Source organism: Vigna unguiculata, chromosome 3 (genome assembly GCF_004118075.2).
Source record: "Vigna unguiculata cultivar IT97K-499-35 chromosome 3, ASM411807v1, whole genome shotgun sequence".
Lineage (NCBI taxonomy): Eukaryota > Viridiplantae > Streptophyta > Magnoliopsida > Fabales > Fabaceae > Vigna > Vigna unguiculata.
In genome coordinates this window covers 13,427,307-13,499,395 of record NC_040281.1, presented here as the reverse complement: position 1 = coordinate 13,499,395, position 72,089 = coordinate 13,427,307, and the positions used below count along the sequence as shown (strand labels likewise).

The following is a 72,089-nucleotide window of genomic DNA, read 5'->3' as shown; positions in this document are numbered from 1 at the left end:
CGAGTCACAGGGAGGTACTTTAGCATACCAAACCTAGGATCAGAATATGGTTATCCTTAGTTGGGTACAAGTTGATACCTTAATCCATTGTTATGTCCGCAGGCATAGCATTTCTTCTAGAATGTCAAAGCAAATTTTCTGAGATATGACCAAAACCATCCTTGGATTGTGCAACTTCTATAGCAAGGAAATATCTCAGGTGTCCAGGATATTGTATTGAACTTTTGAGCAAGATAGTGTTTTAGTTGTATAATACCCTTATTATTACGACATGTGATGTTAGTATTGTCCACGTGTACAATGAAATAAATACATCCTTGGAGAGAATGAAGATAAAATAGAGAATGATTAGCACCACTTCATATCATTCCAAATTGTTGGATGACAGTTTGGAAACACCCAAACCATGCACATAGTGATTGCTTGAGATCATATAGGGACCTGCGTAAACACATAATATTAGATGACTTTTCCTAAGCAACAAATCCAAGAGCATGCTCCATGTAGACTTCATGAAGATCACCATGTTGTATTTTTTATGTCAAGTTGAAACAGAGTCCAAAGTGAATAGCTGCAATGGAAAAGAGAAGTCTAATAGAACCTCCTCTTCTTTGTCCATATTCTGGATCCTTGTTTGCATAATGTCATTTATGATCTGATGGCCTAGATCCCTGAAAAGCAGGTAGTTTGTCTTTGTCCACAAAAGGATCGATAGTATGCTAAATTTAATATTGACAAACCTGCATTATTTTGCATGCTTTTGATCAATAGGTATCCTTGCAATGTATCTTAACTCAATATTGAGAACTATGTGTAAGCTGTATTGGCACTTGAAGATGTTGAAGCTTCATCACTCTTCACGGAACTGAAACTTTACCAACATTTGTGGGCAAGGATCTCTGATCAATGAAATAATTTACCTTCATGTCCAGGCTTCATATATCTTATAATTGGGTCATCTAGTCATACAATGTTATTACTGAAAACACATTTGTATGTAGATTTCAAGCCCAAAACATGTGCATCTGTCATGGCTTTATTTATGATGTGTACCAATCATCGATGATATGGTGATCATTTTATACACCTTTTTTGGAATAATGTTCTTAAAGAAAATAAATTTTGAGCATAATAGATATTCTTGTATTTGGTTCATACCTACCAATTTCACAGTATTCTAACTACTGAATTGGTAGTCTAAGCATTACTTACAAGATTGCTGTTTGTATTGCAATCTGTATTATTAATATACTTAAAGTGTGATTGGGTTGAATTTAAAGGTTGAAACTTTCATATGCAGATGAAACAAAAACGCTCTGGTGCCAATAAATCATCCACCAATAAGCAGAGTACTGCAGGAAGTAATGATGACAGTATCCGAGCTGCAATTTTAGACGAGGCCACTATTGTATGTATACCCACACTTTATGTTGAATGCACAAGCAAAAGCAATCTGATTTTCATAGTATTTTCTGTGTGCTTTGCAGGTGTTCTCAACTCTCAGCTTTAGTGGTTCCCATGTTTTCAGTAAACTAAATCGTGGATTTGATGTTGTGATTATAGATGAAGCAGCACAGGCTGTAAGTGTCAAATCTTCTTAGTTGTTGAGTCACTTTTAATATTGCTTATAATATAAACTAACTTTACAAAGTTTGATCTTAAGAAGTTGCCGAGGTGCCTCAAAATATTCCAGCAACTAATTTTTATTTATTTTTTAATTGCAGTAGCAGATGGAATAAATTTCATGACCAATAATCCCTGAAACTTAAGCTATCATGTGAAGACATAAAAATTATTTTATATTTTAAATCTTTGTATCTCTTACTTGCCCACACTGGACTCCTTTGGGCTTGAACTGTGAATAATGCACAGACCCAGCTGTATTGTGCTAGAATATAACTTTTCATTAGAAAATAATAGGGAGGAAAGGATTGAAATCTAGACCATATGATCATAGAGATTGATAATATCCCATGAACCAACTATCAGGAAAGCTTAAGCTGAGGTAAAAGATAGAAACACTTTTAGATTATAATGAGTTTTCAAATATTTTGGGGCTGGAATACAATTTTTAGCCTCTTGGAGTAAATAAGCAACTGAGGACTAAGTCTAAAGTCTGAAGTATATCTGAAATCCCTAAAAGTTGTGGTCACTTGAGAGGGCCTCTTTTTCTTTAGTGAAGTTTTTTAATGGGACAGTGTTCCGAAGAATTTTCCTTGTTCTGGGGATTCCACTTGTATCATTACTCAGATCCTCCGGCAAGCTAAAACATGCTTGTTTTCTGCATTGGAATATGGAAAGTGTTTAACATCAAATTCATTAAATTTGAAGTAGAAAGTGAAATTGAATCAGTTCTTCATCTACAGTTTAGTATCATAACAATCTTCCTGGTTGTTTGGAACTTGTGGGTTTTGGTATCATTTAACAGTCAATCACTCATTTTGGTGTAACGCTTAGCTTTTCTATTTTTATAAAAGAGTAAAATTAAAATTTATTTGAAGTATAAGGGATCCACCTTATCACGAAAGGAAATTGCAAAAAAAAAATGGTATCTGATGAAGTTATCTAATAATTATAAATGGGGTGGAGATTAAAGGTAGAATTAATACAATTACAAACCACAGTAGGTAAGCCAGTGGAAGATTAAGATGGGACTAGAATAGTTGAAGACACTAGAGCAGGGGATTAATCACTATATAACATGAGAAAATTCTGGAGGCATCTGATAAGGACACTGATAAGAAATGAGTGGCAAAGGACGGCTGCTGTGGTTGGAAATAGGTTGTTGATTTTTGAGAATTCAAAAGTTGCGGATGAAAGATAGGATTGCTTAGATATGGCAGTGGTAACATTTTGAATTTGGTTTCTGTTGGGTAGTGAAGAAAGACATTTCCTTGAAAAATGCGACATTAAAGGAACGAAAGAATCAATTTGTAGTAGAGCAATGGGAACTTGGGTGTTATGGGCGCCTAAATCCCACATCAGGCTGCAATATGGGATGCATGGTGAAGTATTCAAGTGTTTGCTTTTGCCCCTTTGATGTCTGACTTTTGAGAATGAGTTCCTCAAGTTCTTAGGTCCTTGTCAATTGGCATCAGATCAGACCTAGTTGTTGGTGTCTCAAAAAGGGTTACCTACACAAAATTCTGACGATTAGAGGTCCTGACCAATATAGGAGTTTAGTGAAGTGTCATACAGAAAGTCACCAAGATGTCAACTCTGAGGAATGGCGCTTTGTGGGAACTTGGTAGTATATGGCGCCTAAGTCTCACATTGAGCAGTACAACTTGGTGGAGTATTTAACTGTTTGGTTCTTTTGAAAGTAGGTTTCCCAACTACTTGGATACTTGTCATGGAGTAACTGTGGTCTACCAAGTCAAGAACACCCAAGAAGAGAATTCGATGGGCAAGATAAATTTATCTTTACTTGATAAGTATCATACACGAAATATGTAGAACCAAATACACAAGGAGGAACTTCGTAACAAGATTCTTTAGGAACAGTATTTATTTACTAAACTAGACTAATAACTGTAATCTTATTTCCTAAATTGCAATGAAAATGGGCAATCTTTGAAAGTTGAAAAGGTTTATTATTATGTAGTTTCCTGCTCTATAACTTATTTTTGTAATGAGCAGATTAAAGATTGTCAATAACATCTAACGGAAGAACGATGTTACTTATTTTATTTCAACTCTTTATGACAGGTGGAGCCTGCAACTCTTGTTCCGTTAGCCAATCAATGCAAAAAAGTTTTTCTGGTACTTTACATCGCTTATCCTTGCATTACAGGATTCTACATTATTTTACTTTTTACTTATCATAATATATATGTGAACAATATTCTATATCATGTATAAAATACAAATTTTGAGGAAAAAATGCATTTTGACAGCTTGTGCAAAGAAAGAAAATCCATTATTCATATTAGCTCTTAATCAAAACAATGTGAAATGGTATACAGCAGCAATGTGATGGATAATTCATGTCTATTAATTACTAATGGTTAGACAAAGGCTTGGTCAGTGGAAATATATTTGTACAATTGTTGAACCCTTTTAAAAGCTTGTTGGGTTACAGACTTTTTAAATAATTTTGACGATGTTGTCCTTATTGAGGCTACATTTTGTTGCAACATTTTTGAAGGTTGGTGATCCAGCTCAACTTCCAGCAACTGTAATTTCGGACATTGCTAAGAATCACGGGTAAACAATTAGTTTTGTGGTGGTTATGATTTTAATACATTAAACCATTCTTTTTTCTAACACATGAGTTTTTGGCTTTATTGTTTCATGAATTTAAGATATGGAACAAGCTTATTTGAAAGATTGATGGAGGCTGGTTATCCAGTTAAAATGTTGAAGACCCAATATCGGATGCATCCTGAGGTTGGTGCATTCTGTTAACTTGTTCTATATTAACTAGGAATTTGGCTAAATATTGCTCGGAAGGTGTGGGCAATCTTTCCCCCTTGAATTAGGTTTTGGAGTTGACTTAGGCCATAATTTATTTCTAATACATATGTTAAGCAGAATCTTGCAGAATTAATTTCTCTGACATGTCGTCTTCGTGTGGCCAAATAAGTATCAATTGGTTGAGACTTAAGAGTTGCCTTATTAGCTGCTGGGGAAATACCGGGGCCATGTTGTCACTGTTGCTTAAGTGGTATTATAGTGGTGGAGTTTTTAGCAAAATTTTAGTGCATTAGAATTATGCTTTTGAAGGAATGACTTTTAATGATGCCTAATCAAGAAACTGAGCTAGGCAATATTTTAAATTGAAGAATATAAAGCAGAAACCGTACAGAAAATGTTTTAAATTGAAGAATTACAAATGGAATATCTAGAGAATATTCCAGGCTACACTTCTACACTTCCTAAACTATTTTTCGTAGCATTTGATCTTGATGTGATATTCCATGTTTACTAATAGGCCCACAACGATGGTATATATGGAAAAAGAGGGGGGTCAAGGGAATAGAAGAAGGGACAAATGTGCCTCGTAAATTAGACCTGCTTGTGTACTAGTGTAAAAGGAATCAAGTGGCACCAGCTGAAAGAGAAAAGTAGGGCAGCTGGCAGAAAGAGAGTGGAGATGCAGCAATTGTGCTGGAGGGAGAAGGGAATCTGAGAGAAGTTCTTCCCCAGGATAGGGAGGGAGGGGGTTTGGGTTTGTTTTCCTAAATTACCATTCTGCAAGGGAATTCTGATCCATTCATAGTTTTATTTCTCTTAAAAGTCCACATTTTAACAGACAATTCTCCTCTATTTTTTGCTATATTTCAATATAAATACTACTCTGGTCCGATTCAAATTCTGTTGTGTAACACACTTCTAAAATCCTGAAGTTTTTTCCCTAGGATTTGATTGCATCACATAACAGAGAATATAACCTGTCTTAATCAGTTTTATCGTGTTTCATCAAGGTAAAATATAAGGATTATGTTAATCTCATTAGTATTTGGTCCTTGAGTACCTCCAATGCTTTTCTTTTTTATTACTTTTCTCTGGAGAAAATTCAGCATTATATTCTTTTTTATTACTTTGATCTTTTTGAAATTTCCTATGAATTTTTCTGAATGGGTTTTATCATGTTATGACCGAACAGATAAGAAGCTTCCCCTCCAGGGAGTTTTATGGAGACTCATTGCAAGATGGGGATGAGGTGAAATCACGGACAATACGGGCATGGCATGATTACCGCTGCTTTGGCCCCTTCTGTTTCTTTGATATACACGAGGGAAAAGAGGCTCGGCCATCTGGAAGTGGTTCATGGATAAACATTGAGGAAGTTGACTTTGTTCTATTCTTGTATCAAAAACTGATTTCACTTTACCCGGCACTCAAATCTGGTAACCAAGTTGCAATTATATCACCCTATAGTCAACAAGTCAAACTCTTCCAAAAACGTTTTGAGGAGATCTTTGGAACGTCAGCTGAGCAAGTAGTGGATATATGTACTGTTGATGGTTGCCAGGTAAACTAGCTTAGTGTTTATCATATGATATCCTTCATGTTCATTTTTGCTTTCATTGTTGATTATTTAACAGTAAATTATGCAAATACTTGAATAAGGTTTTAATTGTTTACCATTTGAAATACAATAAACCTGTCATTTACAAGACTAAGATTACGAGTGCATAGACAGGTGGTTATGAACTGTTGCACTGCACCATAGACGAGCCTTCATTGTGTAATTTCGCTTGATTAAATTATAAATTTAAAGTTTTAAAAAACTTCAGAAATCGGAGAAATAAATCATAATTTACTATCTCTTTCAGGGACGGGAAAAGGACATTGCAATATTTTCATGTGTGAGGGCAAGCAAAGATAAAGGCATAGGTTTTGTGGAAGACATCCGACGAATGAATGTTGGGATCACTAGAGCAAAGTCAGCAGTATTGGTACTATGTTCTTTTTGGTTATTGTGATGAGTTCATGGATTTCATTTGGTCCATACACCTGAATATCCATCCATTTTTATGTTGTTGATATAGGTGGTTGGATCTGCCTCAACATTAAGGAGGAGTGAACAATGGAACAAGCTAGTGGAAAGTGCAGAGAAAAGGGACTGTTTATTCAAAGTATAAACACTGATGAGTCATTTATACGTATCAATACATTGAATTTGATCCATTGAATAAGAATTTTTATTGAGCCTAATTGATCAGAGTTTGCACGCTCCATTAGTACATGTTCCTTTTCTCTATGATGTCTACATAAACATTCGTTTGTTGGTCCACCTGAATCTATACTAATAAATTCCTGATTAGATTATGGAACCAAGAAATTTTTTACTAAACAATTTTCATCTGCAGGTTTCTCAACCGTATTCATCATTCTTCAGTGATGACAGTCTGGCCTCCATGCAAACAAAGTTGGCCGAACCATCTCAGGTGAGTGGACCCACTGATACAGTGGATAATGATGTGCAGCCTAACAATGCTGGAACATTTGATGATCAAGCACAAGCTGAGGACAATGACGATGGCGACGTGGACATGAATGATGCGGGTTTTGATGAGGATTAGGGTTAGTTGAGTTGTAGAGCGTATAGGTGTAATTTATGTCGTTTTCCTGTCATGAGGATAAGGAAAATGATAGTATTCATTTAATGCAGAAAAGGACACTGCATAGTCACCGATTTTCTACCAAGTATATTAACTGCAAGTAAAAATGTACAGTTTTTTAACATATTAGGTTAGTTTTTCGACCTTAGTCGCTTTTTTACCATTGAATGAAATTCTGTATGCTTTATTGCCACATGACAAGTTTGAGGATGAAAGCAATTTGAAAGTTACTTTATTAAGTTGTACTTTTTAAAGAAGCACTGCTACTTAAGGCTTGTTAAAATATTAAAAGTGAGATTGAAGGTAAGAAGCATTCTCAATATATTTTCACAACCTTTAATTTTTGACGTGCCTAATAATAATTTAATAATTAAATTTAAATAACTTTATCTTTTTCTAAAGTTGAGAGGACCGAGTGTCTCGATGGAAGTCAAACATTGGGTTGATGTTCTTACAAGGTAAATGTGAACACATGGTATAACCTGTGAGGTCAGGTTTTATTTGCAATAAAATAATTGTTTTATCTTAAAGATATGGCAAACAAATTATGATGCTATATTTTCACTCTACTATTCTCTCCCTTGTTGTTTGCTGCTTATTTAAAAGCTTTATTAAATGAATAAGAGTATTCATATATTCTTTATGTACTTTTTATGTTCCTAATTTGTGTACCTAGGACATTTATTACAAAAATCTTTGCAAATATAGTCACAATCGATTCTTAATAAAAGGTTTATGTAAGTTTTAGGTCATTTTAAATTTAGATATTTTCAATTGAGTCTTTGTTAAAGTTTTTTTATCTATTTAACACTTAAAATTTATATATTTTAGGTAATGCTTATTTCCTGGGTTAAGAAATATAAGGTTTTTGTAATTAGTATAAAATAATATTATAATTTGTCTAAAATAAAGAATGACTTTTATGACTTTCATGGAAAATATGTTAGATAATAGGAATAGTTTCATTAATTGTCGTAATAAAGACAATATTTTGATCGTTGTAAATGGTGATATAGAAGTTATTAGAACACATGACAAATAGACTCGTCAACAACAGTAACTAAGACAATTTTTTGCATATTATAGGTAATAATGTGGATGTTATCGGGAATAATTTTTTTCCTGTCGAAAAACATGATGAAGAATCCAATCAACGGTGGTGACGAACATGATCCTTTGTTCATTTTAGATGATGATGTGAAAATTATTCAATAATACGTTGATATCGTTATCTAACATATTTTCAATGAAAAAAATAAAATATACTTATCTTTTTATACTAATACAATATTATTTTATATTAATAAGATAAGTTCATATTTCTTAACATGAAAACAAATAAATTAAATGACGGGACAAAATAACAGTCATGTCACTCAATTTGTGAAAAAAAAAATTGAATTATCGAAACTCAATTAAAAAATACAAAAAAACTTTAAATTTTCAATACACAACAAAATTTAATAGAGACTTAATTATAAATACGAGGGACTTGAGAAATACAAATCTTTAATACTAAAACATAAGTAATATTCAGCAGATAATATTATATGTGATTCATGGGAAGAATATTATTGTACATAATAAGTAGGTAGTTGCATAGGCAATTAGAGTTGAAAAATAAATGAATGTTTATAGTAATAGCACATGTTTTTAGTTTCATAATGTTGCACAAGGCAAGGCCAAAAGCAAAGAATGGTGTGCAGAGGGAAAAAGTAAGCAACATGACAAGGAACTTTCATGCATAGGAGTTTACAAAAGAAGCAAAGTCCTTAATGCACATAAAGTCTTTTCATTCTTTTGAACAAACAACTATTTATTACGTATTTATTTTACTATCTTTTTTAATGCTGTAACACTTAGTTTTGGTACACTTCGTCACCAAGAATGACGCAGGGAAGAAGTGATAGAAGAAAGATTGAAAAATAAATTTAATGGATAGAAGGAAGACTTAATTATTTTTTTTCAAATATAATCTCACTAGTAATTCAATTTTATAAATACCTTTAAAATTGGTATCTTAATAAAAAAAATGTCGCGATTTTGATACTGAGTAATTGAATTTAGTCACAACAATTTGTATATGGTTAAAGTAAGTACATTTTTTTATCAAATCAGTAACAACATAATATGTCTTATTTGTTTTTGTGACAGTATGTGATGCGAATGTATTGGTGAGAAAAAGATATTTTAAATAAGTTAAAAATTGGTTTTCACATTATAATTGGAAAACCAATTTAGATTCAGGGATATAAAAAGTATTACTTCCCATGTCGATATATATATTCAGACAACGACTATAACAATAAATTATTTCAAAAATTAACTTTTTTTTAATCAGTTATAAGTTATAATTGATCAAACAGACTAATTTTCTATAGCATATTTGTTCTGGTATACAAGACACTTTTTTAAACAGTCTACTCATTTGTTGTATTTAAAGCATAAAAATGTAATGTATAAAATTAATTAAGAATATGTGGAACTCAAAACTTAGATAAATAACAAATTTATGTACCACATACAACTTATAACAACTTCATTACCATCTTTCATGAATCAATGGTCCCTATAGTAATAATGGTGAGTGTATCTCTTCTCACATAATACCCATACTTGTAACTTTAAATTCTAAAATAGAAAACATATTATATATATATATATATATATATATATATATATATATGTGTGTGTGTGTGTGAGTGTATAATTACTTTCTTATATCAAATAATAACTATATAGCTTAACTAAATTACCTACTAAAACAGTCTCATTATCTTAATTCAGAATACCTCTTATTATCATGATTATATTGATTAATATTTTTTATTTTACTATAAAAATAATTATAATTAAAAATAATTTTTTTTTACAAATGTTATAAATTTAAAAAAATTTAAATAGTAAAATATGATTTTAGTTATAAACTATGATGCAAGACTAAATTTTGTTCGTGATACAGTTTGATTTTTAATTTTAAAAATGAATATATGTGATTCTCATTACCAAACAAAGTTAAAAATTTGTTAATGTGACAAATAACGATGTCATGTGTTGACATACATGTCTCCACGTCAGCATGTGGACACATATATAGTAATGTGAGATTTATCACAATTGTAAATCTTTAATGTTGTTTGTTCACAATCCATTTATTAATAAAGTTTGAAAATAAAAATATTCAATGTTTAAGAAAAGAAATTTAATTTCTCACGAAGAATAAAGGATTAAAAAAATATTTAACATTTAAAAAAACATAATATTTTACTTTTTAATATATATATATATATATATATATATATATATAATAACATGCCTTTTTTTCAACATAATCATCAAAATTTACTCTAATGAAATTAACTTAGTTTAAATATCTCGAATAATAGTTAAAATTCAAATAAAAAGTATAAGAATATACATATTAATACAAAATAATAAAAAATACTGCAAAATATAAATTTTAATTCAATAAAATGAATAAAATAATTTAAATATATGTAAAATTTGTTCTTTCCTGAATCTGACTTTATTTGCAAAACATGTGGCAAGATCGAAAAGATCTTTGTAAGTCTTGATAACTTTTGATAGGAGAAGATTAACCTAAAAAAGACTCTTTGATCCTCAAGTCAACTAAGAGAGAGATTAAGATATGTGAAAGTTATAAGAGAGTATGAGTGAGTTTGTATTTCATGGAGAACATTATTTTATAGGGGTTTCTGAGTCCATAATGTTTGTTGCAAAGTACCTTATGAAATAATGACCAATAAACTTACCATAAATAATAATCACAATGACTATATAATGATAATAATGGAAAGGAGAATAAGGGCACTGATTAAGAAATAATTAATATGCATTGGTTTCATTATTTTTACATTAAAAGTATAAATAATTAAATATATTAATTAAAATAATATAAATGGATATAATAGATTTTATAAAGACTAAAATATCCTTTTAAATTTTTAGACAATAACTTTCTAATATAAAACAAGGACTTTGAAATTTTGAAGATCTTCGTGAAAAAGCTTAGTTGTTTTTTTTTTATAAATTTTGTAGATGTTGAACACTTTTTTTGTTGATTATTTTGGTTAATTTAAACTTTTTTATATTTAATTATATTTAACTTTTAACAACATTAAGATATAATTATTTTATTATTTAATTGTTTTTTAATTTTTATTAGTGAATATTAAATAAAATATTAAATATATGGACATTTTTATTTTTTAAATAAAATGAAACTACATTAATAATTAATAGATAAGATTTTATTTAATATCACAGTTAACCATACACTTTTATAAAATTAGATATATATTAATTATTATTAATTAGTATCCTTAGAATACTAGTTAACAAATCTAATGAAGAAACATCATTATAAATCAAACTGTGAACATTAATGAAGTAATTAAATCCCATTATACCGGATATGTACAAACTAATATTTGTAAAAACTAAAACCTTATTTTTAATATTTTGAAGTATCCATTCATTTATCTTCTATTACATTCATAGTGATATCATTTCTATTTTAAATATGACAATAATTTTTTTATGTTTTTATTTATAAGATAAGACTTATCTTTCTTACTTCTTTTAAAAGTGACTTAAGTAAAAAGTTATTAAATTTTAAATCAAATTTTTAAACATAAAAATCTATAAATTTTTCTTTAATTTTAGTTTTTAAAAATTTGATATTTAATTATGATCATTTTTTTCTTATTTATGTTAAGTTAAAATATTACTTTTAGATAAAAAAAAATCAGAATTGTAAAATCCTTAATATTAAAAGGTGTGTAACATATGACTAGAAAATCCAGAATCATTCTTTCGGTAATCTTAAACTAATGAAATATAAAGAAAAAATAATAATGTACGGATATGTGAAAAAAAAAAGTATATTGGTAAAGTAACATTTATTCAGGAATTTTATTACACAGAAAAAGTCACTGATAAAAAAAATTTATTAACAAATAAAATTTTAATTATTGATAGAAAATATTTGTCAGTAATAAATTCATTGATTATTCAAAATTATTGTTATTACTTTTGTCAATAACTTTTTCCAATAACATTTGTAGTGCAAATTTTTAAAATTTATCAACAAATCATCAACAATTGATTTTTTTTAATATACGTTGATAAATTCATCACACATTTATTCACTTATTTCAATACAAAATACTTTACTCAAGAGAAAAACAAACTTCATAACTAAAAACGTAAAATATATATCTAATTTGTAAAACTCTTCATCATAGAGTTTCAAACCTTGAAACTAATACAAAAGATTACAATAGAGATAATCAATAAGATAATAAATTGAATTACAATTAAACAAATAACGGGAAACTATTTAAAAAAAATCTGATATATATATATATATATATATATATATATATATATATATATATATATATATATATAAATGTTGCAGAAAAAACAAAAGCACCCCGCTGAAAAAAGTCAGATATATATATATATGGAGACTTACACATATTTACAGTAGAAGTGTATTAAATGTGAACATAGCAAACTTTCATAATTATTTAATGTCTTATTGTGATGCAACCAAGCCATCATCAGTGGTAGCTAGGGATGGCAACGGGGCGGGGCGGGTACGGGTATCATGATCCCATCCCCATCCCCATAATAAAAATTCATCCTCATCCCCAAACCCAACGGGTATACAACTTTTGACCCATCCCCATCCCCACCAGATAACGGGTATTTTCTTATACCCATACCCATACCCATTTTTTTATTGTTCCATATATCAATTAAATATTTTTTATAAAAAAAAATTTAAAAATCACACCAACGGAATCATGATACTATCAAAATATTCAATATTAAAATAACATACTCTTTTTGATTTTCATGATGTCAAATATTAAGAAAAATATTATAATAGTATAAATCTCAAATTAAAGTATCAAATAACAACTAAATAAAATTCAAATAATTATATAAAAGCTAAAAAATTACACATTACTAAAATTTTATAATAACCAAAATATTTATTAATTTTACAAATGATCAGTGGTTTCATTTGCATTCGATCCACCTACACATAGAAAAAAAATGAAAAATTAGATATGATATAATAATTGAAATTGAAAATTTTAATTACTAGAATATAATGTACCTTCTTCATCAGATTCATTATCATAAAGGAGTAAAGATAATTAAATGTGTGACCCAAATTTGAGAATATCCATTTGAACATAACATAACGGAAAAAAAATGTATAATTAAGATTATGATAAAAGGAAAAGTACCTTGAAGATCTGCTTAAACCTTAAAGAACAAGCCAAACAATTAAAAGAGAGTAAAAAAGTGTATAACCAAAGTAACAAAAAGAAGAGCTACAAAATAAGAGTCAAACATTTTCATGAAAATAAATAAATAAATAAAGATAATCAAATGTGTAACCTAAAAATTATTTCATAGAATGAAATTGAGGAACACCTATTTGAACATAACCATATACAGAGAGTAAAAATTATGTAATAAGAAGAAGAAAAATTACCTTCAAAATTAAATCTTGAAAAACAAACCAGACAATTGAGAGAGTAAACAAAGTGTATAATAAAAAACAAAGAGAATGAGAAATATGTTATATATATATATATATATATATATATATATATATATATTATATTATATTATATTATATTATATATTATATTACTATGTATATATATATATTATATGTGTGGATATCTTATGTTTATATATATATATATAATTATTTATATATATTATATTATATTATATATTATATTATTATTACTATGTATATATATTATATGTGTGGATATCTTATGTTTATATATATATATATATATATATATATTTATAGATATATATTTATTTTAAGTATATATTATATTATATTATATTATATAATAATATAAATATAATAATATATATTATATTATTATGTATATATATTATATGTATATGCGTAGATATTTTATGCTTATATATATATATATATATATATATATATATATATATATATATATTTCTTTTAAATTTTTATAAATTTGTAATGTTATAAATTTGTTTATAAAAGATCTCACTAGTTAAATGATTAATTTTTTTTATACGTATATATTATATATATTATATTATATTATTATGTATATATATTATATGTATATTATATTATATTATATTATATTATATTACATGTATATGTGTAAATATATATATATATATATATATATAAATATATTTTATTTATATGTATATATACTATATTATATTATATTATATTATATTATATTTTATGTGTAAATATATTATTTATTTATATATATTTTTTAGATTATTTAATAAATTATAAATAGTTTAGTAATTTAAGCGGGGACGAGTATTTGGGCGGGTATATATATATATCCCCATCCCCATCCCCATCCCCAGTTGAAAATTTCGGGTATTACCCATACCCAGTCAAAACGGGGATTCCCGTCAAAACGGGGACGGGTTCGGGTGATAGCCACGGACACGGGTTTATTTGCCATCTCTAGTGGTAGCTTTCAAAAGTTTATTTTTCCATATTGCAAATTTTTAATAATAACATGAAACTAGGAATTAGTTATATTTTCCTTAAAATTAGGGAAACTAAGATGCATAATCTTTATTGAAGTTATAGTCTTACTTTGTCTTTCTTTATTTTCACACAACTCTTGTTTTACCCATTATAATCTTTTAATTAAATTCCTTACGGCAAATTTCAAACGTAGTTGCAATAAAGTTAGTTTCTTTAACCATTGCTTTTTACAAAAATAAAATATCGTCCAAAAAATAAAATAAAAATGAGAATGTAAATACACTTGTGTTTGGAAATTTTAGGGTTAAGTATGTTTTTAGTCCCTGAACTTTTACCCAAAATTGAAATTCGTCCCTAGTCGAAACTTTGATAAATTTTGGTTCCTAAACTTTCAAAAATGAATAAATATAGTCCTTTTAACTCAATTTTGTTAACTTCTTTTTAGATTTTGAATGCATTTCTCAGTAAATATATAGTCGAGAATGTGTCAAACAACATAAACAACTTCAATATTAACATGAAACGCATTCAACATGTTGAAAAAAGTCAACGTAATTGAGTTAAAAAGACTATATTCATTCATTTTTAAAGTTTAAGGACCAAAATTTATCAAAGTTTCAACCAGGGATGAATTTCAATTTTTGACCAAAATTCAGGGACTAAAAACATACTTAACCCGAAATTTTAATAGGAATCCAGGGCTTCTTTTTAACCAAATCATTGATGGTCAGAAACAATATTTTCAAATAATTAGGGTGTTTAAAGTTGAAATGATAAAAGAATGAAGCTAATTCAAATAGTGAATAATGGAAAATTTTCATTTTGATTTTAATTGGTTTTAGATTTTTTGTTTTTAAATCAGAACAGTTTGGTTTTATTTATAATTGAATTTTCTAAAATCAATCCAAACATCATAAATATATCTTTAATATATTTGTAATAATAATAATAATAATAATAATAATAATAATAATAATAATAATAATAGTAACACTAACTTTTTTAATATTAGATTTTATTGTACTTGACAATAATTTTTTTATAGGTTAAGAAAACCTCTTAACAAATAAGTTTTTTTAATAAAAAAACGAAATAAATGTTCAATTAAAGTTTAAGTGATCATGTTTTGTTTTTACATGTTATAACAATGGATATGATAATTAATATTTTTGTTCCATTTTACTTGTTTGACAGTTTTATTTTTATGTTCTTTAAGTTGATATATAATTTTGTTACGTTTGCTGGTATTATATTATAATAATATATATAAATTTTTAATGATATTAAATATTTAATGTTATGATTTTATTAGTTTATAATTAAATATATTTACTAGATTTTTAGCAAATTTTTTATTAGTATATTTTAAGTTAAAAATAAGAAAAATCAATTGTTTAATTAAAAAATATTATAAAAGTCTAGCTAAATTTACAACATATGTCAGTTTCTAGTGGGATCTAGATACACAGGGAGAGAAAATGCATATATTATTTATTTATCTATTATTATTATTATTATTATTATTTTAATTATTTAGCGAAGCAAAATTGTGTTCCCTGTCATTTTCGCAAAAGAAAGTGTTTGAAGCTTTTGCAGTTCCATTTCACTGTTACTTGGTATTTGATAAAGAGATATTAGCATGAAGAAAGCACATAAATGAATAAGGAGAATGTAAAAAACTTAGATGAGAGAAGAAGAGGAAGTAGAAAAAGGAGATGAGTTAATCACGAAAGACATGTGAGTGGGGGAAGAGAAATAAGAATGAGATTCATTAATGGCATGTAAAGTGAAAGGTTGATGAATAGAAAAATAAGAAAAGAAAAGGAAGAAGTAGTGTGTGTTCTTTGGTGACAGTTGAAGCGGAGGAAAGAGAAAGAAGAAGAGAAAAAAAGACGGCTTGAAAAGCGGCATGGCGTCGTCGAAGGTTGTCTCGACGAATCCGGATCTGCCACGCGACTCTTCTATATCTCCCCTTTCCTCTATTCTCCTCTCCGATCTGCACCACTCAACCTCCATGGACGACCTTCTCAAGTCCATCACCCCTTCCGCCGCCAAGACCGTCGATGATGTCTGGAAGGAGATCGTCGCCGGCGCTCACCCCCACCACCCCGCCGCCGCCGTCTCCGGAGACGGAAATGCCGCCACCGTCAACGCCACCGCCCCAGAGGGCTACGAGGCTATTACCCTGGAGGATTTCCTCACCAAGGCCGGCGCCGTCAGAGAGGAAGACGTGAGAGGGGTTCTGCCCCCTTCTTCTTCCTCTCTCCCCTTTCCTCTCCCTCTTCCCGCCCCCGAAGGCTCCTCCTCCTCCGTTGAGCCCTTTGGAAACGGCGTTGCGCCCGCCAATTCGGTTCCCAAAGGGAAGAGAAGGGTCGTGGAGGAACCTGTGGACAAGGCCACGCTTCAGAAACAGAGGAGGATGATCAAGAATCGAGAGTCCGCTGCCAGGTCTCGGGAACGCAAACAGGTACCTACCCTTTTAACGTTGTTTTCTAACGTTGTTTGATGTTCGAGAAAGGGCTAATCTTTGGCAGAGTAGGTTGGGATGGAATCCTTGTTGGGAAATGTGTTCACTTTTATTGAACAGGGATAGTTGTGGGAAGCCCAAAATCATTTTGTTTAATGTGGTTTCTGGTTTCGAGGTTGGATTTAGCTGATTGGGAACCAAGTGGATTAAATTTAGGATTTTTGTTTTGGGTTTTGTTGTGGAGCTTATTCTTGGGGTGTTCCTTTGCTTGCAGGCTTATACATCGGAGCTTGAGTATCTGGTTCACCAGCTGGAACAAGAGAATGCCCGGTTAGTTAACGAAGAGGTGAGGGTTTGATGATCTTGCTTATTCTTATTTTTTCAGTATTTGTTAATCATGTCTTGTTTAGTTGTTGTATGGTACATCCTTAGGAAAAGGCGATGTAAGGTTAGTCCTATTTCCTGTTCAAAAAATTAAAGTTTGTGGAAACACTTTAGGGTCTTACTGGGGAGCCAATGCTTCTAAACTTCTAATTGCAGTTATCAGAAAAAAGGATGGGAATCAATGGTTGGCGGAGTTGGAATTTTTTTTTTCTTTTGGTATGGGGGACTCTTGTGTTGAATGATTATTTTTGGTTAAAAGCATAGAATTGGTTTGGTTTAAGCAGTGACTGATTGAGAAGATTCTATTAGATAAATAGTCTTTTGAGTGCAGTTGTGGATTGCATGATTTGACTGATGAAAGTTTGAAACTTCCCTTAGGTTAATAAACCCTATTTGTGAATTTGAGTCCTGTCTGTTGTAAACCTTTGTTTTGTGGTTGAAGATTTTTTACATTTTTGTGTCTTCAATCTCAATTGTTCTATTGGATTTTGAAATATTGGGTCTTGAATGCAGGCTGAAATGAGAAGGCAGAGGAAAAAGCAGGTATGCTCTTTAGTGTTTTATCTGATATACTTGAAACTGTATTGAATAGAACTTATATTTATATTTTCTTTTTCCTCTTAGAAACGTGGATTCAACCTTAGGCAACCTTAGGCAGAAGTTTAGTTTGAGATAAGAATTATACTAAACCGTGTTTTAATTGCAATCTATACTCTCTTTTGGGATTAGTTTTGTCTGTAGTCATTCTTTTCTGCTGCTTGAACTTATTTACTTGCCCTTATCAACTAAACTCTACGATACTAGTGTCCATGAATTCTATTGTACAGAGCATAAAATAAAATGTGATGTCATCTACATTGTCCCTACTATGATACCTATTGAATGAATCTACCTTACTTGCACTACACTTTCATATATTCTTAACTTACACTTTATACATACCAATGTATTGAATCTGCTGTTTATGATATCTACGGGAATCTTTGTATAACTTCTAGTGAAGTGTTGTTTTTTCATGAACTCGGTGCCTAGATTTTATAATCTTCACTAGCAGAATTTCTATATAACATCTTTTGTGATGAAATAGTCTCTTATCTTCATGTTTTGCTAGCCTAATAGTTTCTTATTTCTTTTTTGAAGAAACAGATCTATATAATTTATATACCAAGAATGGCCTCAAGAAGTAGTAATAGCAGAAAAATGATATAACCAAGTTTGAAACCTTATGTGTACTGATATAACAAGTGTTATCTTTTTTTTATATGATGATTATCAATCTGATCTCTATGTTCTTTAATTTCATTTCATGTAGCTCATGGAGTACATCATTCCAGTTGAAGTGATGCCTAAACCCAGAAAAAAACTTCGGAGAGTAAATTCAGCTCAATCATTGTGATGTCTTTTTCATCACTCGTCTCATCAACAAACTAGACTGCTTTGTGACTTGGTGTAGATATAAGGGGGAAGATTTAAGAGATTCAATGTCATTGCAGTTGCAGGTTCTTGGAGTTACATTGTATAGAAAAGAAAGAATAGCTGGAGCCAATTAATCCAAGTAATTTGATTCAACCTGAAAGTAATTTTCCACTGATCCACTGTTTGTGGAAGTTCCATGGCTCTGGGTGGGTTTTGTGAGGATTAGGCCTTGTAGGAAGAGATGAAATAAAAATTTGTGGTGTGATAATTTGTGCAATTTGGATGTGATGATTAGTGGATGAGTACATTGTGAGAGGATTGGATGAATAGTGTTCAGCAGATTTCATGTACACTGCAATAGATTGAAAGATCACCTGAATGTCACATGATTATGACAAGTTACTTTTTCAAAAGTATCTTATCACTTTACCTCTCCTTTAATAATTAAGATAAGTGCTGATTTAAATATTTCTTTAAAAAAAATAATAAGATGTCATTCATCACAGACTGGAAAATAGAGGAATAGGGAATAAAAGTAAATGACTTATTAATATAGGATTTGTTAAATATTATATAATAATTATATTTTTTTTATAACTAAATTAGTTACATAAAATATTAAAATACAATCCAGCATTTTCTTTTGAATCTAAAACTTAATAGAACATTAGGTTTTACTAGGGGTGGCAATGCGGGCCGGCCCGCCCCGTTTAGGCCCGTCCCGCATAAGGCCCGCACACCGTGGGCCGGCCCGTCCCGTCCCGCACATTTTATGCGGGCCGCATACTCTGACCCGCCCCGCATAAAGGTTGGCCCGCGGGCCCGCGGGCCCATCCGCTTTTTTTTTTTTTTTTATTTATTTATTTATTTATTTTATGATAAAACTTTCAATGTTTAAAAATTGGGAAACTTTAAGAAGTTCACAAAATTAAGTAAAGACTTTGGGGAATTAGATGATAAATTAATAATTCAACATTTTCATCATATTCATACTATGACATACACAATGTATTCTTTAAATTTTAGCACATTAAGAATTACATAATACTTATCTTTTCCAGTTATACAAGAATTTAAAATATTAATGCAAGAGTCCATAAAACAAGTAATTAATATACACAAGTGCAAGTTTTTTTTCTTTTTTTTAATTTTATGCGGGCTTGCGGGCCGGCCCGCGCGGGCCGCGGGCCTATGCGGGCCGAGCCCGCACGGGCCTGCGGGCTCACTATCCTGGCCCGCCCCGCGTTTTTTATGCGGGCCTGCAGGCCGAGCCCGCGGGCCAGGCCCTAATTGCCATCCCTAGGTTTTACTTTTTGGTGTTGGGAGAGTGGGGATTGGTAGTTGGTGTTTAATCTATTTTTAATGCTCATGTTAGTGTAGTTTCAACTACTAAACGTGAACATGGGGAATGGAACCTAGAAATTGTGATGGTAGGATATTTGATTTTTATTTGATGGAGTTGCATAAGCCAAAACAAAAGAACTTACAAAATGTAACGCGTGGAAGTTGGAAGCTAAACATCGAACTTGAGAAAACAAACCACAAACAAGCATGGTGCATAATCGCACAAGTTATTTAACACACAAATGTTGGCTTTTCCTGACCTTTTCTTAGGATATATAATTTATAATCTTTAAGAAATTTAAATATATTAAAGTTGATTTGTTTCTTTTTTAAACGGTTTAATTTTTCAAATATTTAGTTTGAATAAAATGATTTAAATTTATTAAATTTTAATTTTTTATTTGCATATAATACTTTAAATATTATTATAAAAAAAATTAGGTTTAATTATTCTTTTGGTCTCAGTTTTTGTCCAAAAATGTTAAATTAGTCCTCCAGATTTTTTAAGTTTCAATTTGATGTCAATTTTTAAAAAATTGATGCAATTTGGTCATTTTCGTTAAATTTTTTAAAGTGAATCAATGATTTTTTCTTATCAAAATTGACATTCTGATCATGTTAATTACATCAATAAAGCAAATCATTTTTATTAACAACTTCATTTTTTATGAAAAATCTTTGATCCGTTCAAGAAATTTAATGAAAAAGATCAAATTGCATTAATTTTTTTAAAAATCGATCAAATTGAAACTTAAAACAACTGAAAGACCAATTTGACATTTTTGAAAAAAAAGGGATCAAAAGAGTAATTAAATCTAAAAATTATTATATTAACTTTTGAGACATATGAATAAGAGTTTATAAGAAACAAGTTAACTTTGTCTCCCAACTCATGAGATCTATCATTTCTGATTTTTCTTTATGAGAATAAACTTTGGAATTAGTGTTGTTTGATGCAATTATTTTATATTATTTATTCACCGGTGTAGTTAGAGAAATTCATCCACACTACTACTTTGTTATTGATAGAAAATGGACTCTAACAACTTTGGATTGAGTTTAGACATTAAAATTATACTTAATTTTAGTGTGTTATTTTTTATCTAAAATTATTGGTCAAGATTTGCATACAAAAACAATCGGTTAAGTATGTTTTTAGTCCCTAAACTTTGACCCAAAATTAGAATTCGTCCTTGGTAAAAACTTTGATAAATTTTGGTCCCTAAACTTTAAAAATGAATCAATATAGTCATTTTAACCCAATTTTGTTAACTTTTTTTTTTTTAAGTTTCGAATAGATTTCTCAGTAAATATTGAACCGAGAATGTGTCAAACGGCGTAAACAACTCAAATATTTACTGAGAAATGCGTTCGAAACATAAAAAAAAAAGTTAACAAAATTGGGTTAAAAGAATTATATTTATTTATTTTTAAAGTTTAGGGACCGAAATTTATCAAAATTTCGACTAGGGACGAATTCCAATTTTGGATCAAAATTTAAGGGCTAAAAACATACTTAATCCCAAAAACAATAGTCGATAATATTTATTTAATATATAGTTTAAAACTGAAATGAGAAGAAAAGCTCAAAAGATGGATTATCTCTCAAGTGATATTGTGTTATGTATAGAAGAAAATTACATAAAAAATAGCTAGGTAATTAATGCTAACAACTCATAGGTACAAAGGTTAACCACCTACATTAAATATTTATTCTAGCAACTACCTATATTTAATATTATTTTAACACTCCCCCATTGTATGTGCTAAGCTTGGAATAAATAAATTCAATTTGAAGTCTCCTTAACAATTTTCGTTAACACATGTGTAAGTTAATCATTGGATCCGACAAGGTGAATTTAACTTTCCTCAAATAACAACTTTTACTGAACAAAGTGATAATCAATTTCTATGTGTTCAGTCTTTTCATGGAACACTAGATTGGAAGCAATGTGAATAGCAATTTGGTTACCACAATACATCTTCATTGGTTAAATTTCACAAAAAAAAATGTTTGTTGGAGGAATTGTTTTACCTATATAATTTCCAAAGTGAGAGGTATAATTGCCTTATACTCAACTTTAGTAGTTGATCAAGCAACAACATTATGTTTCTTGATCTTTCAAGAGATAATATTTCCTCGAAAGAAAACACAATATAATGTAGTAGTGCGTTTTTTCGCAGGAGAACCAACCCACTCTAAGTTACATTGTCTAGAGACTTAGGTATTTCCTTTATCTTCATAAAGTAATCATTGTCCTAAAGCCTTTTTGAGAAATCTAAGAATATGGATGTCAGCATTTCAATGATCCATACAAGGATTCTACATGAACTGACTCAACTCCCACTGTAAAAGACAAATTTGGTTTAGTAATGGTATGATGAACAAGTTTTCCAACCAATCTTCTATATCTTTCATGGTCAAAGAAAGTTTTTCCTTGTTTTGCTTTTAATTTCTTATTTGGGTCAATAGGACAATCCAATGATTTATAATCAATCATATATGTCTCTTTTAGGATGTCAAGAACATATTTCCTTTGACAAAATACAACTCATTCCTTTGATTGATCTACTTTTATTCCCAAAAATATTTTAAACTTCCTTCTTATTTTGAAAATGATTACTCACGTGTTCCTTTAACTGAGGTAATCTAGCGACATCATTCACCATAATGACCATCGACAACATACATCATTAAGTACGAACACGGTACTTCACGGTTAGTGCCAACTATACACGTGTTCTGTATGAACACAATGTTAACTCTAACTTAACGGAGAAGACCAAATTAAACCCTTTTAAATAATTTGGGTACTAAATTGAACCAACAAAAAATATGGGGACCAAATTGAACTAAACCAAAAAATTAGGGTACCAAATCAGTAATTATACCTTGATAATATTATGTTTCCTCTCCGTAATTTTTTATTATTTTATAAAAGTTAATTAAAATTAATATTGAAGTAGTAAGAAAACGGGTACGAGTATGAATACGAGATTATACCCGTTATCTGATAGAGATGAAGATGAGACAAAAGTTTGATACCCGTTGAGTTTGGGTATGGAGATGATGAATTTTTTCTATAAAAACGGGTATGAGATAGCAAAATTCATTCCCGCACCACCCCATTATCATCCCTACTAAGAAGGTAGGATTTATCTCCTTCTATATACACATAGTCATAGCTTCACCATTGAATTTTCATACAAAAAAAAAAATGAGATTTTAGAAAAGCCCTCTGCAGAAAAATTAAAACTTTAGTACTTTAAGAAATTACTTTTTTTTATGAACGTTCTTATTAAATTTATTTAAAAAATGAGATTTTTTTCTTTTGAAATGATATGCAAAAACAATATAGTATATTACAAAATAGAAAGTATAAATGTCAAATTTTTTTTTACCATTCAAAGCTGAGTGTAACTGATAGAGTAACATACACAAAACATAATATCTCAATAAACAATGGATCAGAAGTTTCAAAATTGTATACTTTGGAAATTATTTCAATTTATCATCGATAATGTATAAATAAATTTGAAATTAAACGATTCATAAATATATTTTGGATTATATAATTTAAAAATATCATTTAAATTAAAAAAAAATCTATTGTAGATTATATAGTATAAAACATTTTTAAAATATTTTTTTAGATTATAAATTAAAAAATAAATTTTAAATTATATTATTCCTATATTTATTACAAAATACGTAATTTAAGATTCAGTTTATATTTCTAAATCATATAGTATGAGAAGAATAGAATCTACTAAGTAGAATGCAGAAAGAAACCATCTGTAAAAAAGAAAGAAATTTGTAGATTGGGCCGGCCCATTTAAAGGACAGCCTAATAGGTTGTTATTATTATAACCCGAAAAGAAACGCAAACGCAAAAGCAGAAGCTATCGTTTGCAGAGAAGAGAGTGAGAGGGAAAGTCCGTCGACGACGAACACAACCCAAAAGCAAGCATGTCCTCTCTCCGAAACGCCCTTCCCAGTCGTGCTCACAAAGAGCGTTCTCAACCGTGAGTCTCTTCTTTTTCCCAATCACTATTCATTCAATCACCGTTTAAATCACTTCTTTCTAACTTCATTTTGTTTATTAATTTATTTGTTCATTCATTAGGTCAGCGCGAAAAAAGTTTGGCTTGCTCGAAAAGCATAAGGACTATGTACAACGTGCTAAAGCATTCCACAAGAAAGAGGACACCTTACGGGTATTCACTCTCTTCACCAAATTCTCATTCCTTCCGCTTTAGCTATTTTTTTTTTTAATTTTTATTTGTTTTACAGAAACTTAGGGAAAAAGCGGCTAATAGAAATGAAGATGAGTTTTACTTCAAGATGGTTAGAACAAAAACAGTTGATGGAGTTCACAGACCAGAGTAATTGATGACTTGCTACATGGCCTTTTCAATTTTCTGGGATTTGTTGTTGTTGTTGTTGTCGTGGTGGTGGTGGTTGTTATATTTGCTTGTTGACTTATGTAGGAGTGAAGCAAATAAGTACACTCAGGAAGAGCTTATGCTTATGAAGACGCAGGATATGGGTTACATTCTTCAGAAGGTTCAGAGTGAGAGAAAGGTAGGGGCTTTGATTTGAATTGTTCTCTTGTTTTTAATGGGGTTTTTGTGCGAAATATTGTGACAATGGAGATTTAACTGGGAAAGTTTTGATCTTCCTTACAGAAAATTGAAAGGCTAACTGCCTCGCTTCACTCTATTGATAATCAACCTGCAAACAAACATGTTTTCTTTGCTGAGGACAGGTATGAGTTTCTGAGCTATCATTTTGTGACCAGCATGGATTAATTTTTTGAAATTTTAATGTTTCATTTTATTGGTGTACTTAGTTGTTGTGAAAGTTCTTATTTAGTTATGCATAGTTTATGGGGTGATGTTTTCATCTTGTATAAAGCCTCTGATTTGCAACTTCCTGCTTGTTTCTAAGATGATAAAGTATGTTCAACATGACATTATGGCTATGATAAAAAAAATTTGGTATGCAAAATTTAAAGGGTGGTGTTTTTATCCTGTATTAAGCCCCTGATCACAGCTTCCTACTTGTTTGTGAGATGGTAAAATATGTTCAATATGACATTATGTTATGATAAAAAAAATATGGCAAACAATTCCCATTTGTGAGCGTGCGTGTAAATGTTATTTGTTTATATGTGTGTGTGTGTGTGTTTTTCCTAACTGAGTTTCTGACACAGCACATTCAGTTGTAACTACATGATATATGTTACTTGTATACTAGCCATACTACACTCTTATACTTACAAAAGTATTTATTCAAAAAGATCTTATGATGTGGGAGCTATGTCATAAGTTCTTAATTCAGTAAGCCTATTTTGATAAGTTTCACTGTAAAGCTTATTCAGATAAAGCTAAATAGAGTTTATAAGATGATCCTAACCTCACGTTTTCATTTTTCAACTGTTTTTTATATGATTAATGATAAGACAAACCCAAACAAGCTTCATAGAAGTTTTTCCAAATGGCCCCATAGTCATGTTTTCAAGATATCTTCTTCCGGTAGTAAACTCGTTTACTTTTCTCCAGCTATGTGGTGCCATTCTTGATTTATTGATTGACATACTACTTTTCTGCCTCTACTCCCATTCCCTTTCTTGCTCTTTATATTGTTGTACTGTAGATGTCATCCTCATTCCACAAATTTATTCTGAATGGCTAACTTTTTTAATTTTTGTCTATGTATAGGGAAGAGGCTAAAGAGTTACAATCAAGATATTCAAAAAGTGAAATTCCTCTTACTATCGATATTAATATTCCTGCTCACATTAAGAGGTACATCGGTACTTGGCTTTAAAGAGTAAAATAAATTCCTTGTTCTTTTGACATCTTGTATGAGATTAAACATCTTTTGTTAAATGATTTGACTTGGCAATATTTGATCAATTCCTTTATTGTTTTGTTTGATGTCTTGTTACAAAAAGTTGATAAATGATTTGTCTCTACTGAATTTTTTTCAGGAATCTGTTGTGTGAAATTATTATTTGTTCTCTTCAATGTGCTTTAAGATTGTTAATTTTATTAAGTATCTTAATTTTATTATGTATTTTAATGCCAACAATATTAAGATGTTTTTGCAGTAATGTGGGTTCTGAGTCTTGGCAATCACACCCTAGTCATAAGTGACAAGTTTATTGTTGATATTTTTGCATGCCTTTTATTGTGCCATTGAGAATTTGTCTTTCGGTAGGAATGATTGACATAATTTAACCCAAAATAGAGAAATGAATAACAATTATGGTCAGATTGGTTGCTATTAGTTCTCTCTTATTTGGCTATATTAAATTGTTTGTGTTGGGTTAAATATGTTGTAAATCAGATCAGGCGTTGTTTTATAATGTATGAAAGATCTTTTATTGACTAGAGATGTGACCATATAATATATATATATATATATATATATATATGTGTGTGTGTGTGTGTGTGTGTGTGTGTGTGTGTGTGTGGGTGTGTGGGTGTAATTCCCATTTTATCAAACCAGTTTTGCGATGTTTGATTAATCTTAAATTCCAATTTCTTATGATAATGTATTGCTACTTCTTGTCTGTGTAGTACTACTGTTATTTCCCCTGTTCTCTTTGTTTGATTTGTAGTACTGTATCAGCTTGATAATAAGTTACTTTTGCTATATAGGAAAACAGATCAGTCTTATAAAGAGTTGGAAGCAAGAAAGGATAGACTCAGGCAACTAGAGAAAATCTACACGGATATGGCAATGAAGAAGGAGTTGCAGGTATTCATATTTTGCATAGCTTATTGTGTACCTTTTTAATTCTTACAAAGGTAGAATGCTGAGAAAGGATATTCCATCTATGAACAGAAAAATGGTAGGAAACGCAAACTAACTGAAGATGAGATTGTCTGTCCAACTAGTGAACCAGTATACAAGTGGCGTGCTGAAAGAAAGCGATGATTTTGGGTTGGGTCCGAGTAGTCCAATGAAGAAGGAGATTTTACATGTAGAGGAAGCATCAACGTTCCTAGCAGCAGAATAGAATGTGATAGATGAATAGATTAATTGGTATCACTACTGGTGCCAATAACTGTCGCTTTGTAGTTTACAATTCATTGATCATGTAACCATTTTCTTTACTCTTTTGAGTATCTTCTTTGATGTTGTGTCGACTAAATTTTGTAATTCTAGTAACATAATATATAAAGGAAATACTACTTTTTGGTTTACATTGTTTTTAAATAATGGTTTAATTATGTCTTTGGTCTCTATTTTGGAGACAAAATCTCAATTTAGTATTCTTATTTATAGAAGTCTCAATTTAGTTTCTTTTTTTATTAAAATGTCTCAAATGTGCCTTTTCTATTAAGTTGGATTAGATGTCGTTAACTGAACAGTGACGTGGCAATGTTGACTAGTGGTGAAACTATGACAAGGAACAGTGACGTGACATGGAAGGAGATTTTGTTTTTAAAAAATAATAGTGAAATTAAATTAGAATTAGGGTTTCCTTCGACCTCCATCACACATTTCTCTCTCTTCTACTCTTTGTGTACTAAATTGGGGAATTTGGGGAAAATAATTGTGGTATGCTATTGTGTTTAATTGTTTATGCATAATAATTTTATTTTGGGTTAAATATGTTTCTGATTCCTCAAGTTTCAGCAAAATTTGAAATTAGTCCCTCATCAAATTTTTTGATCAATTTAGTCCTTCATCTTTCAAAATGTGTGAATTTAGTCATTTTAACCAAATTTTGTTAAGTTTATTTGACGTTTCAAACACATTTCATGATAGTATTTAAATTATTTACACTGTTTGACACATTTTTTCTTCAATATTAACTTAAATACTATCATGAAATGTGTTTGAAACGTAAGATAAATTTAACAAAATTTGGTTAGAAGGACTAAATGTACGCATTTTGAAAGATGAAAGACTAAATTGGTATAAAGTTTTGATAAGGGACTAAATCCAAAATTCACTTAAACTTGAGGAACCAAAAACATATTTAACCCTTTTATTTTTCTGATATACTCCATTGTTAATCTTTCCCTACATAAACCCTCAAAACACTTCATCACCTTTCTTCAAATCTTCACTTTTTCTCCACTTTTCTCTCATTTTTAATCTGCACTTTCTCTCTTCTTCTCCTTCTTTATTTACTTCTTTTATTCTTCTCAGTTTCCATGTTTTTTCCACTCCTATTTTTCATCTTGACTTCATGTCAAATTCCTCTCAAATTCATTAATAGATTCTACATATGAACAACTTCACAAATATTAACATGAAGCCAAGGGCGAATTGAATTAACACAACGGGAACATATCAAAATTGTTTAATTTTCAAAATGAACTATTTGTACCCTGTGAAAGAAGAGTACTTTGAATTGCCACCACCATCCTCCTCATCGTCGCCAATGTTTCAAACAGGAGGTGATGGTTGCAGCGATTTGAGCCAACGTTTCAAACAAGAGGTGATAGTTAGTAGTGGTTTCTCTTCCGAGAGCCATGGTTGCAGCGATTTGAGCAAAGGTGTTGTTGGTCCATGGTTGATAGAGACTTGCACAATGGTTGCAAGGTGCTGCTGGTGTTGCAATGAATTTATATAGTGGTCCAACTTCATTCTCGCAACCAGATTCGTGGATGGAGAAGGTAGAGATTAGCAAATTTTTTCAATCCCAGGTTTCTCCTACCTTTTAAAACCCTAATTCTAATTTAATTTCACTATTATTATTTTTTTTTAAATTCCTCTTCCATGTCACTGATCCGTGTTGCAGTTCCACCATTGGTCAATCTTGTCATGTCACTTTTCAGTTCACGGCATCTTGTCCAACTTAATAGAAAGGACACATTTGAGACATTTTAACAAAAAAAGGGACCAAATTGAAACCAAGAACATAATTAAACCTTAAATAATTTACTTTTAATATCTTTGTAACAGCAGGAGTTTTCCGTGAGGAAATAGAATAGCCATGACGTCCTTTAATTTTGAATTTTTGTACTTACATTTTTTTAAATACTTGAACCTTAATTTCTTTTCATTTCATTCATGGTACCTTTCCCACTATCACTATTATTTTTCTATTCTCACTTGTTCTTGATATACCAATAATTTGTCTACGCAAGGTATATTTCTATCCACAAGTTTCTCACTTGAAGTTTTACTTTGATTATCCAAAATTCATTTTCTTTAGTAAAATCAAATTTACTTCTCCTTTGCATGAAATCCTACATGCTTATTTTTATTGTAGGTTGTGATTTTTCATTGTTTTTGTTCATCTATTACCCTTCCTGTTCTTGTTACTTCATCTCACATTTTGTTGACTTCGCTTCTCCCTAATTCATACATTATCATTTTTATTATGGGAGTTTCTGATTGTGATTTCTACTTGTTTTTTTCACATGTTACTCGCTATTTTCTTCCCTACGTATACAAATTACATATTTATAATCGAAAATGCATGCCTGTATGTGTATTCACATCTTTATTATATTAAAATTATTGGAAACACATCTGTCTCTAATTTATTTTTTATTCTAGTAAAAATTTATTATACCATAAAATATTTTTTTTAAAAGGTATTTAAAAAAATAAATAATTCATATATTTTTTATTAACTACTGTTTGACCGTGCATACGCACGGTCTTTGTTTTTTGTTGTTGTTAATTTTGTGTTTAAAAAATTACTGAATATTTATTATATTTTGAGAAAATAATTAATTTATATAATCTGATAATGTGTTATATTTACATTTTATACTAAGAATAATAAATAATATTAGAATTACATAATATAAGAATTTGGGATAGTTAATTTTGTGTATATTATTATTTATTAGTTTTTAATGCATGTAATGGCAGCATTTTTTTTAATATTTAAAGGGAGTATTCAAATAGTTTTTATTATTTCTTTAAATTAATTTTTGTTCATTATTATTAAAGAATTTTATTATTGTTTGGTACAAAAACATTAAATAGAAATGTGTGTTGGTAGAGGAATATGTCTTTTTCAGTAATGCAAATTTATATATTTTTTAGGTTATAGACTTTTGCTTTTGTAGATTACCCGGTCTTCTATATCATTTTGCATATTACCATTTCCAATACAATCTTTTCCACTCAAAAGTTTTGAAACAGTCTTTTAGTTTCTTGGTTTTGACAGTGCCCAGACATATTTTACGCTTATAATTAAATTTAAAATAAATAATTTTATCAGAATGTGAAGAGCCTACTTTTAGTTGCAAAGGAATAATTATTATATGTCTTTTCAATATGTCTGCACCTTGATCTTATGGAGGAGGTTGATATTTGGTCAGGGTGCTTCATGTTCTTTGCCCTTTGAAGTTTGAGCATTGTGTAACTGTTTCTTCAGAAATGAAGAAAGGAAAATTTTAACCTCACCGGTTACAGATCAGGAATATGTCTACTTCCAAGCGTTTTAGTTCTATAAATTTTTACCAGAACTCTCTCATGTTCATGGATCTGTCAGAGTTTGGTGTCTATGCATTTGGCATGTTTTTTTTTCTTCTTCTGTGTTTTAGGTTAAAAAACGATTTTGTTCGACAAAGTTTTTTTAAGTCATCTTGCGTTTTGAGAAATAATTTTGCCTCTAAAGAATAATTTTTCTTTTTATTAAACTTTAATCTTTCAGAGTTTTGCATGTGACGAGTTTATGATGTTTGAAGAAAGATTTTATTTTGAATGGGGAAATCATTATTGATTGAGATTGAATATTTCTATGATTCCATAAGAAACGTCGTCAACATTGAATTTGAGGAAACTCCTATAAGATTCGTGTTATCCATGAGGTATTAGGGTTTTATGATCTTGATGATTTGAGATATGTATGTACTCTGTATTCTGGTGATAACTACTTTCGTTTTGTCGTAGGAAATTTAACCTCTGCTTTACCATATTATCCTCTATCTTCACTAAGGTTTTTTCAAGGCTTCAGAGTCAAGTTCATCCCATTAAGGATATGGTCATTTAAGCCTTTTTTTTTTATTATTGGTAGTGTACATGTATGCATACAGTTGTTAATGTTTGTTTCCTTTTGATTCTTCTGAGCATCTATTGATAATTTTGCCCGATCACTTTCAAATATTTTGTGAACATGAACTTTCGTTTCATAAAGTGGTGGAATTGTGTGATCCTTTATAAAAAAAGGTTGAGTTATTTGTGGACATAGATGAAGCTAACAATATAGTTTTGTTTCGTTTGTTCGAGTTTATTAAATACTATGGCTTGAATAACACTTGTTTCCTATATTTAAATTATGTAGAAAACAATACCTTTCTTCATAGGACTTTCTCGTCTCAAGAAAATGAAAAAATTCGTTTATAATAAAGATTCGATCACTATTGCGAACATCGACCTTGAAGCTGTTATTGTTGAACAATTACATAGTTTTGAGGATAAGTTGGTCAGAAAATTAACTACTTAACATCAAAATTTTGATTATTAATGCGAACTTATAATAAAAATTGCTAAGATATTAAAGTTTTATTATTCAAGTTTAAACTTGTCACTAAGACATCAGGGCTTGTTACATAAGATGTAAATGCTATAGTAGGAATTAAAAGAATATTGTTTAGTGTTTTTGCTTTGATTTAGACCATGAAACCCAATCTCATTGAAGCATTTATCATATATTGTTGCACACCATATATTTGATAAAAAAAAAGTTTTATTTTGGTTTTTGTGAATTTTGTTGTCTAATTGAGTCATGAATTACAAGAGTTGCTAGAGGTTTCACAAGTCTCTTGGAAAATGTTACTCGGACTTTTCACTTTATTACTTGTACAATTTGGTACACTTGTCAATCCCGTAACAATTATTATTATTATTATTATTACTACTACTTAAAAGATAACAATTTTTAGAAGATTACAAAAGTTTATCAAGGCTATATTTAGGAATTTTCAAACTAGTTAAAAGTAGGAGTTGGTTGATATGCTTTAGTCTGGTTTGTCACTGGTCTACCAAAAACAAGTTTGGTAAAACTGACCCACAATAATAAAAATGAGCTGAAATTTGTAACTCGTCTCGCCAAATGGCGGATTGACTTGCCATTTCTTTTAATTTTTAATTTTTAAAGTTTATTTATATATATATATTAAAAATATATTTAATCATATAAATATTTTTTAAATTTTTAATTAGATAAAATAAAATAATTATTATATTTACATGTTAAATTACATTTATAAATAATAACTGAAACTTAATTTAGTTTATAACACTATTGCATATTTACATCTTTTTATAAAAAAATCATATAAAAAATTTAATCATTTAATTTTTAATTTAAAAAAAAAAGCAAGTGATCGGTCAGTTTTGTCTTTGACCCGTCAATTTGGAAGTTGAACTAATTGAATAAGTAAGAATTAACCAATTAAAGATATCAATACAACCCATCCTATTTTGAGTAGATTGGTGGACCGATCACAGGATGAGGTCCACTTTTTCATTTCTAATTAAAATATCATGAGTTTATAAGATAAATAACATGTCAAATTTTGAGGCAATATCTTCTAGTAAATATGTTTTTCTTTAATTATTATAAATTTTATTGTTTTTATGTTTAATTTATATTTCAATTTTAGTTTATATCAATTTTGAAAAAGAATTTAAAGTTAAAAAGTTTTACATGGCTTTAGCCCGAATATGTTTCACCAAAAGAAAAACAAAATATTTAAAAGCTGGCATGAAATTATTATTTTATTATTAAACGTTATCAAGAGACCGAATTGAATTGAAACATTGGCCAGGATGATGTTATCTGTACTTTGACATTTTATGAAATAAATGAAAACATTAATTTCAATTTGTGTTTCACGATGATCACGTGTGATTGATTTCGTCTTTTATAATTAAAGTCCATTTTATTTCGTCACAAAATTGTCTTTCAAACTCAATCTCAATTCCCCATTTCAAGCAAAATCCAAAAATCATAAATCGTTTAACTCAATCTTAAGTCATCACTGAAATTGAATTTAATTTCTCAGGACAAGCACACACCTTGATCCAACTAATTTTTCTAAATCCCAAATACCTAATGCATTTCCCTCCATCCCAAAATTTTAGGCAAAGTTCATTTATTTAACCCTAAATCTCTTGCGCGAATCCCAAATCTCTCAAGCAATGTTGAATAGGTTGTTTAAGTTGATGTTAATTTTAAAAAAAAAAACTAAAGGTTGAATATTTCTTACAAACGGATTTCATGATTCTTGAAAAAAAAAATTACAACATTATAAGGTTTATAATTTATATTTTCTTAAATTTGACAACTTTATATCAAAAACAGTATACTAACAACTTTTTTAAAAGGTGAGGTTGTGTATCTATATATGGTAATAATGTCACTTAAGAGCATTTTGAGAAGACTACGCAAGTTAACGAAGGGTATTCAATGATTTTGAAACAAGTCAAAGACAATGATTTTAAAAGATAAATATGATCCTTTTTCTATCCACTGCAGGTGCTGCTGTACTGAGGTAACTATTATGAAGATTCTTGATGATGAAGGGTACACAATAATTCATACATATATAGCATGAGAATTAGAATTTAACATAAAAGTCACCGACTATTTTATATGAATATTATTTCCTAGTATGCTTCGAAGTGCTCCTAAGCACTGAGCATAATGTCTACGATGTTCATGCCGGGCGTTCCTTTGCTTCCACTCCTTCTACTCCTTCTTCTTTATCTATGTCGAGAACTTGAACTGGATACACTTCAGACGTTCCCAACGGGTTCACCACAACAATGTTTTTCATTGGCTCCTCCTTTGCAACAATCTTTGTTTTACTGTTTCTGAACATCGCATACAGCAGCATCTGAAGTAGTCCCAATGCGAAACCCAGCACGTTTGGAACCTGCTCACACATATATACCAACGAAACCGATGAAATTTGTTTTCATGTTAACGTAATTAATAAAAATGTTTGTGTCTGCATCTACTTACAGCAATGCATATGTCCTTGAGGAAGAAACCATAGGAAAACCACGTTATGGCGCTCAGCGTCAGGAAAACTGATAGGTTAAGGGGCATAAACTCCACATTCTTGGTTCGAATAACTTGTGCCTGCTTGAAAATCAAGAAATCAATGAATGTTCATAAAGATTGTTTGCAAGCATGGAAATAGCATTGGAAATGGTTTTGGTTCCTTTACTCACCACAATGCTCAAGGGTGCTGCAAAAACAGCTACTGCAATTGATACACAAACCCATCCAACGACTACCACCCGGAGGGTACCATGCATAGTGAAGAAGGTGACGAAGAAGATCAAGGCAAAGGAACCCACGTTCATCACCATAAACAATTTAACGGTTAACTTCTGCAACAAAAAACCAGTAACGCTAATCAGCGTTAATCAATCTGTAACAAGATTTGTGTCATTCCAATAATTTGATTAGCATTTGGATATATAAGTAATATACCCTGGCATCATCGGTGGCATAGACTATGAACATGACAATGTAAACCGTCTCAATGACGCTTCCCAGTGAGTTAATGGTAATGAGGAGAGTAGCATCAGCAGGCTTGAGAGCAGCATAGTAAAGCCAAAGCATGGAGCTGAACAGTGCCACCAGATAAGGAAGTGATTGGAAACCTTCGGTGGATTTCCTTTTGTAAATCCGATAAAAAGTTGGCCTACAAATCAGGAAAAGGAAAAAATATTTAGCATTCACATTGGTTATGTTACGTGGACGTACGTTACACTGTGTTCATATATACTTACACCGGTGCCATAAACACCATGAAGGAGATAACGTTCCCTGCACATAAAAAGATGGATATGTGTTAAATTCTTGGCTTTTGGACAAACAATGAACAGTGTAAATCAGTAGATTAATTTTATATCAGGTTATTATAACTCGATTTAACTAACTTGGCTGCTAGGGGTTATTAGTAGGTGGAAATGAAACGCAGAGGGAGGTTCTTGAATTAATATAGGTAAATGGAAAAAGATAAAGAAATCAGAAGAAGACGAAGCAAAGCATTAAATTTGCTGGAGCAATTTCGTGTGATACTGGAATACCAGATCTAGAAAATAGTTGAGGAGGAAAAACAAAAAGGAGAAAATTATAGTAGTGAAAGAGACCGATGATGACCCAGAGTTTTACCTAGAATGCCAAAGGCTAAGGCCAAATGATTGTGAGTGTTGAGAATAGCCATGCTTTCTCTTTCTCTCTCTCTCTCTCTCTCTCTCTCTTTGCCTGCTTTTGGTTTTGAGCAGAAGGTTTAGGAGTTGATAGGTTAAGAAACCTTAACTGGGTTTCTTGCTACTCAACCCCTAAAATCAGAGTCAGGAACACAGAAGGTTGTGAAGGGTGAGGTAGGCGTGCATGCCCTATATATACACAAAGGATACAGAAAAGGGGCATGGAAATGATGAAAAAAGATTAAAAAGACAAAAAGGAAATAATGATTTTAACCGAAGAAGTGAAATGAGGGTGTACTTGGCATGCATGTTTCATGGGGGGTTGTGATTGATGTTTTTAGAAGGTAGCGTAGCACAAAGCCATTTACATTACCTAATTTAGGAATGTTCACATGCAAGTTGAAGCATGATTTTTGTATATCCTACGAAATCGTAACTTTCACCGAGTGGAATTAAGGTAATAGACACGGCACGAAAACTAAAGTTTGACATAACATATTGCACTGTGCATAATGGTTTTGGTGCCATGTGTTTGATGGTGGTGGTGGCATTCAGTTTTGCAGAAAAGACACGTTTGTAGAAGTAGATAGTAGATAAAACACGTGAGGGGGGAAGGTAAGAATTACGGTTCATCATGGATTAATAATAATTATATATATATTGTTCTGTAATTCTAAAACTTGGTGAAGATGATTTACGTTATGAGTTAAGGGGAAGAGCATAGACCATAGGATACTAAATATGTGATGCTTTCACGTGAGAGGTTTCCGAAAAAGCTATGCGTAGCGGTTTCTCTCCAACACGCTTTGCCGCATAAGCTTCTTGAATTCAACAAACCTGTGTCATTTCCACGCCTTTACCTTTGTTGTGTCTCTCTGCTTTGCGATTCCCTTCTTTGCAAAACTCTCTTTACTGCATGCAATTCAAGCTTTTCCGTGTTACACTAACATCTTCCTCTGTTTCTCACAAATACATCAGGTTCTTCTTGTCACGTAATATAACATCCTTCATTTATTCTTTAATAAAGGGACATAATTATCACTTTATTTAAACTATTCAAATTTAACGTTCCTAATATTATTTTCACATTCAAATCAACTTTTCCATATACTTTATAATTATTACTCTTTTACCTTTTCAATCTCATTCTTTACAAATACAAAACTTAACTTTTTTTAATGAATAAAATATCCTGTGATTGCTGTAAAATTGCTTTTGTTTTGTTGTTTTTTACTCCAGTCATACTGATTTGACCATGATTAAACTGATTTAATTTGGGTTTGTCAGGTTAAAATGAAAATGAGAAAAAAAAAAAAAAAAGAAAAGTGGTTTGTACTGTTTTTGGTTTATGCTCCCATTATGTTTTTTCTAGAATTTTTATTTTTTCAAATATTTATTGTTTTCTTACACTTCCATATCATTGAGTAAAGAATCAAATTATTTCTAAAGGCAATTGCTCTAACATTTAAATGTTTTTTTATCTTTACTTATAATAAAATCATACAGTGAACATATAACAAAGTAAATATACTTGCGTAGAAGATAAATATTTTGTTCAAAAAGGAATATGATTGGGTTATCTAGATTGTAGGCCTCGGCTTGAAAAATAACAAATCTCAAAATAGAACCAATAATGATAGTAATTTATTTGGATTTCACACAAAGTGAACAAAATTCTCGAAATGAATTTAAAAATAAATACAATTTTGATCATGAAAAAAAGAAAAGAAAAAGAGAGTTAGTGAATGTAGAGGAATTATTTTGATAAGATTTTTCATAATTTATGAAAAAATATATAATTTCTATAGAATAGGAGGACAAATGTGACTATTGAAACAAAAACAAAGTAAAAAGAGGTTGGTAAATTTTCAAAAGTGTTTTTCATAAACCACATTTTAGATATAGTAGAATGAACTCGTTCAAAAACATCTAAAGTAGAACCTAACCTAAGAGAATAAGGCATGATCAATTTTTTTTACACTAGTTAATAAACTTAATCTATATTTAGTCTCTTAATAGAAATGATTTCCTTAACTAAACTAATTACAAGAAGTACTTTTTACTCATTTTGTAGCTGTGCAAGTAAAGTATTCTTTTTCATTAGCCTTTTTTTCGCACTTTCACAAAACATTAACTCTCGGATGGAGATACCAAATGCCATTACACAAATACCATAACTTTGTCAAATTACGTGTGTAGGTGTCTAAAGATACTGTTCAAACCGAAAGGTCAATGTTTTTTTTTTTTGAGTAAGCATCTATGTGTTCATCTTTGAGTATTCACCGTATATACTTGTTTTGAAGATATTGTTGAGTCTTTAACTCTCGTTTATTCTCGTTTTGAAGTTTTCATAAATGCATGATGAGAGATGCATTTTATTCCTTTACACGTGTATGAGTGATGGTACCATAAATTGATTAGTTTTAACTTAGAGAGAATGTAGTTACAATTAAAAGAAATTGTATTTTTCATTTAAGACTAAAAAGATATCTAGATGTAAAATAAAAATCAGAACAGTTTAACTATCAACAATGAGTAATATTCAACTTTTCAACTCAATTACTGATATTGAAAAGAAAATTAACCAAAATATATATTAATGAAGGTTAGATAGAATGGGAATTTTAATATAAGAATTAAAATATATTGATAAAAGTTTGATGGTCTCTGTTAAAAGTTTCAAAGTTGCATGTGTCATTCCGAGAAAAGTGAGTGATACGATAGTCCTTAGGTTCAATTAAGCTTAAAGGTGATATTATAGTTATTTAGAGAATATACTAGTGATTTTGTACGGTTCAGTTGTATTTTTTAGCCAACTGTTTTCTCCCCACCATGATATCTTGTTGTAACCGTCTATAATTAGATTGATCATAATCAATCATTTCACAATTTGAACAAAATAGAGGCAATATCTCATACTTCACATCAACAATAAATGCATATCCCGACCTTTTTACCAAAATTTGATTAGGCAAATCAGATAAAAAATCAACATCAACCAAGACACGTGCAAAGAAAGTCCGAGACTTATTCTTAGTGTACTCATCTAAAGATAAGGGTGTGCCAATGTGTGCAATTGAGAAAATTGTCTTTGGTTGTCAATATTCCAAAGGAAGTCCATATATGCACACCCAAGTTGATTTTTGTGAGATTTATAAAAGTTGAGAAAAAATCTTAGTCCAAGCAAAAACACGAAGGACTCTAGGAGACAAATTCTGAACTATAATAGTCAAAACCCTTCTCATATCCTTGAGTGAAGAAAAAATAAATTCATAAAATCCTTTGCCAAGAGAAATTGCCTTCCATTGACCCAAATTCTTACAAGCCACATCAAATTTCTTACAAAGATCTAAATACGTGAGGGATTTATCCTCATTTTGTTAACAACATATGTCCATGCAAATTATTTTTTCACTCCTCTATACCAACAAGATAAACTTCTTTAACAATATGTACTGTGATTATATCTCCCTTGATGCAAGGAGAAGGTAGTTGTGATAAAGGATATCACACGTATTATTAAGAATCTGAACAAATGTACATTTTTTGTGTCCACACATTTGAAGAAAATTTAGAGGAAGATGTTTTTTTTTTCTTGATCCATATGTTGTAAACAACCCTAAGGAATATGAAACTCCAAGAGGAAGAAATATATATACCTTAACCCTAAAAGCCACGTGCAAGTAAACAACTACTAACCACGTAACCCCACCAAGAGAACGCAAACGCTCTCTGCAACCACGAGAAGCCAACTACAACTAAGACCAATTTATAATATAGACTTAAATACACATTTGGTCCTTATTTTCGTTATCTTTGTTCAATGTGGTCCTCATTTTTGTTTTGCATTCAATTATATTCTCTTTTCCGTCAAATTTTGGTCAATTTGGTCCTTTTTATTAACAGTGTCGAAATAGTTAACGTTTTTAACCGTGCATACCACGTGTCATTTCCTATTTTTTAAAATTTTTTAAAATTTATTTTAATTTCAAACAAATTGTCTACGTGTCAATGATAATACTACATGATAATACTACGTGTTAGTTTTACAAATCAGTAGGATTTAACTAAACTTAAAATTATTTCCTAAAAAGATTGACAAATATTTAAGCATATTGTCTACATATAGATTTTGTAGTAGGAATTTAGGGTGATCAATTTTTACTTCTAATGTAAACATTGTAATGATTAGAACTAGGAAAATAGGAAATGCGAATATATTCTTTGTCACTTTAGTTTTCCGATGCAACTTTTTCTTTACCGATCTCTTTTTATTTATTTAAGTTATTATCATTTACTTCTTGCCATTTGTTATTATTACAATTTAAATCTTCACCTTCTTCTTGAACTTTTAAACTTGATTTGATTATGGTTTTGTCTCTTGCATTTATTATGTTTGTTTATATACTCTTAGTTCCAATCTTTTTAGTATCGGGTAAGTCATATGAATGTCATGAATTCCGCTGTGGGTAGCGGTTGTGTTTGTCATTATTAGATTGAAATAGGATATGTTTGAGTTGAAGATGACTCATAAGTTCGTAAACACAAGCTATTTTTGGCTTACTTGAGGGGATTGCTAACGAAAAAACTTTTTTTTTTCTTGAATGTACATATTTCTTTGTATATGAGTTGGGAAAATCCAGTTCTCCCTATTTAATATATTTATTTTTACTGATAAAAAAATAATTTGTTTAACATTCTATTTTAAATCTTACACGTCTCAATTATGTTTTTGAACAAATATGCGGAAAGATTTGCTTTGACTACATCTGGAACATTAATACCTTTAATGAATGAAATTTAGAAAATAATAATAATAATAATAATAAATTGAACATGTTTTGGTGATCTACTTTTGGAAATGAAATATTTTTATGTGATTAACAAGTATGATCTATGTAATTTAAACCCTTATAAACATCTTGCATATTCAAATACAAAATAATCAATATATCTAGCCTAAATAAAAGGAACACATATAAGAATATAGGGAATCAACTTTCATAATGTAGTGTTTTCAAAATGTTGTAGTTTTGGTCTTAAGTAGGATGCTACTAATTAGCTTTCATAATGTAGTGTTGGTCTTAAGCGAGATGCTAGTAGCGTCGATGTTCAGGGCGTTTTTATGTGTCAGTGTTGGTCCACTAATAAAAACATTTTTTTTAATAAAAAAAAGCTATCGCTGCCCAGACTCATACCAAGTAATAAAAGAAATATCATTTTTCTTTATAAAGTGTTACCGTCAAATATGCTCATGCTGACTAATAATAGACATTTAAATATCTATTTATATAGGTGCAACATCAGTCAAGCCTAAGCAGAATTATTTATAATGGAGTAGCATTGGTCAAACTCACGCTAAATAATAAAAAAAATAAAAATTTATTTATATAAGTATACATAAACCAAATTCACACTAAGTAATTAAAAAATATATATTTTTATTTATAAAGGGGTTCTGTTGGGAAGCCCACGCTCAATATTAAAAGAAATTTTTGTTTTTTATAAAGGTGTAAGTAGAGGAATAAATAAACAATAAAAATATTAATAATAGAATGGCTCAAGTTCATTCTAAACGTACAAATTAACCATAAGGTGTATAAACAATTTTATTTATATATATATATTATCAAATTTTTTTAAAAGATTCTATTTAACATTCAGTTTAAAATGGGTTACAAGAGAAGTGTTTACTGCTTTAACATTTTCTATTTATTTTGCAGCACCAATTGTAGATTAATTTTGATCTAATAAACCCAAATTTAAACCACAAATCTTCGCTAAAAGTTTGAACAACGAGTATATAAGGTTATTGATTGTGATGAAGTATGAATTAAGTAGAGAAATGTGGGTGTGAGTGGGTAGTGCAATATGAATGAAGTAAGGTGCACCAAGGGTGCGTGGAGGTGGTATAGATTGAGCTTTTTGGTGACAACTAATAAAAGAAGAAAAAAATGAGTGCTTTGTGTTGATGGTGAGTGCTTTCTGAATGAGGTGAGGATGAAATGTGTTGGAAAATATATGATTCTTAGGTGTTGTAGATGGATATACGACCCAAACGGGCCCGATGACCTAAACTCGTAAGGTCTGTCCAGGTAGTCAATATTATCGGGCCCGTCCAGGTTATCGGGTTAGTTCGGTCGTCGGGTCCGTCCGGGTCGAAGGGTTCGTCTGGGTCGTCGAGTTCGTTCGGGTCGTCGGACCGTTTGGATCATCGGGCCCGTCCGTGTCGTAGAACCCATCCGGCTCATCGTGTCTGTCTGAGTCGTCGTCTTCGTTCGGGACGTCGAGCCTGTCTGGATCGTTGGACCCGTTCGGGACGTCGTACCCGTTTGGATTGTTGAGCCCGCTGAATCATTGGACTTGTCCAAACCGTCGGGCTCGTCTGGGTAGTCAATCTCGTCCGGGTCATTGAGGTCGTTTAGCCCGTCCATATCGTCGTGCTTGTTCGGGTCATCGGGCTCCCTCAGATCATTAGGCTTGTCCGAGTCGTCATGCCCTCCAGATCATTAGGCCCGTTCAGGTCGTCGGGTCTATTCGGGTTCTCGAGCTCATCCGTTTCGTTGGGCCTTTCTGGAACGTTGAGGTCTTTTGGATCATCAGGCCCGTCCAGGTTATAGTGCTTGTCTGGGTCGTCAGGCCTCTTAGTGTGATCAAGCACGTCTAGGTCTTCAGACTCGTCCAATTTGTTGGGTCGATTTGGATCTTTTGGCCTTAGGGCTCGTCTAGGTCGTCAAGCCCATCTGGGACTTCGGACCGGGTGATTGGACATGTTTGGCTCGTCAAGCCTGTTTGGTTGTTTAGACTCGTCCGTGTCGCTCTACTTGATCTTCAACTTTAGCTTAATGTAGTATTATTTGGGGGGCCTAACCCACCTTAGCCCTAGCCCTAACCCTCTAGAGAGGGGGCTTTTTTTTTGGCCCCTCATTTGGGGGCCCCTAAAAGGGGGCTTTATGAAGAGTGGGTCAGGGCTGACCCATGGGCTTTATGAAGATTGTCACCTTTAGTATTCACTTTCGTTTAGATGTGTCAATTTGGTACCCATTTTTTAAAATGTGTCAATTGTGTTCCAACTTTTGAAAAAGTGTCTCAATTAGATCCCTTTCAAAACAAAATTTAGTAATAAAAGTCATGAATAATAAAACATGGATTAACAATTATAAAATGTAATATATTATAATATCATTTTCAATAAAAAAATATGAGTATAACATTTTCAATAATACTCATATTTTTTAATTCGGACCTAATTGAGACATTTTTTCAAAAATTGGGACGTAAATGACACATTTTTAAAAGCACTAAACTGACACATCCGAACGAAGATAGATATCATCCGACTAATTAAACCTGAGCTTTTGGGTTGGAAATAACATCAATCCCTTATGTAAGTTATGGTTAAGTCTTATTAATTTTTTCCTCGATAACCCATTAAATGGAACCAAGGTTATTTGAGTAACACAAGTATTTCATTAAACTTAGTTTTATCTAGAGCGGAAAAATTTTATTTTACAAGTTGGGAAAACTTCCAAAATAAACAGAGCATTAAAATATGTCTACATTGATTTAGAGTATAATTGACATAAAATGTGGATATATTGATTTTTTGTGTGGGTAATTCAACAGATATACATAAGTTAAAAAGGTTTGGTTACTCATGATTCAGCGTGAAGATAAGATTGAATAACCAAGATACTTAGCAAGCTGGGGTAATTACAAGTCACTTAATAAAACACCAATCAATTGTTTACATTAAATAATGGTTCAATAACCCTTTCAAGATATGATATATACACACATAATATGTTATTATATTTTTCTCATTTAATATTTTTAATTAAATTTCTTCCACCCAAGGTTAAATATAAATTTTATTAAATAAAATTATCGTGTTTAATAATTTATTATTATTCAATTAAATGAATTTAATATTTTTCAAGAAATTAAATGAGTAAATCATTATTTAATACAAAATCTCACTGTTTTAAAAAATGCATATTCAAATTGATAAATGAATTCGATTGCATGCTTCACGGGGAGTAGATTAAATGCAATTTAATCAAGCAAAGTATTCTTCTTTTAATCAAATTTGTATGGCGTTTTTCGTTAAAAAAATATGCCTTATTGGGTTATATTTGAATAATATTTGCATTACATATTCAAAAAACTATATGAAATAAAAGTTAAATATATTTTAAAAATAACTTGTTTAGAAATACTTATTTTAAGTTTAAATAAATTAGCTAAATATATTGTAATGTGTTAGGTATATTTTAACCCATGCGCCTCTTAAAAAACTACGGGTAGGCTAATTTAGTTAAATGCTTATATTTATTTAAGTTGACCTTTTCAGGATTTAAGTAAATTTACTAATTTATTTTAAATTTTAAAATTTGTTTTAAATATTTAAAAGCAATTAAGAATATATATATATATATATATATATATATATATATATATATATATATATATATAAATATATACTCTTTTTATGCAACTTCCTTTAGGGTAAAAATATACATGTCCTTTGGTAACATTTGATTAATAATAAATACAAAGTGATTCAATATATTTAAATAATTAAGGGTATAAATAGTTTTATAATTTATTTATAATTATATAATAAAAATTTATAATTATCATTGGTGGCAATAAATAAAAACAGTCGCCCTCGTACGTATAAAAGTTAAATGAAAAGAAACGAAAAGAAAAGGGTTTCTATAAAAGCCAAGTGATTCTGAATAAAGGAAAAGTGGAGAGATACAAATGACATATAAAAGAATAATAAACAAGGAACAAGAGAAGAGAACGCGACAAAAAAAATAAAAATCACACACATTAATTATGGATTAATCACACATTGCAAAAGTGTATACACATAAGATAATTCGTAAAATGTAAATACAATAAATTAAAGAAAAAAAACATACATAAAAGAATAATATAATTCAATTGATAATGAATTTCAATCTACCTTCATTATAGAATTTAATGTGAACAAAAAAAAATAATTTGAAAATTTTCTTTTAGTGAATTCTTACTCTAACTTATAATTTTTAATATTTCCTGATACCCTTTTCATTTTATACAACATATTTCATATAATTAATTTATATAAAATGTATCTAAATTAACGAAAAAGATATGAGTACTGTTACTAAATTAGAATGTCACTTTAGCGGTTCTTTTTAGACAATATTAGTTTTACTATAGAAGTTAAGAGACTAAACGTTCTATTGATATTATCGATCCCATATATTAAAAGTTGCATGTCTTCTATTGGACAATCTAGTAAAGTTAAATGATTTATGAACCTTAAAAAGATTCTATTGAATCAATCTTTACAAATCTCCACATTGGTTCAACATAAATCTTTTAAGTAAAATCATCTTAAGTCCATTTCAAGCTTAATAGCTTAATGGCCAATTAGCTAGATCAAATTGAAATAATGAAAGAACTTGATGTTTGATAAAGTTTTTATAATCATATTAGAGGGATAATGATCTATTAAAACTTTATCACCTTCATGAATCCTTTAATAATATTATTTCTTACAAAATGTAATGTGATGTGAATGTGCTTCGTTCTTTCAGGATGTACTATAACATTGTTGTTATTGTAATAGATGGCAATAACTTGATTTGACACCTCCAACTTTTTGGCTAAACCCCATAGTTAGAGGACTTTCTTCACTACTTTTATCATGACAATATATTATGCTTCAGTGGTTAACAAAGCTACTAACTTTTTGTTGAGAATAGTCCAAGTGTGAGTCGAAAGTTCTACATTAGATAATATAGACAAAATTAAACACTATATAAGAATAAAGACCCATAACACCATTGCCTTAAGGTTTTAAGGTAAAAGTGATATTAAATGTGTTATGTGTAAGACTAATGTCCTATGTATATAGAACCATAATCTCTCAAATAACCCTATAACCCATATGACAAAAATATATATAAACCCAACAGTGGTATCAACCCCCATACACGTGAAGGGAAATTTATCATATGAAAAAAATGACTCACCATTGAAGGGAGATTGTTAAGAATAATTCAAGTGTGAATTAAGAGTTTCACATGTTTCTTCAAACAAGTTTTTTCAAACATGTTTCATGTTTGGCATCCTAAACATGTCAAGGATGTATGTCTCCTAAGACATGCTTAAAAATCATGTTCTCTAATAATCTTAATTTCCAAAATCTTCGTAACAACTCTAAGATCTTTCACGTCAAATTCATTGTTCAACTTAGCCTTAACCTTCCAAACCTCAGCTCGTCAAACCATTTATTCCATTGCATCATGTTTTTTTTTTCTGACCGAAAAAGATTTATTTAACTTACAAATAAAAAATCTTTCTTGTCTCCTACCCTAATTCGCCCACAAAATCCATCACACATATAAATTAAGTTTGGATGAAATATCTGGTGACCACAAAATTAATAAATGGTGGCCTTCCTTGAACTTTTTTGGACAACTTATTCACCCCTGTTATGTAGTAAGGATGTCCTCAACTAAAACCTTCATATTGTCCTGGAATACCTCAGTGACATTTATAAAAGGTATATTTAGTCCTAAAAGAGATTGATGAGGAATAATTATTATTTAGATGCAACTCATACCTTAAATGAATTTGGAGTGGTGGATTTTCGAAGGAGACGATCGACACGGTGGAGAAGAACGAAGTATTTCGGCGCTGGTGTGAATGGTATGCAAGGGTCTGCGAGGATTATTTTTTCACAGTGACGACAAAATGGTAAGTTAATGGCACCAATTCTTTTTTCACTATGACGACAAAATGGTAAAGTTAATGATAAGTTTGGTTAACTTTTTGTAATCTTCATTCATTCATGTTTCTGTGGCTCTTTTGAAAGTAAAAATAAAATTAAAAATCATTTTTCACGTAAGGGAATAAAAAAGTAGTAAAAATGGACAGTCAGTCAATCATTTTCCTAAATTTTAAAACAATAATTTATTATTTTAATTTATATGTAAGTTATTTTAGCTCATATAAAAGTTCAATAACTTTAAAGCTTATTTCTTTCAAACTAATAAAAAAGGTGACAAAGAGAAGTTTGTACACATAGTAGAACAAAGAAAAAAGTTGATGAAAGGAGATGAAAATTTTTGTTTATGACAATAACGGAAAGTTCTTGAAAAATAAAAAGCCCACCCAATGGCCGTGAACTTGAAAACAAATAAGGAAAACGAATGTTACTTTTTTAAAAAGGGTTTAATATAATTATATAAACTTTTAACCGTTTTTCCACTTTAACGGTGTAACACCGTCAACTTATAACGAAGTATACATTTCAATTATATTTTCTAACGAAACGCACATAAGCACAAATTTTTAATCAATTTTAATAATAAATAAATTGTTTTTTTTATGACCATATTCAGTTAAATTTAATTATAAATTACAAACAAATTTAAATGTTAGAATTAGACGATTCCAATTGAACGGAACAATCCAAATCAAATCTAACAAAAGTGTGAACTAATATCGAACAACAACATCCAAATTTAGTTCCTCAATTACAACCTTTTTTTTCAAGCGTTAAATATTCACCACATTTTTCTATATTATGTTGTTCAATAAAAAAATGTTATAAAAAATTATTAAATAAAACCCAAATTTAAAAATTAAAATAATTAACATTACAAAAAATCATTAAATAACAATTATTTTTAAAAACAAAAAATAATTAATCAGTTTGATATTATTTTATAAATTAGAAATTATTGTTATTTAAAATAGTTTTGGTTATGAACAAAAATTTATATTTAATTTGTGAATTAGATTTTAAATTGGTCTCTAACATCTACATATGTTTTAGCTACCTATTAGTTTCTAATTTTAAATTACCAACTACTTTATACACTAATTTCTTGATGCTATTGATTCTAAATTAGTTTTTAATTTTATAAACTAATTTAGTCACTAATTTGGTTGTTAAAACTTTGATACATTAAAGTCTAATTCATACACTAATCATAAATGTGTATTCATCCTACATATTATTTTAGATATCAATAATTTTTAGTTTATAACATGGGATTTAGCGTAGTCAATTTAGTGACTAATTATTTTGATCTCTAAAATCAGTTGTTACTTAATGATTTTTGTGTAGTGTGATTATTTTATAAACTAAAAATTATTGATATCTAAACTAATTGATCTTTAATATTATCTACCAAGAATTTAACTACTTACTGTTATTTCTAAATTAATTTCTAATTTTAAATTAGAGACTAATTTTGGATCAATAATAATAATGTTGAAGATCAATTTAGACTTTAATTCACAAACTCATTATAATTTTATAAATTTTATTAGTAATCATGATTACTTTAGATATCAATAATTCTTAATTTATAGGATGATGTCTAAATTAGTTAATATAATTATTAATTATTTTTGTTTTAAAATTTAATTATTATTTAATATTTTTTTGTAATGAAATTTTAAATTTTTAAAAAAAGTTGAATATAATTGGCTGGACGAAATACATGGACAAGGATCCAAACACAAAAAATCATTGCAAATAGAAGATTTTCATGTAAACTTAAATCAAGACAAACAAAAAGATATAAAATGTTAGCACGTGCGTCCATAATTAAACAATAATAATAACTAGAGTTGTGCATGGTGTAACCAAAATACAAATGCTCATTTTTATAGAATTGGGTATATATTTGAAATTATAAAATAATTAAATTCACAATAAATAAATATATAAATTATATCTTGAATTTACATTGTACAATTTAAAGTGTGATATACAATATTTTGTTCGATTGTTCATTTTGTTGAAAAATAACTAATTTAAAGATAAATAGAAGAAATGGTAAATTGAAAAATATGAATTTATGATGTATTGATATTTCAATTTGGATAATGTACATGTGTCTAATACTTATATGTATTCGATACTTTAAAATATTTTATTGATATTTATTAATGAAATATCTAATTTACAAAACAGTAATACTTTTATGATAATTTATAATTTTTTATGTTGAACACTTTAATATATACGGTTCTAGTTTGGATTCACACAATAATAATTATACAGTTATCACGTTCTTAATAATTATGATTGTACACTTCTTAATATCCATATATTATATATCATATTCTATCATTTTTAAAATAAATATATAGACATATTGGATAAATATTGTATCTGAAATACATATCATATTCAAACATCACATATATGAATGATTTATATATATATATATATATATATATATATATATATATATATATATATATATATATATATATATATATAAAAGGGTAATTTGAGCTGGAAAAAAATTGGTTAATTATGGCAATAATATTTTTTCAGCGAAACAGAGGAAAAACAATTGAAAATAATATGAAAATTAACAACAATAATAATATATATAATGATAATAAATTACATGCCTGACTTATATATTTTAAGCGAAACAGATATTGTAATTTTTAGATAGTGTTTATATGCTTTATATATATATTTTTAATTAATAATAAAATTGCAACCATACCCCATGCGGTGGATATATTACTGAATCTTATTTCAATACTATGTTTTCATATTCTTTATTGTTTTATATATTAGTTGTCATCACTAATCAATATTAAAAACAGAACCATAGAGTACACGTAAAAGTAAGTTATGTAAGTACCAAGATGCATTAAGTATGAAGACAATATCATAATCATAAAAAAAAACGAATATTTAAATTTAATGGGGTTTTGTAAGACTGGAATATCGTTTAGAAGAAAACATTTATCCTTAAAGAATAAAGCATACCTTACCATTTATTGTACAAAAGTAGAAATATAGCTTTCGACCCTGATTCACGTGATAGATATAAGTGTATTTAAATTGTATATATTTAATTCTTTATAATTGATTCCAAATCTATGTTCAGAATAAAAATAGTACTACATTATATAGTTATTCAAACACTCAATTTTTTTTATAGGAGTCTAAGGTTTGATATGAAATTCTAATAATGGAATTTTGGGTTTTTGAAATTACATCATTGAATAATTTAGGTGGTTAAAATAATTTTCCTAAAATAATAAGGGTATCAAAGTCAAACCAAATTCTAAAACATTTAAAATAATTGAATGAGGATCATAATGAACCTCTAACTGGTGATAAGAATTTATTGTAAGAGTAATTTATTTTCCAGCAAAAATTCTTGATTATTATTGTCGTTTTCTCATTGACTTAGGGATGAATAAAATCTGTTGAAACCAAACATTTCATAAGAGTGTTGGGTTGGATTCAATCTAGGAAAATTGATATCCAAACTCACATTAAATGTGTTTAGGATGTTGATTGGTTGGTTTGAAGGGAAGAAATTAAAATTTAAGTCACTAACTTTTATTAGTTTGGTTGATTTAAATTCAATTTTTTTATCAAATCAATTTAATTAAAAACCATGTTGGTTCTCCAATTATATTTAAATAAGCATCATTTAATTTTAATAAAAAATAATCTAAATTTTATAAGTTTATTTTCTTCTCAGTCTTTAAAACAACTGATATTAGTATATTAAAAAAGTAGGTTAATGTATTTTAAAATGTCCAAATAGTATATTTTAAATACTCAACAAATAAAAAATATTAAAAAATTCAACGGAAAATCTAAATCCAATTTTTATCTAAAAGTTATATATAATTTTGTCATTAAAAGAGAAGCCACTTATTACCAGACTGTTTAATAAAAATATGAAATGTAATATTTGTTTAGAGATTTATGATTTTTTTACCGTTTTATTACGAGATATACTTTTATTTAAGTATGAATATTTATAATACAATTATACTATATTCTTGTAACAGTTATCTTTTATTATTTTCTTCTGGGAAATTTTTTTTAGAGAATATGATAAAAAAAATTCTGTGAATAATTTAAAAATAGTATTTCTATTAGAACTTAAAAGTTGGATAAACTTATTGTCCAGTCCGACTAAATAAACATACTAGTAATTATATAGTTTAAAATTAATATATGATTATGTTATTTCATAATATAGTTTACTTTAAAAATTTTAATCAAATGCGTAAATTTATTTCAACAATGTTTCTATGGGTTTAATTCTTTATACAACTTAGCATGCTCAATAGTTAATACCATTAAATAATTATAGATTTTAATTTTATTATATGAAAATTTAATATAATTATAATATTAATAAATACTTATTTTTTAAATTCATTTAAATAGATCAATTCGTTAAGTTTAATTATTTTTAAAATTTCTTAAACACCTCATATTTTTAATTAACAACCCTTTATAAAAATCTAGGTCTTTTATATATATATATATATATATATATATATATATATATATATATATATATATATATATATATATATATTCTCTAGTAGATCCTTATTGAATAACCTTGTATATTCTCACCCAAACACTTCTTAGAATACCAATTAACTTCAACAACACATTTAATTTAGTGACACATTATGTTTCATATTACTACATTTTACAAAAGAGCATAAAATAATTAAATTCCAATACCCAATGGCGATCACCACCTTAAATCTACTATCTACAACAACATAAGATTCTGTCATCAACTTCATACAAATTTGTCCCAAAAAAGAAGAAGAAATCTTCAAACAAAATGTAATAACGGCTAGAATGATTTCATTCGTTCATAGTTTCCATTTCCACCAGAATCAAATGGATTAAAGATGGTAAAGTAAAACAATGTAGGAAGGAGCCTTCAATCTATGTTATTCTCCTCGTATAACAAAACAGAAAAGAAACTAACATTTTAAGTGTAGAGATACCAATCTCAGTAGATGGTTTTAGGCATAAAGGTCTGCACCGACACGACATCCCATGTTACAATTTTGAAATTTTAGTTTTAGTTTTTTTTCTTCTAAGAAAAAGAAAAACAAGAGAGATCATTAATAGCGGTACCTGCGAAAAGAGTTGACGAAAGTGATTTTCCTTTCCTTGCCAAGTGCCAACATGTATATAACTCATAAATTATTACTCCTCATCATGAACAGAGTTGCGTCTTTGTTCCTCTTGTTTCCACACGCTTTCCGTTCATTCACTTTTTATTATTTCTCTTTCATCTTGGTCCCAACTGTTCCTTCGTTCCTCCAATCAATCACTGCAACCGAGACCCACTTCACAGATGACTTAAAGTGCGATGCTTTCACGCACGAGAAAACATTAATAGGTTCGGTCTGCACTGAAACGAAGGTGGGTGGGAGAAAGTTGGTTCCTTTTTAGGTTCAGGACTTGTGGGTTTTTCTCCACTTTTATTGAAGGCATGAGTAATCATTTGGGGTTGAAGTATTGCTGTATCGTCTGCTAGTACTACTACTTATGTTTCGGAGACTCAGATGGTTTGTGGGTCTGAATCAGAAGAATTGGTCAACCAAAAGGTTGGTCCATGTTGAACATCAACATCCTGGCCCTGCCAGGCCAAACCAGTTGCCTGTGCTCGATGCCGTGCATGAAGTTGCAATTTACATTCATAGGTTTCATAATCTTGACCTCTTTGAACAAGGGTAAGCACTAAGCTCCACTTTCTGTTCCTCCCCTTTTCCTTGTGATACTGTTGTGGGCTTATTGGTCTTTTCTTTTTATGGCTGCTCTGTAGATGGTACAAAATCAAGGTCACCATGAGATGGGAGGATGGTGAAGACTCCTATCCCGGCATTCCGGCGCGGGTTGTTCAGTATGAAGGTGACACGTATTCCTAATCTCTTCAAGTGCATGCGGTTAAGTGCATCTAGTTTCTGTAGTTTAGTTTGTAGTAAGTTTTGCTGTTCTAGTTTGTTGAAGACTTGAATTTCGGGTTCATTGAGATCCGGTGGCGCTGTCATCAAGGTTATGTGTTAGATCCGGGCAAAAACATGTTCTTTACATGGAAATTACGGTTGGTATTTGACATGGTGCTGTAAATAAGAAAAGGTAAAAGCATCTAAATAACTACAAAATGATGGTAAAATTATTCTTCTCCAGCTTCCTACAATAACAAATCATTTAGTTCCCCGCACAATCAGGTAACAGAAAGAAAAGAATGCAATGGAGAATCATCAGGCCGTTATGCTTTTTTTCCTACATGGCTGCAAACATAAACTAATTTTATAATTCATCAAGCTAAAATGTCTTGATAGTTGCTGGAGTTCTTCGTAACCTCTTGGGCGTGATTATTGGGTTGGATTGCTAACAATTCCCTCCTCTAGAAAAGCCACGTTGTCCTCAAGGTGATAGATGTGGTTAAGGTGGTGCTAGTGTTTCCTAGCAAAGGGGTTAGGGACTGGTGGTGGGTATGTGAGGTGATTCGGAAGAGAGCTAAAGCAGGTTGAGGGGACACAGGTAAGTTTGCATAAAAGGATAAGAGTTGGCCCAAATGAGTAAAACTAATGCGTAAGGATCCACAGTGGGATGATTTCATTGGAGTGGTAGGAAGGGGCATGAGAGCTTGACAAAGATTATTCACTTGGTCCTCTTACAACTTGGCAAGGGCCATAACTTTTTGTCATTGGCATACGATGAATAGCCTCCTAGATTTTTGGTGAATTTCTGGTGAGAGACCAAAATTAATGCAACTCAAAAGGAACATTGGAGCTAAGTTGACAATACAATTGGGCAAGCTCTAAAACTTGGTGATGCATTTATTGATGGTGCCACACTAGGTAAACTTGAACAGAGCTCTCTTATGTTCACCATAGTAAGATGATCAAAACAAGATCAAGAGCTTGCAACATGCCTTGCCACAACTTGAGGAAATCATTGTGAAACATTCATTGATACCAACTCAGTGTGGGGGCGTCCATGTAGAAGGAAGTGATCCTAATCCGTTCTTCATTGGGAACGCCCTAATAACTGTAAAATTGTTCGTTTTGAAGGTCTAACTCATAATGTGAAGGCCATTGAATAGGGGAAGCTCTATTTTGATAGAGGGATGGTGTGGTAATGGCGATGGGGGGGAGAGGGGGAAGCATGGGGCGAGGTAGTAAGTGAAGACAACTGCTCATGTATAAAATCAATGTTGTGTGAGAGGTCTTGTTGGTTGTTAGTGAGGGTGCTTTGGAGTTGGGTAAGGGAATGTATGCTGTCCTCAAGGCAGTTGGCAACCAATTTATAGATACTGTGATCGGCCATTGCTGGTTGGAGCACTTGATATGGCATTGTTAAAAAATGGGTAAAAACAGCTAAATTATTGCAAAATGATAAATTCATTCTTCTCTAGCTTCTATTTAATCATTTATAGGAATATATTGTCAGTACATTGACAACTCATTGGTTCCCTGCATAATCAAGTGACAAGAAGAAAGAATATAATGAAAGTTTTGATAGTAGTTGGACTTCTTTGTAACCTCTTGGGCCCTAATGATCTGGCTGGATTGCTAACAGTATTTCAAGGCAACTTATTCTCAAGTCATGTATCAGTTGAAATGGCTTATTCAGCTAATTTCAAATATTTAACAACCAAGAAATAAAAATGTACATAATCTTTTTGTAGACTTGTGTCATTTGATATTTTAAATCCTGGGTAGTCATCCAAAATTAAAGGGATATATAGAAGCCACACTTCTCCATTTTAGTGCATTGAAATACTTCTCACTAGCCATTCCCCAAATGCTTAGGGACAGAAATGGATTACTTGCTTCTCTGTCACACAGAGTTGTGCAGTAAAGGGTTCGAGTATGAGGTTTGGATGTGTATGTTTTCTCTTAAAATATATGAAATGTGTGTATGTCATGTGTAAATACTGGTGCCAGAGCTACGTTCAACTTTCTTGTTTTCTTTTGAAATAATACTTGAATTTATAGTTGTCTCTTATTGAAGTGAAGTTTGCTCCTGCTTCTTAGCAGTCAAAACTGTAACCTGAGTTATTATTATTATTCATGAAGCTGTTTGCACATTTTACCATAACAAGGCATATACAAATGTGAAAGCAAGGCTTATATTAAAAGCTTCTAAACTAAGGAACCAAATTTTAAAATGAAATGCACTCATTATAAGCTTGAACTGGAAAAACTACCCTCTCAAGCTGTAATGGATATTTTTATATATTTATTAATGAAATGAAAAATTGCTCATCTTACTGATTAAAGGTCTAAATATGTCTAAGTAACCGCTGAAACACTATGTTATTGATTTGCGATTTTCTTAGTGACGAATTTAAACACAAATTTAGATTTATATTTAAAATTGCATGCTTTTGTGGATGATAGTTTTGATTGAAGAAGTAAGGCAAACTATTAAATTTAGACTTGAGCTTTGGAGACAAACATTGGAAACAAAAAGGTTTTCACTTAAGTAGTAATAAGACAAAGTATATACCTTGTGTGTTTTACAGTAGACAAGAGAAATATGACTTGGAAGTTACCATGGGAAAAAATGCCTTACAAAAATTTTGAAGTTAAATATTTTGACCTGTAATACAAAATTGAGGAGAAATGAATGAGGATGCCGCACCGCACAAATATATACATGATCATTTAAGTGAAAAAATACATTATTGATTATTTTTATCACAAAGTACATGCCAAGCTAAAAGGAAAACTTTATTGTACAACTTTATGTCGGGTTATACTCTATGGTAGTGCATTTTGGACTTTAAAGAAACAACATGGGAAAAAAAGTGGTAGTAGTAGAAATGAAAATGCTAAGATATAGGCGTATAAGAAAGAACATTATATGAAATTGCATATGGGAAGATGTTGCTGTGGCACCAATTGAGAAAAAGATGACAAAATATCACTAGGGAGGTGTGAACACGTAAAGATGGCTGCAAGAAGCACAATAGTCTACTGGAATGATTTTGGCTCTAAAAGTAGTAGTTACTTTAGCTATTTTCCCTTTAACAATATTCTTGTTTGGGTATCAATGATTTATCTTTAATGTGGTAGTTGTTGGAGATCCGGTATTGACTAGTAATATGATAAAAAATAGTGTATATAAGTACGAGACAACCAATACTCTATGAATTAGGTCTAAATCCATGATGTCTAGCAGTTGTAGTTGGAGTTATTGGGTGTCCCATTATGAGGTCGTTGTCCAACCACTTAAATATGTTCAGTCTTGCAAACATTACACTTCTAATATCCAGTCTTTGGTGTGAGATGGTGTATGCTGGAACTTCTATATTGACTACTGATAAACAAAAAAATAATGTATATAAATGAGAGCAACACTCACTCCATGTGCTCTTTTGTGGAGTTGCGTTAGACTCATACCTAACTTTTAAGAGTAGTGATTTTTATCAAAATAAGGGTCATTCAGCGTCTGCTCAGATATTGATATCTAATGAATTCTTTGTCAGAGTGAGGGATACATTTCTAGTTTTAGGAATTCAGAAGACAAACTTATATCAAAAGAATATCAAATTGTTGGTTGGTATCTCTGTTTGAGTTCAAGTACTATGGAATCAAACTCAATCATTGTCAGAATTATACCATTTTTCTTTTTCTAGATTGAGTTCCAATTTAAATTTCAGTTAGCCATATTCAGAAATAAGTTATCTGCAACTAAATGCATGCCTGTTTGCAGAGCAATTTGAACATACAGTACTTGTACTTTTGTGCATAGTTACTCAACTTTAGGTTTTTGCAGATGGTATAGTAATGCTTTCCTAATAATCTCTTTAAGCTGTACTGTTTTGAACCTCCGAACACTTTCACTATACCTGAACATTTACAATCACGAACTTGATATGCTGAATTTGTCGTCTTAGTTTGTTGTTTGCATTATATTTGTGTAACTGTTCTAGCTATAGTGTATAATCTTAGAATCCGTCCTTTTTCTTTGAGCTGCAGCTCCTGAAGTGGGTTCTGACAATTTATGTAGAGTCTGGATGATTGATGATACAGACAACAGTTTTTCAACACCGCCATTCCATATTAAATATGCAAGACAGGATGTACATCTTTCCATCATGATCTCATTCTACCTGTCTTTTGACGTGTGTGAGGTCAGTTTTTCTCACTATTGTAATGATTTTGCTGATATAAACCTTTAATGTGTTTGTGTACGAAATGGAGGTTCCTTTTTGTTGAAACAAACTAGTATAGGAGATCTTGTCAGAAGATATTGCCAAACGCAGGACAATAAGTTTAGTGTAATTACAAAAGAGGTAAAGTTGTCCCTTTGCATCATGTGTTGTAGAAAAGGAAGTCGTGTCATTCCTTGGCTAATTAGGTTGGGGAAGGAAAACCTATATTTTTAAGGATGTCTCATTATTTCATTAACTATTGGATAAATTGTCTTCATGAGATCATGGTTATTTGAACACATTTCTACATCTGACGTGCAAAGAAATATGTTCCTTTCATTATAAGAATCTATAATAATAATAAAAAAAAAAAACTGTTGTGACTTGCTACTTTTGTGATGTGCGACACTAGACTACCTTTTATTTTTCTTCTGCCTTGTAAACTTTTGGTTATTGTCTAAACACAGGTACAATCCTCTTCAGTCATCTTGAAGTTTGAACTCATGCATGCTCCTATAACTCGAACTGGGTTAGTTAGTTAATAGTTCCCTTTCCCTTTTTTGGTGCACTAGTGTACTAAACTAGTGTGCAAATATTCATTTGACTTTTAGTTAGATGTTATTATTACGATCATGTGAGTTTCAGGTTTTTAAGTCCGAGCTTATTTCAACATTTGTGCAGGCCTGAGTTACAAGGTTCTCTGGATCCATATGCTGCTTCAGTTCATGAATATAAAATCCCCCCTAAAGCTCTTCGAGGATTGCATTCATATTGTCCTGTTCATTTTGATGCTTTCCACGCTGTCCTTGTTGATACAAGCATTCACATCAGCCTACTAAAAGCTAGTTATCACACATCTCAACAGAAGGTATCCAGGTTTGTCAGACCTCCAGTTTTTGAAGTTCAAACTAACCGTTGCATCATCATCGCTGTTGGAATATCATTAGAATCAATTAGTCTTCTGAAGGGAGGAGTTGTCTTAGAAGTTGTTTCCCTGTTTGATTAGGGTTAGGTGTACTGTGCTATTATTAGTGGGCTTGAGCTAGTGCTACTTAAGTTATACCTAATCATTAGTCCCACTGGGCATTGGAGACGGACTGCTTTGTTTTATACAACATAAAGTCAAATTTAATCTCATATTATTGATTAGTATAACCATTCTCTTTTCCCATTCACTATCTAAACCTTATAACTTTAGCAGCCATAATTTAATTATGTTTCTTTTTCTTATTGTATATAATGTATTGTTTTAGCTTTTGAATGATATGATTAGTTGAATTATATCAGTGAATCCAGAGGTTCAGAAGGTGCTTATGTTGAAGATTATGTTGGGTCAAACAAGGTATGAGGTGTTGTGTATAGATCACATCGCATAATAACATTGTTTCTGATTTTAAGGTGTTATAAGTTGAAAAGTTGTGGTTTATATTATTTGATAAGCTTAATTTTGTTGAGAAATCTCTTTGACTATTATTATAACTTATTCTTCTTCTGATTCTCAAAACTCAAATCAGGTTATGCTCATCAAAGCATTGATGGCTGCGTATGATATTCTGCTTGAAGATTTGAGAAGAATAAGCACAGGCATTGGCAAAGCTATTGATTTGACTGAAATTACTTTTGAATCAGATGCTACAGAATGGTTTGCTCCTACTCCACCTGCATCTGTGAAAAGTGTTCATGGTGAACCATCACTTCAACTGTCTGACATGGCACAAGTAATAAGTGCCGAGGTTTTTAATTCTGTCAACGTGAACATTTATTATTGTTTTAGTTTCTTTGTGTTTCAGACTGTTTACCGACTTACAACCTCCATGTTTCCCTAAAACAGAAGTCTGCTTATTGTATCAATAACCTTACTGAGAAGTCAATTCAACCTTTTTCTTGGGATGATCATCTCTTGAGCTCTTTCCAGTCTCTAGGGAATCAGCTCTTATGTCTCTGGAATATATTTCTGAAATTCCACAGGTTTGTTATATATAATTGCAGTGATTTCATGTCCAAATAATTATTTAAGTTTGGCATCTTTGATGTCCTTGTAGCTCTTTTTAGTATATTAATGCTTCTATAGTTGTATATGCATTCTGATCATTATAGCGCAATGAAAAACTATTGTCCCGTCTTCTTTCAGTTTGAATTGTTTTTTTTTTCAACTTTTTTGCCAAGCTCCAGTATTTTGACTGGCTTGTGAGACTAGATTGTCCTGAACGAGGCTGATTTTTGTTCTTTGTACATTTTCCATATGTAATGTAAATGCAATGCTAGACTGTTATGTTGTAAGAAATTTAGTATTTGAGAATAACATTTCAGCAGTGCATTAATTCAATGACATCTGTTTTTTACCCTATCATTTTAACCAGGGAAAACAGAACAAAAATATTGGAATTTCTGCGGAAGTCCTGGGTGATTGATCGGAGAACTGAATGGTCTATATGGATGGTATACTCAAAGCTTAAAATGCCTCATCAAAATATGAACTATGGAGTTGAGGGGACGTCAATGTCCCACGGTGTACATAGAAGTTCAATACTTACAAGGAGATTTACTGATGATGTAATAATCTACTATTTAATATTTATTAGTTCTGTTGTGCTATGGATTTTCTTTACGTGGTCATTTTCTTCAAATATGTTAAGTTCGATTTTCTCAATTCAGCCTATTCAAAGTGCAACAATGCGTGCAGAACTGCACAGGCGAGGAATATCACAAATGAGGGTAAGAGAATATGTTTTTTTTTTTCTTCTTTGCAGTATTATAGTTTTAGCTGTCTGGAATTGATGATATGTGATTCCCATGCAGATAAACAATAGGTCACTTCAAGACATGTTTATATTTGGAGATCCTCTGCTGATTCCTATCATTATTATAGAACGCTTGACAAACGGGAACCATTCTGCCAGTGTGAACTTAGACTTCAACCCTTTGGATGACAAAAAAAGGCATATAGTAGAAAATGGATCCAGAGCCCCAAAGAAGTTGGGTGGTGGCAGTTCACAGCAAAATGAGCTTGTTTTGAGGATAGTCGTTTTTGTTCATGGATTTCAGGCATGTTTCACATTCTTGCAGTTGCTTTTATGTCCTTGATCTGAGTTTTGTCTCTCTCTATTGTTGCTTTTGGCCTTCAGTCTTTTAGAAGTTACAATCCACAGTGCTTTTCTCTGAAAACGGAAGCTGCAATTTATGTTCTGGGATATAAAATGGGAGAATTCAAAACTATGCTGTTGCTGTCTGATATACTGAAATACCATATGCAGTTTTCAAATCTTATGCACGAAATAGCATCAAATTGTGTCCATATTTGTAGTTTGTCATGTTTTTGAACACTAAGGTTATATAGCCACTTACAGGAACAACTTATCTGAGTTCATGGGTTTTTTTTGCTATTATAGTTTGAAGCTTCAGGCTACCAATTATTTTGGTTTTTCCTTTGTCATGATTTGGTTGTTCGTAACTTACTGTTATTGATAAATATAAGATTAACTAGAGTAATACATATTTTCTTTTTGTTGTGACTTTCTTTTGAAGTTATCCTCGTGGTAAATCTGTGGGTGTTAGTTTCTTCTGTACAAATGTAAAAGCCTTACTGAACATATAGTTTTAAGCACATAGCAGCAATAATAAAAATTACGGCATTCTGTTTTGCTGTATCTTTTCTAAATTGCTAAAGTTGACTATTATACAATATAATTACAGATTTGGTCAGTCCTTAAAAGATTTAGATTTATGATCATTCACTATTACACCTTTGTACAACATTGAATCTTTAATCTTAAAATTAAAAAGATTTAGCCTTGTTCTGGTGCATTTATTTTTGTGTATGTTGAAACTCTTGAATGAATATTTACCATGTTGCTTGTGTTTCCATTTCCCAAACATACATATATTACTTGTTTGTAGGATGAATAGAAGAAACTATAGCTTAGTTGAGGATTCTACTATTATAGGAATGTGATCCTAGCAGTGTCGGTGACCTATGAAGGAAAGAAAACTCTGTTCTAATATAAGCTACCTCTGAACTAATCTTACTAATTACTTGTTAGATATTATAGCACAAAAGATCCTTTCAATATCAACTATTATTATAGTATTATATTTATAAAATGATGAATTTATTTAAAAAAGCAACTTTAAAATAATTATTCTTTCACTCCTACCCTATATTTTCTCTTAATATAATAGTTCTGATGCCTACCTTACTTTCATAGTTAGATTATGAACTAAGCTGCTTGCTTTAAATAAGCATTAGTTTTTCTTGCGGTTGCTTTTTCTTGGAGGTTTCTATTTTTCTTCTTTAGTCATTCCGCACCTAACTCTGCTCTATACAACTTAATTTTCTCAAAGAAATTGGTTTTGTTGTTTTGTTTCAGCTGTTTTTTTCTATTAACCCTCAATAGTTAACGGGGATTTTCCTTCAGAGAAAGTCAGATATATTCAATATTACAATTTCCTTTCTTTTACTTTGTAGTGTGGCCTGATCTTTGTATTATGTTTTCCATTTTCCTTTTATGTTGATTTTAACATTAATTAATTTCTTGTTTAAAAGAAGCTGAGTATGTATAGTACTTGTCAAAGTTCATATGGGCTTCCTATTGTTGAGTTCACACAACAATAACAAGAAAAATGCAAGAACAAGAATGAAAGAAAAAACTGTATTATGACATAAGGTTCTACATACAGGGAATAAATTTCAACACAATCCCCCCAAAGAGTAAAATGTGTCTCTATATATAAATCCAAGGGATAACAGAAAATTGTTTAGTTAAAACAAAGCATCGTCTACAAGAATACAAGCAGTAGATGGTCTAACTAAATCTTAACACTACTAGACTCTTTCTAGTAGATGGTCTCTTCTGCTTTTCAAAAGATTATCACGATTTAGGTTCAATACATCACAATTCTCCAACTTGATTCAAAATCATGAAAGAGCTTCTGCATCACCTTCCTTTATCCTCAAACGAAAAATTAGTAAGCACATTTGAAGAGACTTCGTACACATCTGCATGATTCTCCTCCAAAGCTACCTTCACAATCTTGACCTCCCCAAACTCAAACTTCTCTAGCAAAGTGTAGTCTAACATCAATGTGTTTGATTCTCTCATGGTATATATTGTTCTGTTCAAATATCTTAGGACCCATTTCAAAGCCTCTCAATCAAGAGCCTACTAACCACACTAACAACGTGCACTAGATCTAATCTGCTACATACCATCCCATGATGATTCTTACTCCATTAGTATGAAATAGTCTTCATCTCCCTCCTATCTTCCTCATAACTAAGAGCTTGGATTAGCAAGAGCTTTGTGTGATGACTCAATGGTGGACCTACAGGTCTTGATTCATGCACCTTGAGCTTCTCAACAACCTTCTTCGAATATCCTTGCTGTGATAGATGCAACACTCCAATCGTTTAATCCCTCTATATATCCATTCCATGTATTCGCCTTGTGGAACCAAGATCTTTCATCTAAAACTCTGAGCTTAGTTTTTCTGTGAGCTCTTTTATCTCATTATAATACTAGCTGGTTATAAGGATATCACTTACATACAAGATCAAGAACAACACACTCCTATCTATAGAATATAGCCGCAGTTGTTGTAATTATTCCTTTGGAATCCGGTTTGCCTTTAAACATCATCAAACTCTTGTACAAGTAGAAGGTTGATTATCGTCATTTGATACATCATTGTTTAACTCCTCTAAACGATGTAATCCAATGCCAAAAGACTCGTTCAATGTCTCCAAATAATGAACTCCTCTCTGCCCATGCTTTCAGTTTATATTTCTTGACATGTGCAAATGCCAAGGTGTCAAACACCCTCAAATTATCATAATCTTATCATAATTTGTTGGCTTTCCACTCCATACCTCCATGGGAGTCTTAAACTTCAAAGCAAACAATGAACTCCTATTTATCAGATAGACAAGGGTGATTGCAATTTCTCTCTAGAAGAACTTAGGCAAACTAGCTCCCAATAACACACACATTACCCGCCTTAAAATGATTCTAGTCATCCTCTCAGCACGACCATTTTGTTGAAATGGATATGCGGTTGTCCTGTGCCTCCTTATACCTTCTATCTTACAAAGCTCATTAAACTTCTCTAATGCAAACTCCAATTTGTTGTCAATTCTAACAACTTTGAATTTTGTTACCTATTGATTACTGTTCATGGTGTGCCACTTTTGAAACATCTGAAAAATCTCAGTTTTACTTTTCAATATATAAATATACACCCTTTGCAAGTAATCCTCTATGATAGTAAGGAAATAAGACCTTTCACCATGAGTTTGAGCTCATGTTAGACTCCAATAGGTTTGCATTAGCATACTAAAACGGTCTATTGAACACATGGTTACCAACCCCAAACTTCAATATATGAGACTTTCGAAGTACACAAAACTCAGCCTTATCCATTCTATTGCCTCCCAATAGGTTTTGCTTTCCCAGCTCCACCAAATTTTTTTCACTTATGTGCCCCAACCTCAAAGCCACAACTTTGTCTTGCATAATTTGACTAGGCACAGACGCATATGGGATCACTGGTAAACCATATAGTGTGTAAAGACTATTCTTTTTCATCCCCTTAGTAGTTGTAGATGCTCTGTTTACAATCTTTATAGTACCGCGTTTAATCTTAGGTGTCAAACCCATTTGATCAAACTGCTAGCCGGTCCACCATCTTGATTCTATCATCTTGAATAATACAACTATTGTTTTAAACAGAGTCTATGTGCCAAGATTTTGTCATTTAAAATAACTCAAGTTTTATCCACATTGACACAACAATTATCTTCTTTGTGACTTCCCTGAATGGCTTATCTCCAAGACACAATTATGGTGATTCTATCTTTGTTGATCATGTCAATCTTCTTCTGGGACAAAGACGTTGACATGTTTGCCTCCTCCTTTATAGCATCAACACATATTTGTTGTATCAAGATAGTTTTCATCTTGATCCTCCATAATGCAAAGTTCACCAGAAAACTTCTCAATGTCAAATTCAATGGTAATTTCTTTGAAATTTGTTCTTCAAATTCTTTCCGCTGGCTGTGGCTGACTCTATAGACGGTGCCAATTGTTGGGTTTGCACAATGATAAAAAAAAAAATGAGAACAAGGATAAAAGAAAGTAACTCTATTATAAGGTTATACAAAGAGTGAATGAGAGTATATCAACACAACATACCCCACAGAGTAGCGTGTCTCTATACACAAAACTAAGGGATAACAAAAAACTGTTAAGATAGTTCAAAATGTTGTCTACAATACAAGGCGTAGACAATAGACTGTCTAACTAAATCTTAATACTACTAGACATCTTTTAGAAGATGGTCCTCTATGCTGATTTAGAGTCAAAACATCACAACTATTATTGTCTTGTTTATCTTTTATTTCCATTAATAGATGATTTGACTAAGTGTGCTCTCCATGACTTAAACTTAACAGGGAAATCATTTGGATTTACGGCTTATTCGGAACCAATGGCTTTTAATAGACCCCAAGATACAATTTCTAATGTCAGAGGCAAATGAGGATAAAACATCTGGAGACTTCAGAGAAATGGGATCACGGCTTGCCCAAGAAGTGATCTCCTTCCTGAAAAAGAAGATGGATAAAGCTTCAAGAAGTGGAACCTTGAAGGATATCAAGCTTAGCTTTGTCGGTCATTCTATTGGGAATCTCATTATCAGGACAGCCTTAACAGGTATATCAATTAATAATTTTTTTAACAGTAGCGTTCAGAAATTAAACTAGGGAAAGTAATGTCTTTTTTTGAATAATTCCAGAGAGCATCATGGAGCCATATCTAAGATACTTGCAAACCTATGTCTCCATATCTGGTCCACATTTGGGTTATATGTATAGTTCGAACTCTCTATTCAATTCAGGGCTGTGGATACTGAAGAAGCTCAAGGGCACACAATGCATTCACCAACTTACATTTACAGATGACCCTGATCTTGAAAATACTTTCATCTATAATCTTTCCAAGGTATGGAATGCCTAATATTTTGCTCTTGATTATAAGTTACCTGATCCCTAACTTCTTATCTAGGACTCCTTTTCCGTAATTGTGAAATTAATGCATTTTTTTGGGCTTTGAAATGGGAGTTAAGTTATTGGAGAAGTGGGGCTACAGGGATGTTTTGTTCATATTCATTTGCTATATTTTAATGAAGTGAAAATAGGGACACAAGTGATATTAGTCTTACTGTTACTATTGTCTACAGGAGAAGACATTGGCTAACTTCCGGAATGTGCTTCTTTTGTCATCACCTCAGGTAATCTTTATATGCTTATGATGGGAATCATCAGAGTTTATAAGACACACTAGAAGAACTTCTCCTTACATCATAATGATTCATTCTTGTTACATGTCAGGATGGCTATGTTCCGTACCATTCTGCCAGAATAGAACCTTGCCCAGCATCTTCTGTGGATTTCTCTAGAAGAGGGAAAATCTTCATGGAGATGCTGAATAATTGCTTGGACCAAATCCGAGCCCACTCTGACGATAGGGTGGTCATGCGCTGTGACATCAACTTCAACACCTCTTCCTATGGCAGGAACTTAAACACACTTATTGGACGGACAGCTCATATCGAGTTCTTGGAATCTGACATTTTTGCAAAGTTCATAATGTGGTCCTTCCCAGAGCTGTTTTGTTAGCAAAGAAGTAATCTACTTGGAATTCAGACAACTTGTTGATTTAGATAGACAGTGAAGTTGAGACAATAATTCAAGAACATTGGAAATGAAAGCATGGGATTGAAATCAAAAACAGCTCAGAGATTCCAATTCAAAGTCCATCATGGGCCCAAACTCCAGAGGTAGTACTCTTCCAACACCATCCTCACGGTGCGACAAATTGATAAATTTGATTCCTCCAAACAATTCGGGTCAGGAAAATGGAGGAATTTGCAGAGCAAGAAGCATGCATGGGACCTTGGCCATATTAACATAACTTTTCTATGTAGTTATACAGCCTTTTTTGTACAAAAGACAGAATGACTAGTTTACCTTGTCTGCTTAAGTTTATAGAAGTCGTTGTAGTTCTATAGGCTTAGGAACCTATATAAAATGTTGTACACTGACAGATAATATTCAAAGAATTTCCTACAGAACTTCCATCCTTTTACTTCAGATTACGCTTTCTGGTATCACGGTGCCCTCCCTTTTAAACCTGTTATAGTTCGTTTTGTTCATATTTATGTACTTGTTTGTGCAGATTAAATTTACCTTACTGTAGATTAAACATAATACTAGTTCAGAGTTCAGTGCTTCATTGGATGAACAGTGAATAATACAACCAAACTAAATTCTTCGAGTCAGATATCTGCGTAGTATTTGAGCAGTTTAAACATAAATGCCTTTTATTTAATGATGCACTGCGTATCATACTAGGGAAAGTGGAAAGCGAACATGTGCAAAAACTGAATACACAGTATTAGTAGTACCAAGTGAGATATCAAATTTACTGCTACCTTCAACCGGCGCTTTTCTTTGTATCGGCTAAATAAAAGGATAGTCTAAGAAGCTGCGATTCTTTTTAATCTAAGTTGTCCCTTTCAGAAAAAGATTGGATTGTAATGAAAACAAATGTGAAATGGATAATTTCTGCCCATCCTCTATCCCCATGTTTTGGATACAAACAAAGAATAAAATTTGAACTAATAATCTTGTATTGTACATGTATTCAATTGAAACGCCCTCCATTAGACCCTTTGTTCAAGTTCCCTTCCAGGCATTGTGCAAGTGCCTTCTGACTGAAGTTATACTTGCTGCATTAAAAATGACCGCATACAATTGCAACAAAAACACCATTTTATATAGCAAAGCAAAGAAACTATAAACTATTAAATTCGTAAACTGACCATTCTTTTTTTCAAACAAGTACTGAGAATAATACAATGCATACAAGAGAGCTAAAAGATTTATCTGCTTGTCTTGCCGAGTCATTCCTCCTCTCAAAAAATGTACACACTCCGCAAATTTGTACATCTGATAGCTCATCAACAACATACCATTTTCATTGCTCATTATGGCTTGAAGTGCCAAGGTAATCAAGCCCCTCAGTTCGACACGCCATTATCTTCCGGAAGACCTCTCTCACTTGGCGCTCCAACGGGTCCAACCCATTTCTTAAAGCTTCACAGACATGCATTAGCTCCATCACATCACAATCAATTTGTGTTTTCTGGTCATCTGCCAATGGAAACTGAGCTGAATCTATCAGGTCGGTCATGCGGCGGCTGCTACTCTCAATCTGGTGTATCTCCTTCAACAAGCCATTCGAGTTTCGCCGCTCTCTCTTCTTTGACTCCTCAGTGATCCGTTCATGAAGTACCGAAACCGGAGTGCTCCAGGATAATTGCCGTGGGACTGAAAAATGAATGCTTAGACCCCTATCCTGACAAGGAATAGCTGCAACAAGGGTCCACAGAACTATGAGGAGAATGCAGTTCATTGTATAAACCGGAATCGCAAGCCTGCTTGTAGCAGCAATCTCAGTAGGACGAGGTGGAACAAGGTTATTCGCAATGGACTGTAGTTGCTTGGTTGCAGACCAGGACCGAGAGACACTCCACGAATGTGATCTTGAATGCCCTGTTGAGTGATGATCCTTGCTAGAGTTATGTCGCCCAAAAGACCTATTACGCTGAGAAAAGATTGATCCAGATTCTTTCTCATCAAGCATTGCCAATGCTAAATCCATCAGTGCCTTTCTTGCTCTACGGAACTGGCCTTCTGTTAATGCTCTCTTAGATGAACCTAAGGCACAAAAGACAATCTCCAGATGTTTTTGCCATGTGCGAATCTTCTCAATCCCATCTCTGCTTGCATTACAAATGTCAAGCGCCTTCACTGATCTATCAAAGAATTCCGAAACCATGCGATCCAGTGGGGGTTTTGTGACATGCTCTTTGTTATTCGACAGAATGGCTCTGAATTCCTCTTGGCAGAGGATAAACGCATTGAGGACCTTCTGGATCCAACTAATTGTGAGAAACTCCTCATCACTAGCCACAGAAAGGTCTTGGAACCTATCTGTAACACGCTTTTGGAATAATCCAAGCTCTAAATTACAGGAATCGGATTCATGACTTGCTTCCACGGAATGAACTTGCTCCTGCCTCACACCAAATATTGAACGACCAAACGAGGACAGCGACGAAGAAGAGCCCTGATTTTCAGGCATTGCTACGGAGTCACAGTTTTCAGCAAAAGTCCCACTCAAGATCCCCAACAAACCAGACCAGAACAACAGAGATCACATGAAACTCCTCAAAAACAACTGCATTGAATTTCCCTGTTTCAGTTTCACTACCGATAAGTTACTGAACATAAGGAATTCAAAGTATCCTCCACAGTCCAGCAAAATTCACACCAAATATCCATTTGACAACCTTACGACTATCAAATATCGATCAAGTTAACAGATCAACCAAACTTTAATACCTAAATCGAAACCCAAATCTCAAAAGATCTCAACTTTCAATAACATGAGTTCCATGTTCTTCAAATTCAAAAACTACGAAAACTCAACTAAAAGTCAAACCTTGATCTCTAACCCAGATAACCATATGCTAAAACAACCTTAAAAAAAGTGTTGGGTTTCTTAAAATATCATCGTTTTATAAAAAATAAATAAATAAACAAACAAACATGAAGAGCAAGAGCTTGCAACTTGTAAGAAGGCTTGGAAGAACAATAGATAATAGAGAATAAAGAAGGTACCTCTGAACTTGAGAAGTTTAGACCCGAGAGAAGAAGACGATTGGAAATTTCAGGGGCAAAAAGGTGATCCCAGAAAACGTAGAAGTGACGAAATGGGAAATGGGAAATCCCAAAACCCTAGCGAAGGACCAAAGCCAGGGGCTTTGGTATACGCTAGTTCAGGGGAAGCAAAAGCGATGTAGTTGGAATGTTATTATTGTGAAGAGTTCTGACAAGACAACTTTTTTTAAGGTTATTTTCAGAAATATAAGAACGCACAAGATTTTTGTCTCCAGGTCATGTCATGCTTATGCTTAAAAAATTACAATTTAAATAATTCCCAGCAGAAAATGTTCCCCTTTTCAAGGTATAAAAAATAATTTGGTATTAAAATTCTATAGTGTTTATTTGAGGTTCTAAACTTTAATATGCGTGAAAATAATTAAAATTAAACTAATTAAGAAAGCCAACTGATATAATTTAATTTTATTAATCTTAATTTTAATTTTAAATTTTGATACCATGAAAAAAAATTATTGAAAATAAAATCATACTTAATTAAAGGATATTTTAGGAATGATGCGAAAATAATTAAACTTACTTAATTTAATTCCACCATAAATTGTATTTTTCTATTTTAATTAATTTTTTCAAATTTATATGTATGAAATTATTGTAATAAAATAATATTTTATGGAATTATCTTGTTTACTCATTGTAATTTCTACTTCATGATAAATACATAAGTGTAAATTAATTAAAAATTAAGTGAGCAAATGGTTATATAATTATTAAAAAAATAATTAATGGTATGTTAAACTTTAAAAAATAATAAATATATACAAGCAAACTTATTGTTTAAATCAAATTAATTCAATTATTTGACTAAACTCTTAACTTTAAATTTTAATAAAATTAAATGTAAATTATTTATTGAAATTTAATAATTTTTTGAACTTGATCGATAAACTACTTGTAAACTTTTACGTTAATAAATTTAAGTTTAAGTATTTTAATTTATCTTCCAATTATTTATTTATTTATTATTATACTTTCTAATTTTAAAATAATTTTAAGAGACTAGTGTTGATATCAATTAAAATAACATATTAACTTTAAAAAGTTAGTTTAACAATGTTATAAAATTTTGATGGAGCATCATTGATGAATTAGCACGTAATTGAATGATTGTCATTTAGATATAACATCCTAGTAGGATCCCTCTCACAAAGAAATAAAGAAAAAAATAATCCAATATAAAAGTTGGCCAACAAAGGAAGAAAGGATGAGATTGGATGTTGCTACATTTGAGATGGATAAATCTTCTAGTAAGAGAAAATAAAAACTTCACGATAAAAAGAGTCCTTTCTAAATCCTATATAAACGATAATGACCATGCATATAAATTAAATCTTCTTAATGAGTATATTGTGATTCATAGTTTGAGTCTAAGCAACTCTTCTTATAAAACATATCTTCAAATTTGTGAACAATTTTTTTTCTAAGATAGGACAAATATGTGATCATGAAATAAGGGAGAAACAATTCAAGGATGAGAAAAGACCTTTGATGGTGGAGAAGCTACTCAAGGAGTCTTTACAGAGAACATGATTAAAGAAAAAAAAAGAAATAAATTCAAAGGAAAATTACAGAACTTGAAGAGGAAATTAGGAGGCATAACAATTTGTAACTTTTAGAAGTTTCTAGAATATTATTGTAGTAATTCTTGTGTAGAAGTTTTTAAGATGTTTTAATAATTTCTAGGAAGCTATAGAAGGTATAAACAAGTAGAGATATACATAAACTCACTTAACTAACACATGATTGAAGAGGTTAAACAAGTTTATGCACCTAACCACATTTTTTCGTATAAAAGTTATAACTTTCTTCACGTGACACGTTCATTTTAGCACCACATGTCACTTTTAACATGGTTGCATATGATTTCTTTACCCATTTCTTACATGGATTTTGAACCCAAATCTTTTCTATATAATCTTCACACTTGAAATTGAATGAATTAAAGTTCATGAAAATTTTGGGAGTCTTGCGTATGAAACTCCTTTTTATGAATTTTAATATCGGAGAACTTCTTCTAGTGAATATTCATTGCATTTATTCCGGGAAGAATTTTACTGTATTTCTTTTTCCCATTTCTTTTCCTTAATCTAATTTTATTTTGGTTTAAATATGTTTCGGTATTTGAACTTTGTCACGAAATTAGAATTCGTCATATTTTAAACTTTAATACATTTTAGTCTCCAAACTATAAAAATGAATGGATATAATATAGTCATTTTAACTTAACTATGTTATTTTTTTAACGTATCAAACGTGTTTTAAGCTAACATTTGACATGTTCTTACTTTAATGTTAACTGGAAACGCCGTTTAACAATCCCAAAAAGATTAACGTCATTAGGTTAAAATGATTATATCTATTCATTTTTAAAGTTTGAGGACTATATCAAAGTTTAAGACAAGGACGAATTTCAATTTCTCATCTAAGTTTAAGGACTAAAAACATATTTAACCTTATTTTTCAATTGTACATTATTTTTGTGTTTGATCTTTTTGTGATCCAGAGATAGCCTTAAGAAGCTCATTTTTTATAAAAGTCTTCTCTGAGTTTATAGATTAATATAATTACAAATGAAGAAAAACCAAATTAAGAATGGGGAGAGAATTTAGAAAATACAACTGAAAAAAATTAGAAATAAATTTAAAGATTTTTTTTTCTAAAACAAGAAAGACTCAAGAAGATCAGTGAAGAAAAGATAAGGAAGAAATTGTAAATTTTAAGCAATTTTAGATTATAGAAAATCACTATAATAGATTATTACTCATAGTGGGTGTAGATAAGTATCTTGAAAAACAAGGATGAGACTTTTCATATGTTTAAAGAGTGGCATGCCATGGTAAGTAATTAACATGGGACCAAATTGAACATGATCAAGACTAAAAATGGATTAGAGTTTGTTACAAGGAAGTTTAATGAGTTTTGTAGGGTAGAAGGTATAAGAAGTCATAAGATGATCTCAATTACACAACAACAAAATGAGCTCACTAAGAGGATGAACAAAATCATTTTGAAGTGTTTAATATGTATGTTGTTGGGGTTGGTTTGCATAAGTTCTTTTTGGGAGAAGTTGCATACAATGTCTTCAACTTGATTAACAAGAGTCTATCATCTCTAAAGTTTAAGACTCCATCAAGGTTTGGAGTGGAAGTATAACAAAAATATGAGAATTTGTGTTTGGTGTTTTATCGTTTGCACATGCTAAAAAGAATAAGTTAGATGTATAGGTTGAGAGATGTAAGATCTGAAAAAATTAAATAAATAAATATTTATTTAATATAAATGCGGGTAAAAGGATTTTATAGTAATTAATGTGGGGATTTATGGCACGGAGCAGTTATAGCTAAAGTGGTTGAGTGTGTGAAGTGTTGTTGATAGGACTTGGATTCAAGTCTTGTGTATGCCATTATTGTGAGATTTTAATTGTTTAATTATTTTGTGTGCATGCATGAACACCTGACATGGTGTCATAATTATATAGATGTGCATAAAATGTTAAGAATCATATGTGATAGATGGTTGAGCATATGGTAATTGGGTGGATGAGGGTTTGAACCTTGGTTAGTGCGGTATAGTCCTTAATGTCCCTTAATGATCAATTTCTTAGAGCAATTTTTGGTGCAAGAAGGAATCCTTAGAGTGCCTTGGAGCAGGATTTCCAGCTACAATTCTTGATTTCATATCTCTGTATTCATGTAAAGGCGTGATGTATGGAATATATGTATGTGTCTTTCTTTCTGCAAAATTCTGGAATTTCTAGGTTTCTGGAATTTTCCAGAAACTGTTTGGTGGGCCTTCAAAGCCGCCAGGCGATGCATGCAATTGTTGCCTATTTTCCTGGGTTCTGTTATGAATTGCCTGGCAACGCGCATTGATTTTTCCCAA

The 72,089-nt window shown here is 30.9% G+C and overlaps 6 protein-coding genes across 17 annotated transcripts in view; 4 read left to right on the top strand and 2 right to left on the bottom strand.

Annotated features, from left to right (window-relative positions):
- The window catches only part of LOC114177995 (probable helicase MAGATAMA 3), a 15,158-nt gene extending 7,843 nt beyond the window's left edge, over positions 1 to 7,315 (top strand). For all 5 annotated transcript variants that reach the window (XM_028063649.1, XM_028063650.1, XM_028063647.1 and 2 more), the window contains 9 exons: positions 1,301 to 1,408; positions 1,488 to 1,580; positions 3,709 to 3,762; positions 4,148 to 4,206; positions 4,305 to 4,389; positions 5,609 to 5,977; positions 6,282 to 6,404; positions 6,498 to 6,584; positions 6,819 to 7,315. In XM_028063649.1, coding sequence (XP_027919450.1) covers positions 1,301 to 1,408; positions 1,488 to 1,580; positions 3,709 to 3,762; positions 4,148 to 4,206; positions 4,305 to 4,389; positions 5,609 to 5,977; positions 6,282 to 6,404; positions 6,498 to 6,584; positions 6,819 to 7,031 — 1,191 coding nt within the window. In that variant the 3' untranslated portion in view covers positions 7,032 to 7,315. The remainder of the gene's footprint in view (positions 1 to 1,300; positions 1,409 to 1,487; positions 1,581 to 3,708; positions 3,763 to 4,147; positions 4,207 to 4,304; positions 4,390 to 5,608; positions 5,978 to 6,281; positions 6,405 to 6,497; positions 6,585 to 6,818) is intronic.
- An 8,901-nt stretch (positions 7,316 to 16,216) lies between these two features.
- On the top strand, positions 16,217 to 19,317 carry LOC114178930 (bZIP transcription factor 12-like). Its single transcript, XM_028065080.1, has 4 exons — positions 16,217 to 17,104; positions 17,379 to 17,450; positions 18,002 to 18,031; positions 18,801 to 19,317. Exons 1-4 carry the CDS (start codon positions 16,547 to 16,549, stop codon positions 18,882 to 18,884), a joined length of 744 nt encoding a protein of 247 aa, XP_027920881.1. The 5' UTR covers positions 16,217 to 16,546; the 3' UTR covers positions 18,885 to 19,317.
- Positions 19,318 to 24,131: 4,814 nt separating this feature from the next.
- On the top strand, positions 24,132 to 27,466 carry LOC114176667 (probable U3 small nucleolar RNA-associated protein 11). Its single transcript, XM_028061776.1, has 8 exons — positions 24,132 to 24,274; positions 24,376 to 24,466; positions 24,543 to 24,634; positions 24,740 to 24,833; positions 24,938 to 25,017; positions 25,973 to 26,059; positions 26,918 to 27,017; positions 27,105 to 27,466. The coding sequence occupies exons 1-8, from the start codon at positions 24,219 to 24,221 to the stop codon at positions 27,195 to 27,197; spliced, it is 693 nt and encodes a 230-aa protein (XP_027917577.1). The 5' UTR covers positions 24,132 to 24,218; the 3' UTR covers positions 27,198 to 27,466.
- Positions 27,467 to 33,634: 6,168 nt separating this feature from the next.
- On the bottom strand, positions 33,635 to 35,584 carry LOC114177420 (bidirectional sugar transporter N3-like). Its single transcript, XM_028062752.1, has 6 exons — positions 35,374 to 35,584; positions 34,989 to 35,025; positions 34,687 to 34,900; positions 34,422 to 34,583; positions 34,210 to 34,329; positions 33,635 to 34,120 (listed from the first exon to the last, which is right to left on the bottom strand). Exons 1-6 carry the CDS (start codon positions 35,423 to 35,425, stop codon positions 33,902 to 33,904), a joined length of 804 nt encoding a protein of 267 aa, XP_027918553.1. The 5' UTR covers positions 35,426 to 35,584; the 3' UTR covers positions 33,635 to 33,901.
- Positions 35,585 to 51,442: 15,858 nt separating this feature from the next.
- Positions 51,443 to 65,552, top strand: LOC114176305 (protein FAM135B-like). Of its 6 annotated transcripts, none has more exons than XM_028061292.1 (15): positions 51,443 to 51,968; positions 52,061 to 52,146; positions 56,232 to 56,386; positions 56,875 to 56,936; positions 57,089 to 57,283; positions 57,695 to 57,749; positions 57,922 to 58,090; positions 58,198 to 58,375; positions 58,768 to 58,960; positions 59,063 to 59,122; positions 59,207 to 59,452; positions 63,855 to 64,113; positions 64,196 to 64,401; positions 64,640 to 64,690; positions 64,791 to 65,552. In XM_028061292.1, exons 1-15 carry the CDS (start codon positions 51,784 to 51,786, stop codon positions 65,076 to 65,078), a joined length of 2,388 nt encoding a protein of 795 aa, XP_027917093.1. In that variant the 5' UTR covers positions 51,443 to 51,783; the 3' UTR covers positions 65,079 to 65,552. The 6 variants fall into 6 exon arrangements, with proteins under 6 accessions (XP_027917093.1, XP_027917094.1, XP_027917092.1 ...); XM_028061293.1 differs by having other exon boundaries at positions 51,444 to 51,968; positions 57,922 to 58,125; positions 58,239 to 58,375; XM_028061291.1 differs by having other exon boundaries at positions 51,444 to 51,968; positions 57,922 to 58,140; positions 58,239 to 58,375.
- A 496-nt stretch (positions 65,553 to 66,048) lies between these two features.
- LOC114178544 lies at positions 66,049 to 68,377 on the bottom strand. Of its 3 annotated transcripts, none has more exons than XM_028064522.1 (2): positions 68,148 to 68,377; positions 66,049 to 67,719 (listed from the first exon to the last, which is right to left on the bottom strand). In XM_028064522.1, the coding sequence occupies exon 2, from the start codon at positions 67,606 to 67,608 to the stop codon at positions 66,439 to 66,441; it is 1,170 nt and encodes a 389-aa protein (XP_027920323.1). In that variant the 5' UTR covers positions 67,609 to 67,719; positions 68,148 to 68,377; the 3' UTR covers positions 66,049 to 66,438. The 3 variants fall into 3 exon arrangements, with proteins under 3 accessions (XP_027920323.1, XP_027920325.1, XP_027920324.1); XM_028064524.1 differs by having other exon boundaries at positions 66,049 to 67,733; positions 68,148 to 68,371; XM_028064523.1 differs by having other exon boundaries at positions 66,049 to 67,704; positions 68,148 to 68,370.
- Between the last annotated feature and the right edge of the window lie 3,712 nt (positions 68,378 to 72,089).

Bases quoted from the DNA above. Each gene is read 5' to 3' on its own strand.
- LOC114178930 (XM_028065080.1), top strand. From the start codon at position 16,547: ATGGCGTCGTCGAAGGTTGTCTCGACGAATCCGGATCTGCCACGCGAC. The intron at 17,105-17,378 runs GTACCTACCCTT...CTTTGCTTGCAG, and splicing joins GGTCTCGGGAACGCAAACAG to GCTTATACATCGGAGCTTGA. The intron at 18,032-18,800 runs GTATGCTCTTTA...CATTTCATGTAG, and splicing joins GAAGGCAGAGGAAAAAGCAG to CTCATGGAGTACATCATTCC.
- LOC114176667 (XM_028061776.1), top strand. From the start codon at position 24,219: ATGTCCTCTCTCCGAAACGCCCTTCCCAGTCGTGCTCACAAAGAGCGT. The intron at 24,275-24,375 runs GTGAGTCTCTTC...TTCATTCATTAG, and splicing joins CACAAAGAGCGTTCTCAACC to GTCAGCGCGAAAAAAGTTTG. The intron at 27,018-27,104 runs GTATTCATATTT...ATCTATGAACAG, and splicing joins CAATGAAGAAGGAGTTGCAG to AAAAATGGTAGGAAACGCAA.
- LOC114177420 (XM_028062752.1), bottom strand. From the start codon at position 35,425: ATGGCTATTCTCAACACTCACAATCATTTGGCCTTAGCCTTTGGCATT. The intron at 34,901-34,988 runs GTAAGTATATAT...CCTGATTTGTAG, and splicing joins ATGGTGTTTATGGCACCGGT to GCCAACTTTTTATCGGATTT. The intron at 34,121-34,209 runs GTAAGTAGATGC...ATGTGTGAGCAG, and splicing joins TCAAGGACATATGCATTGCT to GTTCCAAACGTGCTGGGTTT.
- LOC114176305 (XM_028061291.1), top strand. From the start codon at position 51,784: ATGTTTCGGAGACTCAGATGGTTTGTGGGTCTGAATCAGAAGAATTGG. The intron at 52,147-56,231 runs GTGACACGTATT...TTTGAGCTGCAG, and splicing joins GCGGGTTGTTCAGTATGAAG to CTCCTGAAGTGGGTTCTGAC. The intron at 58,141-58,238 runs GTTTTTAATTCT...TCCCTAAAACAG, and splicing joins CACAAGTAATAAGTGCCGAG to AAGTCTGCTTATTGTATCAA.
- LOC114178544 (XM_028064522.1), bottom strand. From the start codon at position 67,608: ATGCCTGAAAATCAGGGCTCTTCTTCGTCGCTGTCCTCGTTTGGTCGT.